The sequence below is a fragment of the Tyto alba genome, unplaced genomic scaffold, assembly GCF_018691265.1.
Source record: "Tyto alba isolate M040663 unplaced genomic scaffold, T.alba_DEE_v4.0 Super-Scaffold_20, whole genome shotgun sequence".
In the NCBI taxonomy this organism is placed as follows: Eukaryota; Metazoa; Chordata; class Aves; order Strigiformes; family Tytonidae; genus Tyto; species Tyto alba.
The window spans coordinates 11,600-76,242 of NW_024881283.1; the positions used below are offsets into that span (position 1 = coordinate 11,600).

Consider the following 64,643-nt stretch of genomic DNA (forward strand, 5'->3'; position numbering starts at 1 on the left):
CACCGGCGCCGTGCCCCAACTCCACGAGCTGCACAGGTAGGGAGGTCCCCTCTGTGTCTGGCAGGGCTCTGCCTGCTCTCCCGGTGCCATGGGAGGTCTTACTCTTCTCCAGCCAGGGAGAAGATTCGTGCCGTGGGAGGCAAGGACGGGTGCTCGGGCAGAGTGGAGGTCTGGCACCGTGGCTCCTGGGGGACGGTGTGCGACGACTCGTGGGACATGCAGGATGCCGAGGTGGCGTGCAGGCAGCTGGGCTGTGGCCCCGCATGTCTGCCCTGCATGAGGCTGCGTTTGGAATGGGGACAGGCCCCATCTGGCTGGAGCAGGTGGAGTGCCGGGGACGGAGCCATCCCTGCAGGACTGCTGGGCCTGGCCCGGGGACAGCGGGGCTTGCCGGCACAAGGAAGATGCTGCCGTGAGCTGCTCAGGTTAGTGGCAGGGCTGGGAGCCCTTGCTCGGGTATTGGCAGGGAGCTGGAAGGCCTTTTGTTCACGTGGTCCGGGCATGGCCCCCGACCTTCCGAGAGAAAGAACATTCCTGTGGAGTGCAGGAGCCCGGTGCCAGGCAGGGAGCAGCCTCGGTGTAACTGGCCGTGCTCTGGCCACTGCCCGTGGGGCCCTGCAGCCCCAGGGCTATCCCCTGGGCTGCCTCTGACATCCTGCCTGCCTCCAGAGTAAGGTGCTGGGCTCTGTCCCGGCCTCCCTTTCTGGCACTACAGGAGGGGCAATTTGGGTGGGATGTGTCAGGGACATCTAGAGACACACACACACACACACACACACACACACACACACACCGGTGTGTTGGGAGGAGGTTTCCTGATACCCACACACCCAGTGTCTCAGCCCAGCTCTCCTTTTCCTCCTCTGCAGCTACACCCAGGATGACAACACCCCCACCCCGAGCAGGTAACTTGTCCTCCCGAGGCTGGTACCCCAGGGCCAGGCTGTGACCCACAGCTGGATGGAAGGGGCTCCTTGCTGGGGTGTGAAACTGCCTGGAGGAGATACTGGAGTGGTGGCAGGGGTTGGGGAGAGCTGTAATTTACCCAGGAGGGTGGAAGCTTCCCTGTCACTCACCCCTGGGGCCATCCACCTGCTTCTGCTTTGCGTGATGGGGCCAGCACTGGTGCTGCCCTTCCAAGTTCTCTCCCATGCAGATCCCACCCAAGGCCGTCAGCAGCAGCGGAGAGTCTCAGTGCCCGTCATCATGTGCATCATCCTGGGGACCCTTGTCTGCCTGCTCCTGGCCCTCCTGGCTGGACAAGTGCTGAGCGCCGGGGCTGGGCGCAGAGGTGGGTCCTTGCCCAGAGGTGCCGGGGGGAGATACCTCCTGCCAGGGCTGTGGGGTGGCGGGGGTATCCGAGGGGCACAGGCAGAGCGGAGGGTGAGACTGTGTGCTGCTACCTGTCACATGTGCTGCCCCATTGAGTGACTGGCCGTGGGGCACCAGCAACAAGGGGTAGAGAGAGCCCCAAGGTGGGGGCAGTTAGCCATGGGGTGAGGAGAGAAATGGCAGAGTGGGGATGGCCAAGGCTGGCTGTGCTCTCGGTAGTGCTGGAGGGGGCTCTGGGCAAGAGAGATGCTAGGAGGAGTGTGGGGCAGCAGGGTCCATCACTGTGGTGTTAGGCCCCCAGGCTGTCCCCCTGCCCAGCCCTGCCCACACCCTGGCAGGACAGGGGCCCTACTATAGACCCGTGGGGCAGGTAGGGGCAAGCTCCAGGTGGAGAGGAAGGGTGGTAACAGATCCAGGGTGAGACAATGGGGACATGGCGCACAGGCCAGAGGGGCATGAGCACTGTCTCCAAAGCAATGATGTGAGGGTGACGCTGCCCCAGATGATCTTCACATCGATGTGCCCTCACTGGGGATGTGGTAGACATGCCTGGATAGCACAGTGGGGCTGTGCTGTTCGGCCTGTCCTGAGGTGGCCCAAGGAACCATTTTGGGGAGCACAGTGAGGTCTATTTGCCCCTCTGCCTGTCCCTGTGCCAGCCCTGCCTCTGTCCCCAGGCTCCAGAAGAGCCCAGGAGCCCTTCCCCGAGGCTGTGTACGAGGAGATCGGGTACAGCCCAGCGTGGGAGAAACGAGCCAGGTTTGATCGCTCAGGTGGGTGTGGGTCTTCCCTGGAGGCACATCCGCAGGACCCATTCCTCTGGCCCCAACCCAGAGCTGACCCCTGAAGCCCCCCAGCCTGTGGTCCCTGTGGTGCTGGGCTGTGGGAGCTGTGGGGAAGAGCATCCAGGTCCTGATCCCAGGAGAGAAGCTTTCTCCCAGTCAGCTTTGACTGTCCCAGCTGGACAGCCCCTCTCTTCCTGCCCCTGCACCCCATGAGACACCCGAGGAGCGAGGCAAGGGGCTGTCCTGGGCCAGCTCTGGAAGCTCCTTTGAGACAGGGTTTGTCCCGGGGAAGCAGGGTGAATTCCCAGCCCTCCTCCCCACACAGCCCCAGCTCTGTGGGTCCCACTTCCCCAGCAGCGCTGACCGTGAACCACGTCAGTGGGGCTTGCTCCATAACACCCGCTGTGCATCTCTCCAGGCTCCTATTCAGAGGAGTCCCTGACCCAGCTGCAGCCCCACCCTGGGGTCAGCGAGGAGGAGAATGGTCTGGGATCAGCACCAGGTAACGGAGGCAGGAAGGGGTTGATCTCCCTGCAGACATGGGGTGGACAGAGGTGTCCCTGAGTGTCACCATCGGAGAAGGGGAGGACATGGGCATCTCTTGTGGTTCTGCCAAGCCCAGTGTCTGCGCTCTGTGTCCCTGCACATCCTCCCATCCTCTGCTCTTCAGGACAGATCTTCTCACTGTCACCAGCTCCCCTCTCCTTTCAGATGTCCTTGTCCTGCCTGGAGGTGACACAGCAGATGGCTACGATGATGCCAGGGAGGTTTCTGACCTGGGGGAGGATGCTGTGCCTGGGCAGGGAGAGTGGGAAATTCCCAGGATGCCAGAGGAGGGAGCAGGGCCCAGGGCTGCACCTGGAGGTGAGAGGGAAAGAGAGTACTGCCTGTTCCTAGGGTGCCATCCCTGGTGCCCCTCAAGTCACTACCCTACTGACACCAAAACCTGCTGGGAAGGGGGAACCTGGCATAGGAGTTTTCCTTGAAAGGCCCAGGGGTGGGAGAAGGAGCTGAAGGTGGTGAGGAGCAGGGAGGGTGGTGGTGTACAGACCCCATGGGTGAACTGAAACGTCCGGCCTTGCTGCTTGCAGGGGGCAGCCTGCGCTCCTGGAGAAGTGCTGAGGTCCCTGGAGCTGAAGGAGACACATCATCCCCGTCCCCGGGGAGCATGGGCTATGATGATGCTGAAGAGGTGCCTGTGGCACTTCTCTGTGAGGACGCAAAGGCTGTGACACCGGAGCTTGGTGCACAGCAGTCCCTGAGCCCCAGGCCAGGAGAGCCCATCCCTGCTGCACAGCTGGGTGCAGCCGGGAGGGAGGAGAGGTCTGTGCAGCTGGGAGAGCCACGAGCACCAGGGGACTGTCTCCCTTGAGCCATGGGCAGCAGAAACCGCCTGGAGTTTCCTCCATTTTTATTCCCATTTTTATGCTGTGCATTCTTATATTTGCTTATTAAAAGCCTCTGGGGGCTTTGACTCAGAGCTGATGCTTCCCTGCCAGGTGTCAGGGCATCTCCCTGAGGCTGCTCAGGGGAGCAGAGAACAGAGACACGGTCGTAGGGAAGGGGCACGTCTCAGGGACAGCAGGCTCAGGGTCAGCCTGTGGGGCTGCGTGAGGCCACAGTCCCTGGGGAATAATCTTGGTGAGAGAGACATCCATCCTGCTGCCCACAGGCAGTTTCTAATCAAAGTGACTCTCTGATAGGTCCCATGATGCACCCCAGTGGGAGCACCCATTTCTTCCCCCAAGGGTTCCAGCTGCTCTTTCCCCCAGGCCCTGCCTGGGCCACACCGATCCCACCATGCAGAGGCCACGACAGAGCTGCCATGTCAGGGTGAGCCCTGGGCTTTTGTCTCACAGAAGCAAGCCCTAAGGTGACCGCAGGTCCCTGAAAACCCCAGCCAGCCCCAGGTGGATCATGGCCCACGGATTACCTCCCACAATGCTTGGGAGGCAGCTCTGCTCCCCACTGCCCTGGCACAGGGTGCAGAGCCACCTCCTGGGAAACACGTGGCTGGGATTCTCTCTCCTCATGCTCTGCCAGGACCCCAGTCTCCATGGGCTGTTCCTCCTGCCTTGCAGACCTGGAGCAGCCCTGGGAAACCCTCCTCCTGCTCCCCTCCAGCTCCCACCCCGCCCCCCTGCTGCCTTGCCAGGGATGTCAGTTTGGGCTGTGTGCGGGGCAGTACTTGTGGGCAGGTACGTGAGGGCTTGGAGCACCGAGGATGAGGGCACTGTTCCCTCAGCGCTGTTAGAGGGCCAGGGGGATGGAGAAAGCTTCCCCACAAGACGCCGTGCGGCAGCCAAAACTGTGCTCCAGCCCCTGGCCTGGAGAAGGGCCCATCCGGGAGGATGCTCATGTGGACACTTTTCCATGGCAGTGGAGATTTTGTGTCCCTCCAGTAAAACAGGTGCTGCTGGGAGCTGAGACAGGGTCCCTCTCCCTCAGCTGGGGTTTCACCTGCCCCAGCACCCACGGCACAGAAACTTTGTGCAGAAGCCAGGCTGGGAGAAGAGTTTGGCACCTGGGCAGGACCTGGCGCCCAAACTGCCCAACTGCCCTCCCTGCTCCTGCTGGTGGGTCTGCGCATGCCACCGGCTCTTCCACAATGGGCTTCTTTTCTGCAGGCTGGAAGGTGCGTTGGGTGTCTGTGGCAGGATTGCCTGTGGGGAGTAGCTGCAGCTCCATAGTGCTGCAAACAGCAGGATCTGGCCCTGGAGCAGAAGTGGAGAGGAGGCAGACGTTGCCAACATCCTCTCCTATTGCAGTGTTGTCCCATTCCCTTCTGGGAGCTCCTCCACCCCTGGGCTGACCCTGGGGGCACCTGGGGGAGCCGAGGTTCACACATCCCCCTGCCCCACACCTGAGAGCCTTCCTGCTGGCAGCCCCCATGGGAGAGCAGTGTTCCCAGGGCAAGACCCCCACAATGATGCGTGACATCCATGGGCATTGCAAACACAGCCTGGATAACTCCCACTGGGATAAGCTCCAGCCCTGCATCTCAGAGAAATAAGGTATAAAGGTGAAGTAAAGAAGAGGGGAGTGTTATCTTCTGAACACGGGATGGTGGGGGCCTCTGGACAGTATGGACACTGATCTGCACACTCCAGGTGCCCCAAGTGGGAACTGGGGAGAAGAGCCCAGTGCCTGTCCGGTGTGACTGCCCCACCAGCTCTGCCCTCCCACAGGTGTAATATTTCTCCCATAATCTGGCACCTGGTAGAGGTTTGCCTCTTCCTCCTTGAGGAAATAAGCCTCAGGCGTGGGTGTGCTTGAGAGGGCAGCACCACTGAGCAGAAAGAACCTGTTTCATGCATTTTGGGACCTAACAGGATGCCCCTGCCAGATGGGTCCCTTCTCTGCATCAAAGCAGGATTGCCACTGTGTCCCAGATCTGTGTCTGCTCCTGCAGCTCCTGATGATCTACCTGAGGGGGGTCGCAGTGAGACCCCAGCCCTCAGCACCACTGCCCCACACTGGGCAGAGCTCAGATGTGGAAAGCCCATGGGAGAGCAGTCTTATTTCTCTGAGTTTGGGCTCCCTGTTCCCAAGGAGGAGCAGTGCAACAGGGCGAGGTGCCCCCAGGCTCTGATGACACCCAGGGTGTGTGGTGGGGGCACACAGGGGCAGAAATCCCATAACCCCTCCTCTAGTCCCTGGGCCTTGCCCTGCACCACTCCATCCCAGGAGGTGAGGTGGACAGCAGGCTTCCATCTCCCTGGGGCTGCGGGTGTGGGTTGGGCTCAGGGATCTCCCCACTCCCTCAGCACTGAGGCCGGTCCTGACAGCAAAGCAGTGCCCTGGGACAGCCCTGGCTGGGGTCTCCGTGGCAGGGTGGCTGAGCACGGGCAGCTGTTAACTCCAAGGCTGAGAGCCTGACCACATGCAGGGGTGGTATCTTCGTGGTGGTAAACATGGGACAATTGTGCTTCTCAGCTGCAAGGAGTGCCTCTCCCTGGGAGTGGGGGACAGTGGCCTCCCTGTGGGCAGTGTGCCCTGGTCTGGGAACTGAGGTTGAGGTGAAGGATGTGTGTGAGGAAAGGAGCAGTCTTTGCACCAGTGAGAATGACCATGAGGAGAGAGACAGAGTCTTTGCAGAGACCCCTCAGTGGAGAGATCCCGATCTCTGTGGAGCAGGGAAGGAGACCCAGCTGGAGAACACCCCAAAGACACACTGAGTGGAGAGTCCTGCCCAGGGGAAGCCTGGGGGCTTGTGGTGCAAGAGGAAGGCTCCTTCTAACCTGTAGATGTGCAGCTACAGCACACGGGCAGTGCTCTGGCAAGAGGGGAAGGAGCAAGGAGGGACAGGGCAGGATGGACAAAGGCAGACGGGCTCTGCAAGACCCTAAGGGAGAAAAACATTGCTGAAACCCATGGTTGAACCAGGGACCTTTAGATCTTCAGTCTAACGCTCTCCCAGCTGAGCTACTTCAGCCCTGCCCCAGCAGCCCTTGTCCCTGTGCCACCCGTGCCAGGCCACAAGCCTGACACACGTGAGGAGAGATCCTTGGGGACGTTCCCAGGAAAAAGATGTGCCCAGTGCAAGCAGAGTGGGCCTGGCCTCTCCGTGCCCTGTGGCCAGGTGGGCTGCAGTTGCGGGGTGGGTGCCAGCTTACAGTGGGAGTGACAAGATATGTGTTGGGCCTTAAATACAAAGGTGATGGTTGCAAAGTCAAGTGAGCAGGCCAGGCACATGCAGCTGCAAAGGCTGAGGAAGAAAGAAGTGTGGGATTGGTGGCAGACCCTCTCACAGAGAAGTGAAGGGCCAGGGGAGGAAGAGCTCGTGTTGGTGCCATAGGCTTTTGCTTCATTCTTGCCTGAGCCAGAGCTTTTTGTTCAATATTGGGAGACCATATGTAGGGGGAAAGGAGGCTTGGAAACCTCCAAGGGTCTGGATTGCAGAGCCTCTCAAGATAACCTCTTCCAGTGTGTAAGTGACCTCATGGTTATGACCTCATGGTCCTCATCTCCTGCCTGAACATTCGTTCCACTTTTGTCCCTTACCTCTCCTTTTCCCACCATCCACCACGATGAAGAGCCTGGCTCTATTTTCTTAGCTGCCTGACAGGTACTGAAATGCTCCTACCAGTTTTCCCAAAGCCTTCTCGTCTCCATACTGGAGAGTGTTCCCTCAACCTTTCCTCAGGTGGGAAGCTCTCCAGCCCCCTGCACGTCTACACATACCCGACTGTATTGGTGCCTCTTCACTGAGCTTGCTCCAGTTGATCAATGTCCTTCCTGTACTGGGGGCAGGAGGCCCCAAACTCAACAGTACTGGGCATGTGGTCTAGCAAGCACTGAATGGAAGGGGAGAATCCCTCCCCCTCAACTCCTGGCCATGCTCCTCTTCAGACAGCCAGGATGCTGTTGGCCTTCTGGGTTGCCAGCCGTCACCGCTGACTCATGTGAAGCTTGTTGACCACCATGACCCGCAGGGCCTTTTCTGCTGAGCTGCACCCCACCCAGGGCTGTTGTCCAGGGTTAGGCCAGCCCAGGGAAAGACTTGGTTGAAGATGAGGGGTGTTGAGGGAAAGGATTAGGGAGGTAGGTAGGGCTTAGATTTCAGGTATCTGGTGAGGTTTTCAGCTTCAGTGATCAGGGCAGGGCTAAGGATGAGAGCTCACCTTTCAGGGTTAGGTGTTAGGGTATAGGCAAAGGTTTAGGGGAGCTGGGCAGTGCCAGGCCTGAGGGGCAAGGATGTGGCACTCGGCGTGTATTTGTCCTCAGAGTGACCGGGGGAAAACCTCAACTGCTGATGACTGCCGGGGGCAGCCTGGTCTCTCCTTCTAGCAGCAAGGACCTGCTCAACTTGGCGTCTCGTAATTTGCATAAGCTGTAAGCAAACTGTTACACCCCTGGGGCTAAGGACGATTTCTTCCAGGAGGGCTGGTTTCGTAACTAGAGATAAGCATGTGCTATAGAAACAGGAGTAGAAGTTGTTAAGGAGAAGAATGCTGTGAGCTAGCAGAAAATTAACTGCAGAAAAAGTCAAGCTGACCTTAGACGTTAGCCAATCATGAGCTCAACTTTTGTAATATGTATTAGGTGATTAACCATTGTGCCAATCAGCTTAAAACACATGTCTCTCTTTGTCTGTTTGGAATATAAAATCGGTTGTTGTGTTCAATAAAGTAGATCCTGACTTGCATCGAGCTGGGTCTCCGTCTCTCAATCGCGGCAAATTGGTGACCCCGACGTGATTCGGGATTAAGAACCACCTATCTGCGTGGCATGCTGCGAGTCCCACAGAACTTTGAATGAGCTGCTGAAAGGAAGCAGGAGCCGGCATTAAGAATCCCTCCGGAGTTGTGAGGTGAGCTGTGGGAGACATGGGAAGTCAGGTGTCTTCCCCAGAGAGGGACGTGTACGAACTTATGAAAGCCCTTCTTGAAAAATATGAAAAGAATCTCTCTGGGCAAGATCTTAAGGTTATGCTCAAGTGGGTACAAGTGAAAATCCCCACTGTAACTGCTTCCAGTATATTAACGACTGAGCTTTGGGATGACGTGGGGATTAAGCTGTGGGACGCGGCTACAACAGGGAATGCTGAAGCACAGCGCATGCTCCCGTGGTGGAGGACTATCTTTGAAACTCTGAAGGCTCAGGAGACCGTTAAGAATAAAGATACTAAAGACAGGAAAGGTCTCCCGGTCGATAAGAAGACCTCGGAGCCTCTTGAGGTGGGCGCCGCCAAGTACCCCCCAGAGGATGATCCTTTTGATCCAGGACCAGTGGACCCAGAGGAGGAGCCAGATCTCTACCCTCCCGATCCCCAGGACGTATGGGCAAATATTAAACGACAAGCCTTAGAGCGCCAGATAGATAATGTGGAAGCGCGGGAAATTCTGTTGTTAAAGTTAGCGGTGGAAATGCCAATGCAGATTGTAAGAAGTTATTGAAATCTCTTCCGAACCCTAATCCCTCTCTCGTGGAAATGGTGGAAGCCTGTAATAGAATTGGCACCGTAGATCATAAATTTGAAGCGATGGCCGCTGCTTTTGCTGCCATGCGTGGCACAGCTGGCCCCGGGGTTTGTTATGGCTGTGGCAAACCTGGCCATTTGAAAAAGATTGTATGGCTGCTACATCTGGAGCCAAGCCCCAGGCACCGGGGATTTGCCCTAGGTGCAGGAAGGGGCGCCATTATGCTAACCAATGTCGCTCTAAGTATGACTCCCAGGGGCAACCGATACAGGGAAACCGATCGCGGAGCGCGGGACGGCGGCGCGTGCAGACACAAGTTCCGCAGTTAACCCCTCCGCTGCCGCAGAGGGATACGACAGTGCCTCAAGCCTTCACCCAGCCACAGCCGGAGCGCCGGGCTGGACCTGGCAACCAGCCACACAGTAACGATGGATCTGGGAAGTCCCATAAATCTGTTATCCTCTGGTGGGACGACCAGCGCAAACAATGGGAATCGGATATAAAGACAGTGCCGGGTTCCCCCCAAATCGTGGAACTGACTGCCATCGTCCGAGCCTTTAGAAAATGGTCTACACCGCTTAATATCATCACTGATTCAGCTTATGTTGCAGGGATTGTTGAACGAGCTGAGGCGTCTGTGTTACGAAATGTCTCACATTTTGCATTATTTGCTTTGTTACAGGAGCTTATTTTTCTTTTAGATTCTCGCATTCATTCCTATTTCATTATGCATGTCAGATCTCACACTTCCTTACCTGGCTTTATAGCGGAAGGGAACCGGCAAGTGACCTGCTTACATTACCGGTACAGGTACTGCCAGACCGCATAGCACAAGCAAAACTTAGCCACGCTTTCTTTCACCAAAATGCTGGTGGGCTTAAGCGACAATTTGGCCTTACTACTCAGCAGGCAACCAGTATAGTTGCTGTGTGTCCCGATTGTCAAAGGCACTCATTTCCTACAATAGCAGGAGGAGTTAATCCTAGAGGATTGCAAAGTTTGCAACTTTGGCAAACCGACGTCACTCATTTTTCGGAGTTTGGTCACTTAAAATATATTCACTCCTCTATTGATACCTTTTCTGGGGCATTATTTGCCTCTTGTCATACTGGCGAAAAGGCGCGCGATGTTCAACGACATCTGCTGCGTGCTTTTGCCACTTTAGGCATACCTTCTCAAAAAACTGACAATGGCCCTGCATATATTTCAACTGCAATTAAAAGTTTTTGAGTTCTTGGGGGATCAACCACATTACGGGTATCCCTCATTCCCCCACGGGCCAATCCTTAATTGAACGCTCTCATCAGTCTCTGAAACGCTTATTGCAACAACAAAAAGGGGAATAGGGACCGTTACCCCCGAGGAACGTCTTCAGAAAGCTTTATATGTTTTTAATTTTCTGAATTGTTCTTTGATAGACAGTAATCCTCCCATAGTCCGTCATTTTAATACGAATGCTTCGCTCGAACTGCAAATCAAGCCGCCCGTGCTGATCCGAGATCCAGAAACAGGTACAGTCATGGGACCTTATCCCCTTATTACATGGGGTAGAGTTATGCTTGTGTTTCTACAGAGAAAGGGCCTAGATGGATTCCCGCGAAGAGCGTACGACCTTTTCGTGAACCCCTGCCACAACCAACTGGAGTCGGACCGGAGTGCTCCAATCAGAATTTTGGACAGCAGACAGAAGAACTGCCCGGAAACATCACAACTGAAGAAGGAATTACATGAATAAGTATCGAGAACTGTCCATTGCAGAAATTACCTAAGGTTAATGTGTGGGTAACGCTGGCGAACCTTACCGGACAGGATACTTTGTGTCTGGCCACAGCCTCCCCTAGCAACCCCTTTTCCACATGCCTTGTGGGATTGCCCCTGGAGCATTGGCCAATACCTGAGGGCCTCCAGGCACAGTTTCTACCTGGGAATGCCTCTAAGAATGTAACAGAATGCTGGGGCCTATCAGGATGGTTGAGAAGCCTTGTAAAAATGATTGTGTATGCTTTAGAGTTTTTATTCTTTTGTTACTTTGTTTACCCTGTTTTTTGCAGTGTGTGCAGAACCTGATAGCCAGTTCAGTGAAAAGGGTCCTTATTGTGCAACAAGAAGGGGGAGATGCCGGGGGCAGCCTGGTCTCTCCTTCTAGCAGCAAGGACCTGCTCAACTTGGCGTCTCGTAATTTGCATAAGCTGTAAGCAAACTGTTACACCCCTGGGGCTAAGGACGATTTCTTCCAGGAGGGCTGGTTTCGTAACTAGAGATAAGCATGTGCTATAGAAACAGGAGTAGAAGTTGTTAAGGAGAAGAATGCTGTGAGCTAGCAGAAAATTAACTGCAGAAAAAGTCAAGCTGACCTTAGACGTTAGCCAATCATGAGCTCAACTTTTGTAATATGTATTAGGTGATTAACCATTGTGCCAATCAGCTTAAAACACATGTCTCTCTTTGTCTGTTTGGAATATAAAATCGGTTGTTGTGTTCAATAAAGTAGATCCTGACTTGCATCGAGCTGGGTCTCCGTCTCTCAATCGCGGCAGATGACCAAAGGCATCACCACTCAAATGGGCTGGGAATTAGCACTGAGCCCCTTGGCAGGGCACATCCAAGGGGCTACACGACACAGGATGTCTCTGTCTCCTTTCTTTGTCACCCTGAAGTCACTTGCCTCTGTTCTTCTGCTCTAATCACTCCCCAGAGAGGCTCACGTCAATCTCCTGAGGGAGCTTCCTCACCCAAACCCCTCAGCACGCCCCACTAAACCCCAAAGACTCTTTATTCCTCCCATAGCTCTCCAGACTCAGTAACTTTCTCCTGGGAGCTTGTTAGAGTCCAGCAACTATAATTAGTTTATTCTTGCATCTTAATTTCTGTCCAGTTGTAGGGGGGCTTTTAGAACAGACTGTCTTTGAGGATGGGTTTTGCTAAATATAATGATGTTAACAACTACATGATGTAAAACAAGTGCATTTCTTTCTCAGTTATACCTCAGAAATGCTTTGAACATTGACAAATGATTTTTCTGTTGACTGTAAAATGTTGCCCACAACACCCCAAATTAATTTGCTAGAGGTGGGCATGGAATAAGGAGGCACAGGAAGATAGGCAGGGAGATCACTAGAGGCATGAGGTCGTAACAGGGCTCTGGGCTAGAAATTTGGCCAAGAAGGTGGAAAAGTTGATTTAAAGTGCCAAACTCTCTTTTTAGCCAACTTGCTAATTGTGCGTATAGTTATAATTTCCTATCTATTTGTCTAGCATATTTCTTTTATGGTCATCACTTGAGGAAGGTAGACCTTAGTGGAGGCTTGGATTTGGCATACAGTTGAGGACTTCATTGTTGTTTGTTTGTTTGTTTTTTAATAATTTGTTTCATATTTTACTTCCGTTTCTTCAAAATTAATAAGATTCCTGTGACTATTTACAGTCAAGTCTCAGGGTAAATCAGGTGGGAATTGGTGCAAAGGAGCTGTAACATTCAGCTGTGAACATCAGTGAGGAAGTCTGATGTAGAAGAATGCAAGTCCCAGGCAGCCCCTGAGGGAAATGGTGGGGCTGGGGAGGTGGGGAGGAAAGTTTCCCATACAGTGGGGGACCATGAGGAGACCGCTGTTGCTACATTTCCTGTCCTCCGTAGAAGACCATCAGAATTGGAGAAAGCTTCTCTCACTTCTGTAAAATTAAGAAAGGATTAAAAACCCCTTCAAAATGAACAAAGAAAAAAAAATATTTACGAAGTTGTCATTAAAATCTTCCACTTTAAGTAGACTCCTGAAGCCTCTCCAATTAGCTGTACAAGCCTGGAAGTCCTGAAATAATTGATGGAAGAGATGTGGCTCCTTTGGGTTTTCTGCACTTTAATGAGACCCGGGGTGTATTTGGTGCTTGAACCTCAGATACTGAGAGGACCTGAACCAACCTCTGAAGGGGTTACAGTCAGAAGCAAAAGCCAAAGTGTCTTGGAGTGTTAATTGGCCCCTCTGAGGCCCATTACAGACCAGGTGTCCCCATGGATTAGTTAGAGAAGAAAATTGGAGGCTGTGAGTACAGGTAGGCAAAGGCACTGTGCAAGGGGAGTTGATGCTGAGTAAAACTTGATATATTTTATCATGCCAAGTGGTCAGCCCCAAGAAGGGGGATCCCATCCCTCACACTGGCTCAGGGCTCTTCCTGGGGCACTGTGGGGTGGGGTGGGCAATGCTGAGTGCAGGACAGTGGTACCACAGCTCCCAGCCTCCCTGGGGGGCTGCAAGGAAGCCACGACGCCCCAGTTCCATGCAATTATCATGTCTCTTTCCAGGCCTTGGTAGCAGAGACAACTGCCATAGCCAAGGGGACAGAGACCCCCAGGCTGTGGACACCCAACCTATAGCATCTCCCTGACTTTCCTGAGATCTCTCCTTGCTCCCTGCCTGTTCCTTGGAACACAAAGCATTGCACTGATCCAGGCTCTGGGTGACATCTGGCACCACAGCACTACCCTTCAGGGGACATTTCTTTCTCCTCCTGTCCAGTCTCAACTTCCTAAGCTGCACTTTGTGATGCTTTTCCTTTCTCAGGTGGTTTCCCACTACAAAGAAAAGGTCCAAAATCTCTGAAAACACCCCAAACTCCTAATTTCAAGCTACTTTTTTACTCCCGCACGACCTTCCACACCATCAGGACAAGGAAGCCCAGGTCCCTCAGCCACTCCACATACTTCATGTGCTTCATGCTCCCTAAACCCACCTTTGCAGACATCCTCTGGGCACTCTCCCATTCCTTCTTGCTCCTCAGAATGGGAAGCCCCAGAGAATGTTATCGGTGTGACCACACCAGTGCTGAGTCGAGGGGGATGATAACTCCCCGTGTCTCGATGGTCATGGTACAATGCAGCTCCGTATGCAGGAGCTGGCTCTATTCATGGTGAGCCTTTACCAGCGGCACATATGGCATCACTCACAGTGCCCAGGGCCTTCTCCTCAGACTCACTCCTCTGCTGGTCCGGTCCCACTTTGCCCCTTCTCCTTGTACAACTTGAGGTTCCTGCTGGCCAAAGCCCCAAGTATCTCAAGGTCCCTGTGCACTGAAGCTCCAGCACATCAGCATTTAAGGCACGTGTGCAGATGGTTCGTCTGAGAAGACAATAACTTGAGTGGATGTATGGCAGTATGGGTAAGAAAAAGAAATGCTCATTTAATGGAAGTGATGACGAAGGTGGAAAGCACCACTGTAATGATGAGATAGCTCATCCCCAGTCACACTGAACTTCACAGGAAGACAATGAGCAGTGAGGTTGACCTACATCTATGTGCCTCAGAAGGTCAGTACCGCACCTTATTGGGCAACGACAATGTCAAGTTTGGGGATAAAAGTGACAAAAATCAGCATTTGCTGCTTTCCAAAACTTGCAGCAAACTCCTGCCAGCAGGCAGCGGAGGAACGGATGCAGAAGCCACCCCGACAAGAATGTTGTGCATGCTGAAAAGTCTTTTTGGTAGAAGGCAGATCATGACGAGGGCTGAGCAGTTTGTCACAACAGGCAGAGCACAGACTGACATTTCCGATCCTAGTTCACGTGACTGCAAAGAACAACAGGAAGGAAACTGGTGCTTGCAAAAGGCCTGGGTCTTGAGCATGAGCCATGGCCTTTGGTCACAGAGGCCAAATGATCCAACCAGCTGGTGTGCATGTCAGATGCAGAGGGCAGTGGGGCCCATAAGAACTTCCCTATTTGACAAAAAGGGTTGCAAGGAGCCAGGCTTACCAAGAAAGGCAATCTGCAAAGTCCTGATTTCAGCTGGGACAGAGTTAATTTTCTTCCTAGCAGCTGGTGCAGTGCTGTGCTTTGGGTTTAGGGTGAGAACAATGTTGAGAACACAGGGATGTTTTAGTTGTTGTTGAGCAGGGCTTATCCTAAGTCGAGGATTGTTCAGTTTCCCATGCTGCCAGTGAGGGGGGGCACAAGGATCTGAGAGGGAGCATGGCCAGGACAGCTGACCTGAAGTAGCCAAAGTGCTATTTGATACCACAGGACATCAGGCCCTGTATATAAACATGAGGGAGGAAGGCGGTGGGTTGGCCGGAGATGTGGATCACTGCTTGGGGGGACCAGCTGGGCATGGATCAGTGGGTACGGACCAATTGCACTGGGCACCACTTGTCTTCTTCTTTGGTTTTACTCCTCTCTTTTTTTAATCTTCTTTTTCATTACAATTATTGCAATTATTTCTATTATTATCATTAATATTATTATTATTACTACATCTTCTTTCAATTATTAAATTCTTCTTATCTCAACCCATGAGGATTTTTTGTTGTTTTCATTTTTTTTTTCTGATTCTCCTCCACACCCCACCAGGGGAGATGTGGGGATAAGTGAGTGAGTGGCTGCATGGTGCTTACTGTCAGCTGGGGGGTAAACCACAATATTCCTTTTTGGTGCCCCAAATGTCATCTGATGGTGTGACCACAGCCCTGAGCAGTACAGCTGGGAGTAGCAGTTGGTCCTGACACCATCATCACTGTGCAGTACAGGACCTGCAGCAGGTGAGTTTGGGGTCTGGATGGTGCCATTTGTTGTCCTGAGACAAATGTGAAGACTCTGGTTACGTCCTATTAAAGAGGAGCCCAAACACCCCTCAGGTCATTCTGGATATCCAGAGAAGTGGGGGGTGGGAGCAATGGGCAGGCCTGAAGCGTGTCTTCAAATCTTAGACGTGTTTCCTTCCCAAGGTGGAGATGGTGTGGGTACAAGGAGAGTGACCTGATCCTCCCGTGCCAGGAAGAGCATCCAGCCCAGGGGTGCGGACGTCTGGAGGAGGCTCAGACCAGAGCTGTCTATAGGAGATCCTCCTGCCAGCACTGCATTTGGGAGATGCTTTGGCAGGGCTTCCTAAGGGCTGATACAAAGGAGACAATTCCTGATGGCGAAAGGCCAGTGCAACCCTTCATGCCCACCTTCCCTCTCCCCTACAGCCACTCTTCTTATAGAGGCTGTTGGTCACCTGTGAGTGGCTCTCAGCTAGACAAGAAGAGCTGCCCAGAGGGGCACGAAGCCACGTGGAGCAGAAGTTGCCAAAGGCCAGAAGGGCGATGAAGCTGCCCTTGGGTTGGCAGCAGGTGGAGCAGGACCCAGCAACAGCTGGTGGCTAAAAGAAGCATGTCCCCAGAGAAGACTGGTGGCATCCAGAACCTGGGCTGGTTGCCCAGCAGATGTTGTAGCCCCACCTCTCAGTGAGATGAAGGAGCTGATGCAGGGGGAAGCACCGCGCTTCCACAAATCCTGCCTCAGCACTGAAAAGAGGACAGTCAAACCCTGTCACTTCTCTGTTCCTCCAGGAATGGGTGCAGCAAGATGAGAGGCTTGATGTGTCCTGTCATGTCATTCTGGAACAAATACTTGAGACAGAGCGCCAGGAACTTGTAACCATGGGCACATGAGCTTTTCCTCTGAGGGTCGGTGTCACATGGCTGCAGTGAAGGGGAGATGGTGGGGTTTAAACACCCAAGAGAGGTGTGCAGGACAAACCCCAGAATCAGAGCCTTGGAGTACAAGGGAGAAAATTTTTGGCTTGTTCAGGAAGTTCCTGGGCTGAATTTCTTGGGAAACTGCCCTGTAGAAAAAAGGAGCCTTGGACAACTGTTTCATCTTCGAGGCCAAACCTGTTGAAATGCAAAAACTATGTGGGCTTTTTATGGATGAAGTTGAGCAACCATGGCAGGAGGCCAGCACACTTTCTTAAACAACCTTGCCACTGCAGTTGCCTGTGCCTGAGCCTGCCTGCTTGCTTTTGCTGCAGCCACATTTTCACTGGAATTCCATGGAAATCCCAGCGCTCCTACCCTCAAGCTGGCATCCACCACAAGCCCATACAGCCTGGCCAACCACCGAGGCACCAGCCACCCCATGCCCCTGTGTGCAGCCCAGGCCATGGCTCGCACCCCCCCTTTCCTTGTTGGTGCCCCTGTTCCCAGCACTGCTGTGCTGTCCCCAGATGCCACCCTCTTGCCACCAGCCTGCCTGTGGGATGGGGTGGAGATGCACAGAGGGCTGAAGGGGCTCAGGCTGCCCTGGGGGAGCACAGAGACCTTGTCTGTAGATGCAGGAATGGAGCTAGGAAAGGCAGAGCTCATCTGGATCTCAAACCGGCAAGGGATGCAGAAGGTAGAAAAAGGGGCTTCAGTAAGGGTGTTGGCAGACAGAGCAAGGCTAAAAAAAAAAAAAAAAAAAAGTGGGCCCAAAACTCAAAACTCAGTGAGGGAGTAGGCCTAGTGACCAAGAACATTTGGAGACACTTTCAGCAAGCTGGTTGGCCATACATGACTCTGTGGGTCCTCTTTGGGGTGAGTTTCAGCCAAGGGTGCTGAGGGTGCTGGCCAAAGTCATTGTGTGGCTGCTCTGTCACCCTGGAAAGGCCATGGCAGTCAGGGAGGTTCCTGACGCCTGGGAAAAGACAAACATGTCACCCATCTTCATGAAGAGCAAAAAGGAAGATGAGGGAGCTACAGGCTGCTCAGCCTCACGTCTCGTCCTGGGAAAGTGATGGAGCAAATCCTCCTGGAAGCCATTTCCAAGCACCTGAAGGACAAGAAGGGGATTTGGATCTGCCAGTAAAAACTGCACAAGGGCAAATTCTCCCTGGACAACCTGAATACCATTTACAATGAGATGATGGGCCCTTTGGATGAGGAAAGAGGTGGATGTAGTAGTCCTCAGTGAAAAGGGCTGCCTGGGACCCACACAATGTTGAAGACAAATGCCAGTGTTCATCCTGCCACTGCGCTGGGACAACTCCAGACAAGAGGCCAGGCTGGGGACAGCAGCTCTGCAGAAAAGGACCGGGGAGTCTTGGTGCACAAGTGGGACAGGAGGGAGCAGTGTGCCCTTGGGAAGAGGCAGGCCAACCACATCCCGGGCAGGATTAACAAAATCACAGCCAGCAGCTTAAGAGAATTGACTCTTCTCCTCTATTCATGGGCCCCAGTAAGGATTGCTGTGTCCAGTGTGGATCTCCCCAGCACAAGGAAGACCTTGACAGGCTGTGAATAGTCCTGCAGAGGCTGGAAAGATGGTTGGGGCCTGGAGCACATTGTGTACTAGGAGAGGCTAAGTGGGCTGTTTGGTTTTGAGGGTTGGGGTTTTTGGAGAGATCCCTCAGAGACAAGCAGCTGAGCAAGGGCTCAGGGGAGATGGTGGAATCTTGGTCAATAGAGATGTTCCAAACTCATGGAGACGAGGCCCGGTGCACTTGATCTAGCACAAGTTGTCTGAGTATGGGCTTGGAGACCAACTTAGGCAGGAGCTATGGAACATCAGGTCTGAGGGTCAGTATGAAGCTTTTTTCTTCTCTGGTCATAATGGTGGTGGAATTGGGTATCAGAGTTGTGCCTGTATGCACCCCCACTGCACTGACATCATTAGAGCCCAATAAATTTTTCCTTTTAAAAAATTTTCCTTCTACCTGTGAGTGCTTGTACAACCCTCACAGCTTCCATACAGCAGAAATCACTTCAGGCTGCCATGGTTCCCCTTTGTACCAAGAAGAATCCTGGTGTGAGGACATCTTGAAGGGCTCACCCATGCCCCCAGCACAGTGTGAGCTCTTCTGCAGGAGTCATTCCTAGGCTGGCACTCATGCCATGGGCTGAGGACTATCACAGCCCATCTCCAAGGCCAAGCCTTGCCAGGACCGTGCAGGCAGGCCAAGGCGACCAGCTCCAAGCAGAGACATACCCTGTGGGTACCCACGCGGCTCACAGAAGGGCACCCACAGAAACCTCATTGCCCAGCACAGAGGGGCTGTGGCAGTGCCGATGGGTGGCAGTGGGCAGAGCAGGGAGGACCTCCTCAGCTGGGCTGGCCAAGTCCTGCTGCCCCACATGGCCCCACAGCCCCATGGTGCAGGCACTGCGTGGACCAGGGTGGTTGTTCAGGGTGGGGAAATGTCTGCCCAGCACAGACCCCGTGGCAGCCGTCCATGGTTCTTCCTCCAGCAGTGGCAGCCTCTCACCACCACTCGACCCTTGGTGAGCCCCACGTAGGGTTTTACAGGCAGAGATGTGTAAGGAACTGAAGGAGTAAATGCCTCAAGCATTCATCAACACAGAAAAATTTGACAATCTGTGGCCTTTGTGATCAGTCTAAGGAACAAACTATCTGCCCAAGGAAGCACAGAGTATATCGAAGTACTCACGGCTCCACTCTTTCGCAGTTGTATTGCCAAACTCTTTAGATAAACCTCAAAGGAGGGAATCGTGGACTCAGTGAAAGAATATGTTTGGGTTAAAGGACTAATAAGAGAGGTAAGTAACCAGCACCAGATGGACCTAAGCAAAAACTGAGGAAAAAAATAAGGGATTGGGAGGTGAGCATGTCCACTGACTCAATTGACAAGGCTGTTGATGCACCCCGTCCCCCCACAATGCACGCACGGAACCTGTGCTCCACCTCTCCTTTTCTCTCATGGAAATGTGTTCTTGGAATACCTGCCTCTCTTGGTCTAGTATGCAAAACATCTGATAAAGATGAATTTAAAAGGCAAGAGAAAACTTTGCTGGGGGTGCACCCACCACCAAGATAACCAGACCTGAGACAATGCTGGAACGTGGGTGATGGACCAGATTCCTTTACTCTCTCTCTTCTTCTCCTTTACTTTTATTCCTTTTTTTTGTTTGTTTGTTTCTTATAAATTTATCAATAAGAGCTATCCTTTTCCAAGTTTAAGTTGTTTCTATCACAAGTAAAACATTTTAAGTGGTCATTTGGTGTCATTTCATCTGAATTTAACCTGAGGGGATCACAGAAACTTTACAACTCCCTGAGCTTCCAGTCTGGGTTGTAACACTGTGCTGCAGGGTCTGGTAGTGTCTGGGTCAGGAGAGACGGCCCAGGGCTGGCCATCACTCCTGTGGGCACTGAGCCCAGCAGGAAGGTAGAGGTCACCAAGCAGCAGAGGCCCCTGCCCATGGCTGCTTGTATCTCCAGAGATGGAAATAGCCAGGGCTGGTGGGGCAGCTTCCTCAGGGTGTCTGGGGACCACGGCACAGACCAGCTCCTCTCTTTTTTGCCTCTGATGGTTTGCATCCTTCTCCAAAAGGCCTGGCTGTGCACCGTGACCACACTGCTCTGTGATCCCACTTTGTTTGTTTACACAGCCCAGCTAACACTGGGGTTTTCCTCTCCCAAGAAACCTGCCAGCCCAGGCTAAGCCCTCCCTGGCTCTCTCCACGTCCCCTGCCCTCTCCCCAGCGCAGCTCAGCAGAGCAGCCCAGTCTGGACCAGCCCCATGGCAGTGCCTGCTGCGGGGTGCTGCCGAACTCTGGGCACTCACTCCACAGCTCCAACCCTTCTGAAGGGCACACCAGCCCCAGGGAGCATCCCAGAGAGGGATGGCAGCCTCCTCAGTGTCCCCACTACTTGAGCTGGTCCAAAGGGCAAGAGGAAACAGAGGCCAGGCACTCTCTGTCTGTCCTGCATTCATGCTGCAAGTGGCCCTCAGCCCTGGCTGCTTTTGTTCCCCTTCTGCCTCCCCACCAGCCCTGCTGCCCAGGACAGCAGGAGACCCCCTGCCCTGGGGCTTCTCGGGCAGCTTCCACATTTCTCTAGTCTCCTTTCCCTGTGCCTGTTGCATTTTCGCTGGCTCACACTGAACTGCAGGGTCATAGCTTGTGGGTATCTGGATTAATGCTTTACTCTGGATGAGTTTCAGCTTTGAGGTGTGTCTCATCTTCTGTGTGTCCATTCACTGCCCACCCCAGGGCACACAGAGAGTGTCCTTTCTTTCCTGACCCCTCCAGAATCATTTCCACAAGGAACACTATATGCCGTCAACGCTTCTATACATGTGGCTGCCTAAAGAGGTAATAGAGAGATCCTGCAGCACCTACACAGCCCCTGGACACCAGGAATAGTCTTTGAAAGCACCACTTGGTGTCCAATAGATCACACAGTTGCCACAAGTTTATTGCCCCAAAGCAGGAAGTAAAGAATGAGAAAAGACATTTTTAAAAGTCCAATTCCTTGGGCTTATTCGTGGCAGCAGCTTTGTTAGGACAGCCCAGCCTTCAGGCACTGCACTCAGGAGACCCTTTTTATTGCTGAGATGCTCTCAGGGAGGCCGGATATGGTAGATGGTTCAAGGCATTTGTGAAAGGGTCAGACACAACAGATGAAGCCTCTAGAGAAGTGGAATGAAGCCAAGCAGTTACCTCTTATGAAAATTATCAGAAGGGAAAAATAAATCAGAGGCTTGGCCTAATCCAAGCTCTGGGTACTCTGCAGAGAAGGTGAGGCAGGTTACTGCTGGTGGAACAAGGTGCGTTGGATCAATTCCTTCACCGCATCCTTGAGCTCCCTGTTCCTCATGCTGTAGATGAAGGGGTTCAAAGCTGGAGGTACCACTGAGTACAGAACAGCCACCATCAGATCCAGGGATGGAGAAGAGATGGAGGGGGGCTTCAGATAGGCAAAAAATGCAGTGCTGATGAACAGAGAGAACACGGCCAGGTGAGGGAGGCACGTGGAAAAGGCCTTGTGCTGTCCCTGCTCAGAGGGGATCCTCAGCACGACCCTGAATATCTGCACATAGGACAGCACGATGAAAATAAAACAAGCAAAGACTACAAATACAATAGCCACGAGAAACCCAACTTCCCTGAGATATCCTGAGTCTGAGCAGGAGAGCTTGAGGATCTGGGGAACTTCACAGAAGAACTGGTCCAACACGTTGCCATTGCAGAGTGGTACAGAAAAAGTATTTGCAGTGTGCAGCAGAGAATTGAGGAACCCACTGGACCAGGCAGCTGCTGCCATGTGGACACAAGCTCTGCTGCCCAGGAGGGTCTCGTAGTGCAGGGGTTTACAGATGGCAACGTAGCGGTCGTAGGCCATGACGGTCAGAAGAGCACACTCTCCTCCAAGGAAAAATGCAAAGAAAAAGACCTGGACAGCACAGCCTTGGTAGGAGATAGCCCTGGTAACCTGGAAGGAATTGGCCATGGAATTGGGGAAGAGTGGTGGAGATGGAGCCCAGGTCGAGGAGGGAGAGGTTGAGGAGGAAGAAGTACATGGGGGTGTGGAGGTGGTGGTCGCAGGCGATGGCGGTGATGATGAGGCCGTTGCCCAGGAGGGCAGCCAGGTAGATGCCCAGGAAGAGCCAGAAGTGCAGGAGCTGCAGCTCCCGTCTGTCTGCAAATGCCAGGAGGAGGAACTGGGTGATGGAGCTGCTGTTGGACATGGTCTCCATATGAACCCGGGGGCCTGTACCAGAGGGAAAAGACAGTGACAAGTGAGGAAAGACTTCTCTGGGTAAAACCAAAGACATCTCTCACACATTCGTGACCCCACCTCAGACCCCCTCCCTTTCTCCTGCTTGGCAGGACCTTTGTGCAGCTCCCTGGCTGTTGCTCTGGTTTGTGCTGTCTGGGGGTGCTGTGAAGAGCAGGGCCCGTGGGCTCCCAGATGTGTTGGACATGCTCTAGGCCAGGGTCTGCCTGGGAGCAGGGGACACCTAGGGACCAGGTCTGATAGATTTTCTCAGGTGAATTCTCTCTCATCATCAAAGGGATTGACAGCATCTCCACCCCCAATCCCAAGCAAACTTGACTGCATCAGGCTTTTTTTTTTTGTGTTGTTCCTTTCATAAAGTTATTCCTTTCCACCACACCAACCCACTCCAGCCCCATCTCCTCTGGGGACTCTTCTGTGAAATCAGAAATGCTGAGCATCTCTGCTGCACTCAGGCTGAGCATCCACAAGTCCTGGGAGGCAAAAGGATTTGCTGTCGCTTAGCACAGGGGCAGGCAAGCTGGTCTGTCTGTTTGTCTTATTCCCGGCTGCCCTGTGTCTGCCCCTTGAAATGGAGGGGGATTGCACTCCTGGGGTACCCAGAGAAGCAATCAGACCCCACTGAGAGCAGAGGGATCCACTGCAGATCACTAAGTATTTCACCCTGCCACCAGGCACCTTCACAAAGTCTCAGCACCCCACTCCTTGCCAAGGACACAGAGTTCATTTTCCCAACCAGTCACCCTTTCCCTGCTTGTAGCATCTCGGGGTTTCGCTATTGGGTTTTACACACAAATGATGCAGGAGAGATTTGCAGTCTGCAGGGCGGCTCCCAGCTTGGGAGGACACCCCAAGGAGTCACCAAGTGTTCTCATGGTGGCATCTCCTGAAGTCAGCTCAGTCCCCACCCACACGGGCTGCACGGCCCAGAGCCCCACAGCTTCGAGGAGAGCTAGGACACCGGGTTCCCAAGGACACGTCTGCGTGGGAGGACCCACGAGATGCACTGTAATGGCCCAGCTGGGAGAGGCCAGCAGAGAGACAGCCAGGCACTCGGGACAGCCTTCCCCTGTCCCAGCTCTGCCCGCCACCTCCCAGCCGGTGACACCGCAGGGCAGTCACCCTCAGCCCCTGTGCTGCAGGGGCACGGGGCAGGAGAGATGCCCTTCACCTCTTCTTGGCGCTCAGGGGGGCGAGGAGGCTGCTGGTGGCCTGGACTCCATGGCTGTGAGGGCAGAGGCTCTGCTGGGTGGGAGAGAGAAGGTGAGAGATGTCAGTGTCACAGAAATCGGGAATGAAAACTCCTTAATGCTGGGTTTAGCATTAATGAGCAGGCATTACTTTATGTGGTTGGGGACATGAGGGAATCATTCCACCTGACATGTAAACCATACATTACAGTAGCCAAAGCTTATATCCCTCTGTTACATACCTATTCATCACATTTCCTAAAACTCATTATCATATATACATAGTAGCTATTAGGCATGCAGTTTAGGTCTCTAAGGGGCTTCCATGGGGGTCACTGGAGGTCTCTAGCAGTCTGTGGTGGTGTTTGGAGAGGAGCCCTTCTTGAACATTTCCTATATATGGGAATTGGACTTCATTGGTTTATGTATGCACTTCTTATCTCCAAACTAGCTTCAGCTAGTTCATTCTTTTTCAGAGCACCTTAATCTCCAAGGACAAGGGCTTCTCATTAGGAGTTTCCCAATTTACACACAGAGCCTCTCCTTTTAGGCATTCCCCACGAGGTGTTTATCATGCTTGCCTAGCTGAAGGACCTCTGTGCAACAGAGAACGTGTTGCAGGTGTTCAACTGATTGCTTAAGTTCTTATGCTACCCTAAAAAAGTGTTTTTTCTTCACCCATTTTCCAACATCAGGGGAAGGGACCTGCGCTGCAGGGCATGGCCGGAGGTGCCAGTAGATCCCCTGAAACAGGATTTCTGATAAAAATGTCACTCCCTGCCCACGTCTCTGCTGCCTGGAGCTGTGCCTGATGGCAGCCTGGTTTCTCAGTTCCCATCTCCTGCACTCACAGACCCCATCCCAGATGCTGCGTGCTCAGCTCTGCCCTGAAGACACCTCCTGGGGCAGGGCACTGCCCAGGACCTTCTCTGTGCTTCAAAATTCATGTAGGAATAGCAGAGAAAACCTGCCAAGCCTGCTGCTAATGATGCTGGTGATCTGTAAACTGTGGGGGATTGCTCTGATGCTGCCAGACTCATTCACCTCTCAGTGAAACAGATCTGCATTGTCAGTACCTTCTCCAAACCAGTGAGAGTCATTCCCATCTCTCACTGCTCACCCAGGCAACCCAGAGTAGCAAACTGAAAGCACAGGCTCCTTCCCTTGCAGCTGAAGCCTCCCTTTTTTTCTGTCTTGCAGGATTCCCCTCCAGAGCTGTCCAGGCTGTCAGCAGGAGCTGTGGGCAGCCCTGACCCACGCCTCACCCCCTCAACAGCACAATGACCCTGTCTTACCAGGGGTGATTGTGATGAAGGACAGCCTGGGGTGCTCCTGGCTGCACACCCAGCTTCACGTTCCTGCAGCCGTCCCCAGGTAAAGGGAGATGACATGCCCTGTCTCCCCAGCCGTTCGGCAGATAAGCACTGCTCCAGAGAGCATCAGCCCTGGGATGTGCCAGCTCTAGAAGGACCCTCCCAGAGACTCTACCAGTACCCACCTGCAGCCAGAGACTTACTGTGTTAGGAGCTGTGATGATTTGTCCCCCAGTGAACTCAGCATCCTCCCACTGCACACTGTCTTACATCCCTCTCACTTCTCTCCTTTCCCCTTGTCACCCGTGGGCAGTGCCCTCAGCCCTGCCGTGCTCCGCAGAGATGCTGCTCCCAGGCAGAGCTGTCTCTCTCCAGTGCTTCCCGCTTGCCATCAGCTCCTCCTGCCCCCGGAGCCCGGCCCAGCCCAAGGCACCACTTTCTCTACCCCGCTGCTGTCCCTCGAGAGATCCCTGGTGCTCAAGGGCTGACAGCTCCCGAAAGGCAGCGGGGCCACCCCTGGGGAATGTTCTCTGAAGTCAACTGAAGTCATCACCAATGTACCTGTCCCGACAGTGGAGGGAGACTGGTTCCAGCACAGTTTGTCCTAGCAGAGCATGGTCTGGCCTGTAAAAGCTGTCAATGTCCCCATCTGAAAAATGTAATTTCCCTGTCCCAAAACAAAAAAAGGACACACAAAGCAGGACAAGGAAAGGGTTTGTTTCCCCTATGCAGGGCAGGAATACAGCTGAGGCAATGTGGGCATCTCATCCAGAGATGGAAGCCCTTGGGCTCAAACAGGATCCATTTCACCTCATGCACCCCACATCTGACATGATGCAGCAGCTTTTGGCATCGTCTCACAGAAGTCACCCCTCTATGTCTCCCTCCCCGCTGCTACCTAAAAACCTTGCCACATACACCCAATACAGGTACCTAGGCACCTGTAAGTTTGTGGAGGACTCTCTCCTCTGAGAGGGGGACCACACTGGAGCAGGGGGAACAAGTTCCAGAAACTCTCCCCACCGAAGATGGCAGAAGCAGCAGCACTGACTGCACCCCCCTATTCCTGCCCCTGCGCCACTGGGGGAGGAGGTAGAGATATCGGGAGCAGAGCTGAGCCCGGGAAGAAGGGAGGGGTGGGGGGAAGGTGTTCTCAAGATGTGGCAATGCTGCTCACTCTCCTACTCTGTTACAAGTTTTTAGTGTCTGTAATAAATGTATGTTATTTTTTTTTCTTCCCCTAACGAGTCTGTCTTTCACTCGTGACCATAAAGGGTGATGATTTTTCCCATCCCGGTCCTATCTTTATCCCCAAGCCTGGCTCATCTATCCCTTCTCATTGTGGGAAGAGAAGGGGGAGCGAGTGGCTGCGTTGTGTTTGGCTGCTGACCAGGCTCAAACTACAACACATGGTCAGACAAACTGTGCTCAGTTTCACACATATCCCACATGGACATTTGTATCTGACTAATCCCCAACACTTCCACAAGCATAAATAATTGCCATTTCTTAGGACAGGAATCACCCTGTTTTCAGAGAAACAATTTAAAACCCAAAGTGAAACACACTCATTCACAGACAGGTCCAAAATATCTGTGTGTGACATTTAACAAGTGGGTCAATCGGAGGAGCCTCCCAGGGTGACCTTGCCGATTTAGGGTGGGGGTTTCTGCCTCTGGGGGTCTGACAGTCTTTATGGGATGCCGGAGACAGCACTGAGGATTGTGCCAGGCTTGCTATGGCATGCCTAGGAAAGAAGCAAAGGCAGGGAAAGGGAAGGACCAAGGTGGTTTGGGGAGAAAGAAGCATCGGAAAATAGGGGGAAAAGGGGATGAAAGGAGCTGGTCACATGTGGCTGGTCAGCATAATTGTTTATGCACACCATGTAACTGAAAGTCTGTCCTGTCTTCTTATGAAATTCCATCCTCCACAACATTCTGGAGTGAGGAGATGTCTGCTTTTGGTACGGATAGAGGTCCGAGGGCCCATCCCTGGAGTGGGAAGCACGAGTCAAAGGGGCTTGTGCACCTTCAGGGCCAGCAACTGGAGAGATCAAGCTGTGTGCATGTGTCATGTTGGTGCATTAACCGGCAAGGAGGAGAGTCCTGGGAGCCAGGTATTTAGAGACCCTATGTAGAAGCATTTCTGATGGAGAATGGCCATGATATTTTGTTGCAAGGTTTGGACAATCCAGGCCTGAGATCAGACTGCTAACAACAGCTGTGTTATGAGAATGACCTTGAAGGGCTGTGTTGTGAGGAACTGTATCTGTTGAGTAAAGATAACTGAGGAATTTTCCCAGCTATGTATCTGGCTAAGCTAAGCACAAGTATGTAGCAAACTGCAAGATGCTTGCCTATCACAGTTTCCCTTTGGGCATGTGAGAAGTTGCTTATGACCACTAATCAAGGGGTATGGGGCACGTGAACAGCGGGTGCTTGCTGTGCAAAGGATATAACCAAGCGATTCAGGCAATAAAGGGGGACGACATGTAGCCGCATCGGTGAGATTGTTGTTACTCGGCCAACTATCGGAGAGGACTCAGCTTCGACAACCTACACACCAGCCATGTCCCCTTTGCCTTCCTCTTCCTCTTGGCTGCCCCCAACCTCTCATCTCCCTGACCTTTCCCTCCGGAACCTCACAATCCGTGCTCTCCTTCTATCTGGCAGAAAACATGAGCTAGGCTTAGGAGAGAGGTTGAAGATGAGGGGTGTTGAGGGAAAGGGTTAGGGAGGTAGGTAGGGCTTAGATTTCAGGTATCTGGTGAGGGTTTCAGCTTCAGTGATCAGGGCAGGGCTAAGGATGAGAGCTCACCTTTCAGGGTTAAGTGTTAAGGTATAGGCAAAGGTTTAGGGTGAGCAGGGCAGAGCCTAGGCCTGAGGGGCAAGGATGTGGCACTCGGCGTGTATTTGTCCTCAGAGTGACTGGGGGGAAAACCTCAGCTGCTGATGACCAAAGGCATCACCATTCAAATGAGCTGGGAATTAGCACTGAGCCCCTTGGCAGGGCACATCCAAGGAGCTACACGACACAGGATGTCTCTGTCTCCTTTCTTTGTCACCCTGAAGTCACTTGCCTCTGTTCTTCTGCTCTAATCAGCCCCCAGAGAGGCTCACGTCAATCTCCTGAGGGAGCTTCCTCACCCAAACCCCTCAGCACGCCCCACTAAACCCCAAAGACTCTTTATTCCTCCCATAGCTCTCCAGACTCAGTAACATTCCCCTGGGAGCTTGTTAGACTCCAGCAACTATAATTAGTTTATTCTTGCATCTTAATTTCTGTCCAGTTGCAGGGGGGCTTTTACAACAGCCTGTCTTAGAGGATGGGTTTTGTTAAATATAATGATGTTAACAACCACATGGTGTAACACAAGTGCATTTCTTTCTCAGTTATACCTCAGAAATGCTTTGAACATTGACAAATGATTTTTCAGTTGACTGTAAAATGTTGCCCACAACACCCCAACTTCATTTGCTAGAGGTGGGCATGGGCTAAGGAGGCACAGGAAGATGGGCAGGGAGATCACTAGAGGCACGAGTTGGTGACAAGGCTCTGGGCTAGAAATTTGGCCAAGAAGGTGGAAAAGTTGATTTAAACTGCCAAACTCTCTCTTTAGCCAACTTGCTAATTGTGCGTATATTTATAATTTCCTATCTATTTGTCTAGCTTATTTCTTTTATGGTCATCGCTTGAGGAAGGTAGACCTTAGTGGAGGCTTGGACTTGGCATACAGTTGAGGAGTTTATTGTTGATTTTTTTAAATAATTTGTATCATGTTTTACTTCTCTTTCTTCAAGTAAATAAGATTCCTGTGACTATTCACAGTCAAGTCTCAGGGTAAATCAGGTGGGAATTGGTGCAAAGGAGCTGTAACATTCAGCTGTGAACATCAGTGAGGAAGTCTGATGTAGAAGAATGCAAGTCCCAGGCAGCCCCTGAGGGAAATGGTGGGGCTGGGGAGGTGGGGAGGAAAGTTGCCCATACAGTGGGGGACCATGAGGAGACCGCTGTTGCTACATTTCCTGTCCTCCGTAGAAGACCATCAGAATTGGAGAAAGCTTCTCTCACTTCTGTAAAATTAAGAAAGGATTAAAAACCCCTTCAAAATGAACAAAGAAAAAAAAAATATTTACGAAGTTGTCATTAAAATCTTCCACTTTAAGTAGACTCCTGAAGCCTCTCCAATTAGCTGTACAAGCCTGGAAGTCCTGAAATAATTGATGGAAGAGATGTGGCTCCTTTGGGTTTTCTGCACTTTACTGAGACCCGGGGTGTATTTGGTGCTTGAACCTCAGATACTGAGAGGACCTGAACCAACCTCTGAAGGGGTTACAGTCAGAAGCAAAAGCCAAAGTGTCTTGGAGTGTTAATTGGCCCCTCTGAGGCCCATTACAGATCAGGTGTCTCCATGGATTAGTTAGAGAAGAAAATTGGAGGCTGTGAATACAGGTAGGCAAAGGCACTGTGCAAGGGGAGCTGATGCTGAATAAAACTTCATATATTTTATCATAGCAAGAGGTCAGCCCCAAGAAGGGGGATCCTGTCCCTCACACTGGCTCAGGGCTCTTCCTGGGGCACTGTGGGGTGGGGTGGGCAATGCTGAGTGGAGGACAGTGGTACCACAGCTCCCAGCCTCCCTGGGGGGCTGCAAGGAAACCACGAGGCCCCTGTTCCATGCAATTATCATGTCTCCTTTCAGGCCTTGGTAGCAGAGACAACTGCCATAGCCAAGGGGACGGAGACCCCCAGGCTGTGGACACCCAACCTATGGCATCTCCCTGCCTTTCCTGAGATCCCTCCTTCCTCCCTGCCTGTTCCTTGGAACACAAAGCATTGCACTGATCCAGACTCTGGCTGACCTCTGGCACCACAGCACTACACTTCAAGGGACTATTTCTTTCTCCTCCTGTCCAGTCTCAACCTCCCAAGCTGCACTTTGTGATGCTTTTCCTTTCTCAGGTGGTTTCCCACTACAAAGAAAAGGTCCAAAATCTCTGAAAACACCCAAAACTCCTAATTTCAAGCTACTCTTTTACTCCCGCACGACCTTCCACACCACCAGGACAAGGAAGCCCAGGTCCCTCAGCCACTCCACACCCTTCATGTGCTTCATGCCCTCTAAACCCACCTTTGCAGACATCCTCTGGGCACTCTCCCTTTCCTTCCTGCTCCTCAGAATGGAAAGCCCCAGAGAATGTTACAGGTGTGGCCACACAAGTGCTGAGTCGAGGGGGATGATAACTCCCCGTGTCTCGATGGTCATGCTGCAATGCAGCTCCGTATGCAGGAGCTGGCTCTATTCATGGTGAGCCTTTACCAGCGGCACATATGGCATCACTCACAGTGCCCAGGGCCTTCTCCTCAGACTCACTCCTCTGCTGGTCCAGTCCCACTTTGCCCCTTCTCCTTGTACAAATTGAGGTTCCTGCTGGCCAAAGCCACAAGTATCTCAAGGTCGCTGTGCACTGAAGCTCCAGCACATCAGCATTTAAGGCATGTGTGCAGATGGTTCGTCTGAGAAGACAATAACTTGAGTGGATGCATGGCAGTGTGGGTAAGAAAAAGAAATGCTCATTTAATGGAAGTGATGATGAAGATGGAAAGCACCACTGTAACGATGAGCTAGCTCATCCTCAGTCACAATGAACTTCACAGGAAGACAATGAGCAGTGAGGTTGACCTAAATCTATGTGCCTCAGAAGGTCAGTACCACATCCTTATTGGGCAACAATAAGGTCAAGTTTGGGGATAGGAGCGACAAAAAGTAGCATTTGCTGCTTTCCAAAACTTGCAGCAAACTCCTGCCAGCAGGCAGTGGAGGCACGGATGCAGAAGCCACCCCAACAAGAATGTTGTGCATGCTGAAAAGTCTTTTTGGTTGAAGGCAGACCATGACGAGGGCTGAGCAGTTTGTCACAACAGGCAGAGCACAGCCTGACATTTCTGATCCTAGTTCACGTGACTGCAAAGAACAAGAGGAAGGAACTTGGTGCTTGCAAAAGGCCTGGATCATGAGCATGACCCATGGCCTTTGGTCACAGAGGCCGAATGATCCAACCAGCTGGTGTGCATGTCAGATGCAGAGGGCAGTGGGGCCCATAAGAACTTGCCTATTTGACAAAAAGGGTTGCAAGGAGCCAGGCTTACCAAGAAAGGCAATCTGCAAAGTCCTGATTTCAGCTGGGACAGAGTTAATTTTCTTCCTAGCAGCTGGTGCAGTGCTGTGCTTTGGGTTTAGGGTGAGAACAATGTTGAGAACACACAGATGTTTTAGTTGTTGTTGAGCAGGGCTTATCCTAAGTCGAGGATTGTTCAGATTCCCATGCTACCAGTGAGGGAGGGCAGAAGAATCTGAGAGGGAGCATGGCCAGGACAGCTGACCCGAACTAGCCAGAGTGCTATTTGATACCACAGGACATCAGGCCCTGTATATAAACAGGATGGAGGAAGGCTGGTGGGTTGGCCGGGAGATGTGGATCACTGCTTGAGGGGACCAGCTGGGCATGGATCAGTGGGTACGGAGCAATTGCACTGAGCACCCCTTGTCTTTTTCTTTGGTTTTATTCCTCTCTCTTTTTGTTATCTTCCTTTTCATTACAATTATTGCAATTATTTCTATTAGTTATCATTAATATTATTATTATTACTACATCTTGTTTCAATTATTAAATTCCTCTTATCTCAATCCATGAGGATTTTTTGTTGTTTTCATATTTTTTTTTTTTTCTGATTCTCCTCCACATCCCACCAGGGGACATATGGGGATAGTGAGTGAGTGGCTGCATGGTGCTTAACTGTCAGCTGGGGGTATACCACAATATTCCTTTTTGGTGCCCAAAATCTCATCTGATGGTGTGACCACAGCCCTGAGTACAGCTGGGAGTAGCAGTTGGTCCTGACACCAATCACCACCATGCAGTACAGGACCTGCAGCAGGTGAGTTTGGGGTCTGGATGGTGCCATTTGTTGTCCTGAGACAAATGTGAAGACTCTGGTTATGTCCTATTAAAGAGGAGCCCAAGCACCCCCCAGGTCATTCTGGATATCCAGAGAAGTGGGGGGTGGGAGCAATGGGCAGGCCTGAAGTGTGTCTTCAAATCTTAGAGGTGTTTCTTTCCCAAGGTGGAGATGGTGTGGGTACGAGGAGAGTGGCCTGATCCTCCCGTGCCAGGAAGAGCATCCAGCCCAGGGGTGCAGACGTCTGGAGGAGGCTCAGACCAGAGGGGTCTATAGGAGATCCTCCTGCCAGCACTGAATTTGGGAGATGCTTTGGCAGGGCTTCCTAAGGGCTGATACAAAGGAGACAATTCCTGGTGGTGAAAGGCCAGTGCAACCCTTCAAGCCCATCTTCCCTCTCCCCTACAGCCACTCTTCTGGAGGCTGTTGGTCACCTGTGAGTGGCTCTCACCCAGGCAAGAAGAGCTGCCCGGAGGGGCAGGAAGCCACGTGGAGCAGAAGTTGCCAAAGGCCAGAAGGGCGATGAAGCTGCCCTTGGGTTGGCAGCAGGTGGAGCAGGACCCAGCAACGGCTGGTGGCTAAAAGAAGCATGTCCCCAGAGAAGACTGGTGGCATCCAGAACCTGGGCTGGTTGCCCAGCAGATGTTGTAGCCCCACCTCTCAGTGAGATGAAGGAGCTGATGCAGGGGGAAGCACCGCACTTCCCCAAATCCTCCCTCAGCACTGAAAAGAGGACAGTCAAACCCTGTCACTTCTCTGTTCCTCCAGGAATGGGTGCAGCAAGATGAGAGGCTTGATGTGTCCTGTCATGTCATTCTGGAGCAAATACTTGAGACAGAGCACCAGGAACTTGTAACCATGGGCACATGAGCTTTTCCTCTGAGGGTCGGTGTCACATGGCTGCAGTGACCAGGAGATGGTGGGGTTTAAACTCCCAAGAGAGGTGTGCAGGACAAACCCCAGAATCAGAGCCTTGGAGTACAAGGGAGAAATTTTTGGCTTGTTCAGGAAGTTCCTGGGCTGGATTTCTTGGGAAACTGCCCTGTAGAACAAAGGGGCCTTGGACAACTGTTTCATCTTCAAGGCCAACCCTGTTGAAATGCAAAAACTATGTGGGCTTTTATGGATGAAGTTGAGCAACCATGGCAGGAGGCCAGCACACTTTCTTAAACAACCTTGCCACTGCAGTTGCCTGCGCCTGAGCCTGCCCACTTACTTTCGCTGCAGCCACATTTTCACTGGAAGTCCAAGGAAATCCCAGCACTCCTACTATCAAGTTGGCATCCAGCGCAAGCCCATACAGCCTGGCCAACCACCGAGGCACCAGCCACCCCGTGCCCCTGTGTGCAGCCCAGGCCATGGCTCACACCCCCCCTTTCCTTGTTGGTGCCCCTGTTCCCAGCACTGCTGTGCTGTCCCCAGATGCCACCCTCTTGCCACCAGCCTGCCTGTGGGACGGGGTGGAGATGCACAGAGGGATGAAGGGGCTCAGGCTGCCCTGGGGGAGCACAGATACCTTGTCTGTAAATGCAGGGATGGAGCTAGGAAAGGCAGAGCTCAACTGGTGCTCAAACTGGCAAGGCATTCAGAAGGTAGCAAAAGGGGCTTCGTTAAGGTTGTTGGCAGCCACAGCAAGGCTGAAAAAAAAAAAAAAAAAAAAAAAAAAAGTGGGCCCAAAACTCAAAACTCAGTGAAGGTGTGGGCCTACTGACCAAGAACATGTGGAGAGACTTTCAGCAAGCTGGTTGGCCATACATGACTCTGTGGGTCCTCTATGGGGTGAGTTTCAGCCAAGGGTGCTGAGGGTGCTGGCCAAAGTCATTGTGTGGCTTCTTTTGTTACCCTGGAAAGGCCATGGCAGTCAGGGAGGTTCCTGATGTCTGGGAAAAGGCAAACATGCCACCCATCTTCAGGAAGAGAAAAAAGGAAGATGAGGGAGCTACAGGCTGCTCAGCCTCACGTCTGTCCCTGGGAAAGTGATGGAGCAAATCCTCCTGGAAGCTATTTCCAAGCACCTGAAGGACAAAAAGGGGATTTGGAACTTCCAGGAAAAACTGAACAAGGGCAAATTGTGCCTGACCAACCTGAATACCATTTACAATGAGATGATGGGCCCTTTGGATGAGGAGAGAGGTGGATGCAGTAGCCCTCAGTAAAAAAAGGGCTGCCTGGGACCCACACAAAGTTGAAGACAAATGCCAGTGTTCATCCTGCCACTGTGCTGGGACAACTCCAGACAAGAGGCCAGGCTGGGGACAGCAGCTCTGCAGAAAAGGACCTGGGAGTCTGGGTGCACAAGTGGGACAGGAGGGAGCAGTGTGCCCTTGGGAAGAGGCAGGCCAACCTCACCCCAGGCAGGATTAACAAAATCACAGCCAGCAGCTTAAGAGAATTGACTCTTCTCCTCTATTCATGGGCCCCAGTAAGGTTGCTGTGTCCAGTGTGGATCTCCCCAGCACAAGGAAGACCTTGACAGGCTGTGAATAGTCCTGCAGAGGATGGAAAGATGGTTGAGGCCTGGAGCACATTGTGTACTAGGAGAAGCTAAGTGGGCTGTTTGGTTTTGAGGGTTGGGTTTTTTGAGAAATCCCTCAGAGCCAAGCAGCCGAGCAAGGGTTCAGGGGAGATGGTGGGATCTCGGTCAATAAAGATGTTCCAAACTCATGGAGACAAGGCACGGTGCACTTGATCTAGCACAAGTTGTCTGAATATGGGCTTGGAGACCAACTTAGGCAGGAGCTATGGCACATCAGGTCTGAGGGTCAGTATGAAGCTGTTTTCTTCTCTGGTCATAACAGTGGTGGAGCTGGGTATCAGAGTTGTGCCTGTATGCACCCCCACTGCACTGACATCATTAGAGCCCAATAAATTTTTCTTTTAAAAGATTTTCCTTCTATCTGTGAGTGCTTGTGCAACCCTCACAGCTTCCATCCAGCAGAAATCACTTCAGGCTGCCATGATTCCCCTTTGTACCAAGAAGAATCCTGGTGTGAGGACATCTTGAAGGGCTCACCCATGCCCCCAGCACATTGTGAGCTCTTATACAAGAGTCATTCCTAGGGTGGCGCTCATGCCATGTGCTGAGGACTATGACAGCCCATCTCAAACGCCAAGCCTTGCCAGGACTGTGCAGGCAGGCCAAGGCGACCAGCTCCAAGCAGAGACACACCCTGTGGGTGCCCACGCGGCCCACAGAAGGGCACCCACAGAAACCTCATCGCCCAGCATAGAGGGGCTGTGGCAGTGCCGATGGGTGGCAGTGGGCAGAGCAGGGAGGACCTCCTCAGCTGGGCTGGCCAAGTCCTGCTGCCCACATGGCCCCACAGCCCCATGGTGCAGGCACTGTGTGGACCAGGGTGGTTGTTCAGGGTGGGGAAATATCTGCCCAGCACAGACCCGGTGGCAGCCGTCCATGGTTCTTCCTCCAGCAGTGGCAGCGTCTCACCACCACCCGACCCTAGGTGAGCCCCACGTAGGGTTTTACAGGCAGTTATGTGTAAGGAACTGAAGGAGTAAATGCCTCAAGCATTCATCAACACAGAAAAATTTGACAAGCTTTGGTCATTGTGATCAGTCTAAGGAACGCCGCCCAAGGAAGCATGGAGTGTATCGAAGGGTGCACAGCTCCACTCCCTCATGGTTGTATTGCCAAATTCCTTAGATAAGCCTCAATGAAGGGAAACAAACTGAGTGAAACCATATGTTCAGGTTAAAGGAGTGATAAGAGAGAGAAAGAACCAGCACCAGAAGGACCTAAGCAAAAACTGAGGAAAAAATCAATGGTGTTGGGGCGAGCAGAACCACTGACTCAATTGACAAGGGGGCAGGGGCACCTGATCCCCCTTCCACGCACACACAGAACCCACATTCCACCTTTTCCTCATCTCTCATGGAAATGAGTTGGAGGAGAACCTGCCTCTCCTTGTCTAGTATGAACACCAGCAGAGAAAATGAACTTAAAAAGGCAACAGAAAACTTTGCTGGGGGTGCACCTACCGCTCAAGATTACCGGACCTGAGACAATGCTGGAACTTGGGGTGGTGATCCACATACTTCGACTCTCTTTCTCTCTCTCCCTTTTCCTTTACTTCCTTTCTTTTCTTCCTTACAGGTTTATTAATAAGAGGCCACATTGCTTGCTATCCTTTTCCAAGTTTAAGTTGTTTCTACTGCAAGTATAACATTTTAACCAGTCATTTGGTGTCATTTCACTTTAATTTAACCCAAGGGGACCACAGAACCTTTATGCTTCCCTGCATTCCCAGTCTGGCTCATAACAACCTTGGAAAGGCTCATTGCCAGTACGATATTCATTTTTGTCTACCTGGCCTCTGCCTTCAAATGCACGCTATGAGAGAAGCACACCTGTGGAGCACCTCATCTGCACAGTCAGAAGGGGTTCTGTAAGCATCAGCAATATTGTCCTTGAGAATAAGGCATTTCTCAACTGCCAGAAGGCACAGAGCACATTTAGGGAATATTAATACACTCAGAAACACACACCTCCGCGGTTCACCTCGCTGAACTTCCTTCACCATTCTTTTAAGCAATGAACACAGAGAAATGTTCTTCCTTCTAGGGGTCCTACTAGGAGAGAGTGGAAAAGAAGGACCTTGGCCTTCCATGGTGTTAAAGAGCAGAATGCACCTCATTCAAAAGAGGGAAGCAGCAATATGTTTTATTGAGGTAAGGTAATAAATTGATAGAGTTCCATAAGTGCGATGGAACTGAACAAAGTTTTGATAGGGGCTTGATAAGGTTCAGTAAGATTGATGGTGAGGTTCACCTTAATAATTACTGCATGGAGGAAACCCACAAAGGAAAATAGAGTTAGAATTGAGTTAGAATGTTTCACATAGAGACCAGAGATGCAAGGAGAGAGGAGGACACTGCCACTGTGTCACACTCCAAGGGGCCCCCATAACAAATCCTGTCACGTGTAAAGAGGGGTCCAGCCCAGTGAGCCAGACTGGGAGGCCCCCACATCCCAGACCGGCCATGCAGGGTTACTGGGGCCAAGTCTGGGCTTTGAACTGTGCAGGAAGACACAGTCCATGTGGGCTACGAAAATGGAAAACCAGGGCAAAATGCCAACTTGGGAAGGCCATGTGTGTTGGAACAAAGAGGAAAAGACCCAAAGGGGATCCCCAGGAAGAACCACATGAAGGAGAAGAAACAGACAATGGGCCTGTGAAATGCAAACTGCTTTTTGAGGTGTGACACCAAAAATTCAGGTGGTGGGGGGACATCCAATTCCCCATGCTTGTGAGGGATCTCACAGCTACCTGTAAGACCATTGTGGCGGGCAGGTCAGTGCTACATGTTTTGCCTTGTTCTTCGGCTGACGACCTGATCAAAAAGCTCTGTCTGACTGAGCCAGGGGAGAGGTCAGGAGTGGGCTGGGACTTGGGCACTCACCCTACAGCTCCAACCCTTCTGAAGGGCACAGCAGCCCCAGGGAGCATCCGAGCGAGGGGTGGCAGCCTCCTCAGTGTTCCCACTACTTGAGCTGGTCCAAAGAGCACGAGGAAACAGAGGCCAGGCACTCTCTGTCTGTCCTGCATTCATGCTGCAAGTGACCCTCAGCCCTAGCTGCCCTTGTCCTGCCTCTGCCTCCCCACCAGCCCTGCTGCCCAGGACAGCAGGAGACCCCCTGCCCTGGGGCTCCTCTGTCAGCTTCCACATTTCTCCAGTCTCCTTTCCCCGTGCCTGCTGCATTTTCGCTGGCTCACACCAAACTGCAAGGTCATGGCTTGTGGGTGTCTGGATTAGTGCTTTACTCCGGATGAGTTTCACCTTTGAGGGGTGTCTCATCTTCTGAGTGTCCATTCACTGCCCACCCCAGGGCACACAGAGAGTGTCCTTTCTTTCCTGACCCCTCCAGAATCCTTTCCACAGGGAACACTATATGCCATCAGCCCTGCTATATATGTGGCTACCTAAGAGGTAATGGAGAGCTCCTCCAGCATCTACACAGCCCCTGGAAACCAGGAATAGTCTTTAAAAGCACCACTTGGTGTCCAATAGATCACACAGTTGCCACAAGTTTATCGCTCCAAAGCAGGAAGTAAAGAATGAGAAAAGACATTTTTAAAAGTCCAATTCTTTGTGCTTATTTTTGGCAGCATCTTTCTTAGGACAGCCCAGCCTTCAGGCACTGCACGCAGGTGACCCCTTTTATTGCTGAGATGCTATCATGTCGGCTGGATTAGGTAGAGTGTTCAAGGCATTTGTGAAAGGGTCAGACACAACAGATGAAGCCTCTAGAGAAGTGGAATGAAGCCAAGCAGTTACCTCTTACGACAGTTATTACAAGGGAAAAATAAATCAGAAGTCTGACCTAATCCAAGTTGCAAGTAATCTGCAGAGAAGGTGAGGCAGGTTACTGCTGGTGGAACAAGGTGCGTTGGATCAATTCCTTCACCGCATCCTTGAGCTCCCTTGTTCCTCATGCTGTAGATGAAGGGGTTCAAAGTTGGAGGTACCACTGAGTACAGAACAGCCACCACCAGATCCAGGGCTGGAGAAGAGATAACGGGGGGCTTCAGGTGGGCAAAAAATGCAGTGCTGATGAACAGGGAGACCACGGCCAGGTGAGGGAGACATGTGAAAAAGGCTTTGTGCTGTCCCTGCTCAGAGGGGATCCTCAGCACGACCCTGAAGATCTGCACATAAGACAGCACAATGAAAATAAAAGAAGCAAAGACTATAGATACACTAGCCACAAGAAACCCAACTTCCCTGAGATAGCCTGAGTCTGAGCAGGAGAGCCTGAGAATCTGGGGAATTTCACAGAAGAACTGGTCCACCACATTGCCATGGCAGAGTGGTACAGAAAAAGTATTTACAGTGTGCAGCAGAGAATTGAGAAACCCACCGCCCCAGGCAGCTGCTGCCATGTGGACACAAGCTCTGCTGCCCAGGAGGGTCCCGTAGTGCAGGGGTTGGCAGATGGCAACGTAGCGGTCATAGGCCATGATGGTGAGAAGACCACACTCTCCTCCAATGAAAAATGCAAAGAAAAAGACCTGGACAGCACAGCTTCGGTAGGAGATAGCCTTGGTATCCTGGAAGGAATTGGCCATGGAATTGGGAAGAGTGGTGGAGATGGAGCCCAAGTCCAGCAGGGAGAGGTTGAGGAGGAAGAAGTACATGGGGGTGTGGAGGTGGTGGTCGCAGGCTATGGCTGTGATGATGAGGCCTGTTTCCCAGGAGGGCAGCCAGGTAGATGCCCAGGAAGAGCCAGAAATGCAGGAGCTGCAGCTCCCGTGTGTCTGCGAACGGCAGGAGGAGGAACTGGGTGATGGAGCTGCTGTTGGACATGGTCTCCATATGAACCCAGGGGTCTGTACCAGAAGGAAAAGACAGTGACAAGTGAGGACAGACTTCTCTGTGCAAAACCAAAGACATCCCTCAAATATTCATGCTCCATCAGCCAAACCCCCCTCCCTTTCTCCTGCTTGGCAAGATCCTTTGTGCAGCTTCCTGGCTGTTGCTCTGGTTTGTGCTGGCTGGGGGTGCTGTGAAGAGCAGGGCCCGTGGGCTCCAAGACGTGTTGGACATGCTCTAGGCCAGGGTCTGCCTGGGAGCAAGGGGCACGTAGGGACCAGGTCTGATAGATCTTCTCAGGTGAATTCCCTCTCATCATCAAAGGGCTTGACAGCATCTCCACCCCAAATCCCAAGCAAACTTGACTGAATCAGGATTTTTTTGTGTGTTTTTTCTTTCATAAAGTTATTCCTTCTCACTACACCAACCCACCCCAGCCCCACCTCCTTTAAGGAGTCTTCTCTGAAGGCAGAAATTCTGAGCATCTCTGTTGTGCTCAGGCTGAGCAGCTACAAATCCTGGGAGGCAAAAGGATTTGCTGTGGCTTAGCACAGGGACAGGCGAGCTGGTCTGTCCCTTTGTCTTGTTCCCAGCTGCCCTGTGTCTGCCCCTTGAAATGGAGGGGGATTGCACTCCTGAGGTACCCGGAGAAGCAATCAGATACCGCTGAGAGCAGAGGGATCCACGGCAGAATACTAAGTATTTCACCCTGCCACCAGGAACATTCACAAGGTCTCAGCACCCCACTCCTTGCCAAGGACACAGAGTTCATTTTTCCAACAAATTAACATAATCCTGCTTGTAGCATCTCAGGGCTTCTCCAATGGGTTTTACACAGAAATTCTGCGGGAGAGATATGCCATCTTCAGGGCAGCAACCAGCTTGGGAGGACACCGCAAGGAGTCACCAAGTGTCCTCATGGTGGCATCTCCTGAAGTCAGCTCAGTCCCCACCCTCACGGGCTGCATGGCCCAGAGCCCCACAGCTTCGAGGAGAGCTGGGACACTGGGTTCCCATGGACACGTCTGTGTGGGAAGCCCCACGAGCTCCGCGCTGACCCTTTAGCTGAACCTCCCACCCCCAGAGTGCCTGACAGCTGCAGCAGCAGCGGCACAGGCGCGAGGAGAGACGAGCAGACGCGCCTGAATGGCCCAGCTGGGAGAGGCCAGCAGAGAGACAGCCAGGCACTCGGGACAGCCTTCCCCTGTCCCAGCTCTGCCCACCACCTCCCAGCCGGTGACACCACAGGGCAGTCACCCTCAGCCCCTGTGCTGCACGGGCACGGGGCAGGAGAGATGCCCTTCACCTCTTCTTGGCACTCAGGGGGGTGAGGAGGCTGCTGGTGGGCTGGACTCCATGGCTGTGAGGGCAGAGGCTCTGCTGGGTGGGAGAGAGAAGGGGAGAGATGTCAGTGTCACAGAAATCAGGAATGAAAACTCCTTCATGGTGGGTTTAGCATTAATGAACAAGCATTACTTTATGTGGCTGGGGACATGAGGGAATCATATCACCTGACATGTCCAACGTACATTACAGTAGCCAAAACTTATATCACTGTTCATCTAAATTCCTAAAACTCATTATCATATATACATAGTTATTAGGCATGCAGTTTAGGTCCCCGAGGGGCTTCCATGGGGGTCATTGGTGGTCTCTAGCAGTCTGTGGTGGTGTTTGGAAAGGAACCCTTATAGAACATTTCCTATATATTGGAATTGGACTTCATTGGTTTATGTATGCACTTCTTATCTCCAAACTAGATTCAGCTAGTTCATTCTTTTTCAGAGCACTTTAATCTCCAAGGACAAGGGCTTCTCATTAGGAGTCTCCCAATTTACACACAAAGCCTCTCCATTTAGGCATTCCCCATGAGTTGTTTATCACAGTTGCCTAGCTGAAGGACCTCTGTGCGACAGACAACGTGTTACAGGTGTTTGGCTGATTGCTTAAGTTCTTACGCTACCCTAAACAACTGTTTTTTCTTCACCCATTTTCCAAAAACAGGGGAAGGGATCTGCACTGCAGGGCATGGCTAGAGGTGCCAGTAGATCCCATGAAACAGGATTTCTGTTAAAAATCTCACTCCCTACCCACATCTCTGCTGCCTGGAGCTGTGCCTGCTGGCTTCCTGGTTTTTTGGTTCCCATTTCCTGCTCTCACAGACCCCATCCCAGCTGCTGCATGCTCAGCTCTGCCCTGCAGACACCTCCTGGGGCAGGGCACTGCCCAGGACCTTCTCTGTCCTTCAAAACTCAGGTAGGAATGGCAGAGAAAACCTGCCTAGCATGCTACTGGTGATGCTGGTGATCTCTAAACCGTGGGGAATTGCTCTGATGCTCCCAGATTCATTCACCTCTCAGTGAAACAGATCTGCATTGTCAGTACCTTCTCCAAACCAGTGAGAGTCACTCCAGCTTCTTGCTGCTCTACCCAGCCAACCCAGAGTAGCAAACTGAAAGCACAGGCTCCTTCCCTTGCAGCTGAAGCCTCCCTTTTTTCCCATCTTGCTGGATTCCCCCCCAGAGCAGTCCAGGCTGTCAGCAGGAGCTGTGGGCAGCCCTGACCCACGCTTCACCCCCTCAACAGCACAATGACCCTGCCCTACCAGGGGTGCTTGTGATGAAGGACAGCCCGGGGTGCCCCTGGCTGCACACCCAGCTTCACGCTCCTGCAGCCGTGCCCAGGAAAAGGGAGATGACATGCCCCGTCCCCCCCGACTGTTCGGCAGATAATCACTGCTCCAGAGAGCATCAGCCCTGGGATGTGCCAGCTCTAGAAGGACCCTCCCAGAGACTCTACCAGTACCCACCTGCAGCCAGAGACTTACCGTGTTAGGAGCTGTGATGATTTGTCCCCCAGTGAACTCTCAGCATCCTCCCACTGCACACTGTCTTACATCCCTCTCACTTCTCTCCTCTCCCCTTGTCACCCGTGGGCAGTGCCCTCAGCCCTGCCGTGCTCCGCAGAGATGCTGCTCCCGGGCAGAGCTGTCTCTCTCCAGTGCTTCCCACTTGCCATCAGCTCCTCCTGCCCCCGGAGCCCGGCCCATCCCAAGGCACAACTTTCTCTACCCCGCTGCTGTCCCTCGAGAGATCCCTGGTGCTCGAGGACTGAAAGCTCCCGAAAGGCAGCGGGGCCACCCCTGGGGACTGTTGTCCTGAAGTCATCTGAAGTCATCACCAATGTACCTCTCCCAATAGTGGAGAGAAACTGATTAAAATATGGTCTGGCCTGATAAAGCTGTCAATGCATCTGTCTGGAAAATCTAATTTTCCTGTCCAAAACCAAAAAAAGGATGCATAGGGAGGGATAAAGAAGGAATTTGTTTCCCCTGTGCAGGGCAGGAATTCAGCTGAGGCAATGTGGGCATCTCATTCCAGAGCTGGAAGCCCTTGGGCTCAAACAGGGTTCAGCTAACCCTATGCACCCCACATCTGACATGATGGGGCAGCTTCTGGCATCTTCTCACAGAAGTCACCCCTGCATGCCCCTCTCCCCGCTGCTAAAAAAAAACCTTGCCACTTAAGCCCAATACAGGTGCCTGGTCATCCTTCCTATGATGTGCCCTCAAATACTCCAGGGTGTCTTTAATCTCAGGGTATGACTGCTGCTTGACATATTCAGTGTGTTTTAACCACTGGAAAATGGTTATTGTCGGCCTGGCTTGCACTTCCGACTCTTTAAAATCTTTTTCACTGGGTCTTGTGTACATGACAAAGACTTTGAGGGAGGGAACACAGAAACAGAGGTGGACGGGACTGAAGAGGACTTACCAGGTGATCAGGGTAGATGTATGTTATGCTCCTTCTCATGTGTGATCAGTGCTAGTAAATGCCTTGTGGAGTCGATGTCATCAGGACCTGGTCATAGTCAGACAAACTGTGCTCCTTTTCACATATAACATCCATGGATATTTTTATCTGCCCTAATCTGTAGAACTTCCACAAACAAAAATAATTTCCATTTCTTAGGACAGGAATCACCCTGTTTTCAGAGAAACAATTTAAAACCCAAAGTGAAAAATACTCGTTCACAGAGAGGTCCAAAAGATCTGGGTGTGACATTTAACAAGTGGGTCAATCGGAGGAGCCTCCCAGGGTGACCTTGCCGACTGAGGGTGGGGGTTTCTGCTTCTGGGGGTCTGAGAGTCCTTATGGGATGCCAGAGAGAGCACTGGGGATTGTGCCAGGCTTGCTGTGGCATGCCTAGGAAAGAACCAAAGGTAGGGAAAGGGAAGGACCAAGGTGGTTTGGGGAGAAAGAAGCATCAGAAAACAGGGGGAAAAGGGGATGAAAGGAGCTGGTCATGTGTGGCTGGTCAGTATATTGGTTTATGCACACCATGCAACTGAAAGTCTGTCCTGTCTTCTTATGAAATTCCATCCTTCACAACTTTCTGGGGTGAGGAGATGTCTGCTCTTGGTACAGATAGAGGTCCAAGGGCCCATCCCTGGAGTGGGAAGCACGAGTCAAAGGGGCTCATGCACCTTCAGGGCCAGCAACTGGAGAGATCAAGCTGTGTGCATGTGTCATGTTGGTGGGTAAGTCAGTGGGTGGAACCAGTAGTGTACATCAAACCAGATTAACCAGTAAGTAAGAGAGTCTTGGGAGCCAGGTATTTAGAGAAACTATGTCTGCACTAGAGCCTGGTGAGCCCAGAGGATCTGTGAGTTGGTTGCTTGAGGGAGAAAGTGGCTCAAAGCAGCACCTGGAGAAAATGTGGGGTCTTGCAGTCAGGTACTGATAAGGCCACAGGTCTGGACCTGGAGGGGAGGTTGTCCTTGGTGTGAGAGAGCAGCAGGAATGCATGGAGCTCTGCCTGGGGACTAACAGTGAGTTAGCTGAGAGCTGATAGGCCAGGATCAGAGGGCAGAACAACATGGGCAGCACTGTGGGAGGATGGGTGGATTTCTGCTCCAGACCTCTTGATCAGGTAGATGAGGCCTTCTTCAGACAATTGGAAGGAGCTTCATGCCTGCAGGCCCTGGACCTCATGGCAGACTGAAACTGTCCCAGCTGCCTCTGCTGAAGAGGTGCAAGCCACCCAGGAGGATTTGGGAGCTCACTGGTGACATCTTCCTGACAAGGGTGACTGAGGAGCCAGTGAGGTGAGGGGCCCTGCAGCAGGACTTGATACTTGCAAACTAGGAAGAGCAGCTCAGGGCTGTAACAATCAAGGGTGAGAAAGTAGAGTGTAGGATGCTGAGAGAAAGGAAGAAAGCAAGGGGCAGGACATCAGGAGAGCAGGCTTTGACCTGCTGAAGGACCTGCTTGGAAGAATCTCATGGGATACAGCCCTGAATAGGAAAGGGGTGCAGAGAGCTGTTTGATGGTTAATGATCTCCTCTTTGCACTCCAGAACAGTCCACACAGACATGCTGGAAGTCAAGAAAAGGTGGCAGGAGGATGGCATGGATGAAAAAGGAGCTCCTGACAGAAACCAAGCATGAAGAGGAAGGACAGAGGAGGTGGAAGCTGACTGCATTCCAGGCTCAGCGGTTCTGTGATGCTGTGCTGGAGAGAGTCATTTGAGTGTGCGTGTGCTTGTCTGTGCGTGGAGGAACTGGGGGGATGAGGGAATCCTGGATCCAGGTCCCAGACAGCTGGAGGACCTCAAACCAGCTTCTGGAGAGATCCTTATTGTTTCAGTCTCTATACAGGTATATATTTTCCACTAACACGGTCTAACATACAAACAGCCCAACTGTCATTTACCCTTTCTCCACTGACCCTGACTTTGCTTGTTTTGTGATCTCATTTGGTGTTTTGAAGCTTGTGTTGATGGTAATTCCTACCTGGGGCTGTAGAGCCCTGCAGCTCCTCAGGCTGTTATTACAGTGAGAGACACCATCACCATCAAGGTGAGCTATCTGCACAGAGGCACTAACAGCTGACCAAATGGAGCTTCAGCCCAGGGAAACCTGAGAAACTCTGGGATTCTGGCCAACAGAAACCTCTTGAGGTTTACAAGGAGAAGTGTCCAGTCCTGCATTAGGAGAAAGAATAATCTCCTCATTTATCAGGGCAGGCTTGGACCTGACTAGCTGAGCAGGGACCCTGAGGAGAAGGGCCTGGGCACTACGAGGGACACCATACAAGACAGTGGTGCATGCTGACCACAAACAAGGCTACCTGCATACAGGTCTGCACTAGGATGAGCATGGCCACCCAGACTATCCTGAGACATGGGTTGAAGTGTCGTTTCAGAGATGGTGGAGGTTTTTCTCTAAATCGGGAAACAACATGAGAAAGAATGGTACATAGTGAAGCTTTTGAAGTTGAGACTGGACATGAGGATTTTGTGTCACACTGAGTTACATGAAGCGTCCCTCCAAGTGAAGTACAGTAGGCCACCCAGAAAGAGTCTGGATTAGCCAAAGCTTTGCATTCCAACCAACAGCCCATGAGGATGGAGAGATATCAGTAAGGGTAGGAAGACTGTCAAGTGAGAGCAAGGCTGGTAAGCACGGTGGATGTCCCCAGCCTTCAAGAAATCAACTGCAGGCCTACCAGGAGACACCTAATCCTTACAGCACTGGAGCCTCATGGCTGTAAGGCTGGGGGAGATGAGGACAGGGGATTTCTCCCCTGAGATTCTCCAGGGGAGAAAGCTGGGGGGATGAGGACAGCCTGCAGGGGAAAAGGCGCAGGGCATGCAACCACATAGGACAGCCTGTGGTGGAGATGACAGAGGGCTGTGGGAAAGCTGAAAGCCCCCAGTAAAGTCAACCCCATCATCATTTTAGCTTTGGCTGTTGTCCCTGCCACTGATGACTGTGAGGAGGCACAGTCCCTTGCAGCACGGGGGCCTCATGGCCTCCTTGTGCATCCTCAGGAGCCTGGGAGGTGCACATCTCCATACCCCCTACCCCAGGAAGAGCCCTGAGGAATGTGGGAGGGACAGGATCTCCCTTCCCAGGGGCTGGGGGTCGTGGCTTGGCCATTTGGTTAATGGGCACAAGGCCTGGCACTTTGCCTTAATGCAACACATTCAGGTTTACTTGAACATCAGAGACACCTTTCCCTTGCTTTTCTGAAACTGTTGTCACTGCCTCCAAATTTCTTCTCTAACCGGAGCCTGGGGAGGCTTTGTCAGCAGTGGCCCTCAGTGGGAGCCATTAAAACCACAAGAAACTTTGGAGTTTCAATTTAACTCTGATTTCTTCAGAGGTTTTTCCAGGTTCTTCTCAGTGTCTGAGGTTTATGGAGTTGGCACCAAACCCTCCTGAGGGGTCATTAAAGTGCCTTGGGCTGTTGCTGTGGTGCTGAGCTGGGCCGGGCTCCTGGGCCGGAGGGAGCTCCTGGCAAGTGGGCAGCGCTGCAGAGAGACAGCTCTGCCCAGGAGCAGCTCCTCTGCAAAGCGCAGCAGGGCTGGGGGCACTGCCTGCAGGCACCCAGGGCAGAGCAGCGAGGCACACACAGCTTCAAGGCAGCCTGGGCTGGGAGGCTGCTGAGAGCTCCGAGGAGGAGAAAGTGTCAGGGCCCTGGCCACAGTAAGTCTGGGGGTGCAGGGCAATGCAGCTGCAGCTCGGGGAGGGATCTGGGGAAGGCGGCAGAGCCGCCAGGAATCTGCCTCCTGCCTAGAGGAGGAGGAGGAGGATCTGCTCCCGAGCTAGGGCTTCCCTGGTGCCCCCTGCGAGGGCCAGGGCATGAGGGCTGCCTTCTGGCGGGGCCGGCTGCAGGGGTGTGCAGCCGGGTGTGCAGGCAGGGGTGCCCAGGGCTGTCCTTCCCAGCATGGTCCCTGCACCCCAGGGGGCTGTGTGCTGGGGCAGGGACTCTGCCACCTGCCAGGGTCAGCACTCAGCCTGCCCGGGGAGCTCCCCACGGTGCTGTGGGGAGAAGCTGTGGGGGGAAGGAGAGACCCCCATCACAGAAATGACAGTGCTGCTCACAGCTCCAAATCATTCTGAGGATTTTGCAGAGGGTCCTTCTGAAGAAGTATGTCAAGACTGCACTTGAAATGCAGCGACTCTTTCAGATTTCTTTTCTTGTTTGACTGGGTGGAATGGTTAGATTATTTTTTTATTGTGGAGAAGGCACTCAGATCCCTTTTCTCATTAGCACTTTTCTGAGCTGCTCCTGAGACCCTGAACACACAGAGCTGCCCCTGGGCAGTGTCCTGCTGCCAGGAGGGGTCTGCAGGGCAGAGCTGAGCACACAGCGGGTGGGATGGGGGCTGGCAGCACTGACAGGGAGGAGATAAGGGGACACAAAAGCAGGTCCCAGCAGGGAAAACCCCAGGTATCAGAGACATGGACAGGGAGGGAAAAGGATTTGCTCCCAGAACACCATGGGAGGGGGGATTTGAGTTCCTCCCTGCCAAGTCCTTCAGTTCAGATGCCTTCCATGGAGCAACCCCCTGCTCTCCTCTCTCACTCAACACAGCCTCTGCCCTGAAGGCCATGGGGCACCTTTGCAGCAGCCTCAGCCTTGAAGAGGAAAATTTACTCAATACCTAACTGCCTGTCCCTTTCTCACTCCAGCAGTTCCAGCATTCAGGAATTTCTCCATTTTTGCTTTCCTGTATCTACTCCTCTTACTGTCATCCCTGGACTTACTGGGATGGGGGTACAGGGTTAAGCTGCATTTCTGAGCCCAACCCTGCGGGTCCTGCTGTGCAGATGTGTCCATGGGAGTAAAGTTTGCTTATAATCTGTGGGCTCAGGGGAAAATATAGGACCTAATTCTCTCTTCAGGACACCTTAATTTTAAGACACTCAACTCTTGCTCTGAGGGGCTCGTGCTGGGCTGCAGGTTTCTCTCCAGGTGGGCAGAGCTTTCCCAGGACATCTCTGTGTTATCCAGCAGCCCCAGGGAGGAAACACCTCAGTGCTAAGGCCATGGAAATGCTGCTGGGCATCTGCACACAGGCAGCTGCAATGAGCCCTCTGTGTCCCTGGCTGGGAGGGGAGAGCTGAGATCCTCCTCAGGTGTGATGAGAGGGGCTGAGGGCTTTGGAGAGCTGTGCTTGGAGACTGGATTCCTCTAGTCCCAGCAGTGTCCAGTTTCTTGTCTGGGGAAAATCTGTCTATCATCATCCAGCTCAAAGTGATGCCAACACAGAGCAGAGGAAACCAGGGTTGATGGACAGAACAACTCTCCTCACTCTGAACTGCAGGACAGACCCTTGGCCTCTCAGGACCCAGAAGTTTTCACTAGGAGTGCAGCAGAAATGCCAAGAATTTCAGCCTTAAAACCACTCCTTGTGTGGTGGTACAACTAGAACAGTCTGAACAAAAATAATCCCCAGAGGTCTGCCCTGCAGTCAGGTGAATTGTTTGCAAACATGCTGAAAACCTCTTTGGAAACATGACTGAATGTAATCTCAGATCACATGTGTTCCGATTTATCTGTGGTTGTCTGGCAGGACAGACTCCTCCAGAGATCACAGCAGAGCCCCTGCTCCATGGGGCACCCTCAGCCAACACCAACCTGAGCTCACCGGACGGACTGGCCGAAGGTCTTGGTTAAAAGGGAGAGGCAGTTGCTGAGAGATACAGAGTAGATTTTATCTCAGAGAAGTCTACCCTAACTTTTCAATGTATTTTCCTCCATGGACAGTGCCCAATGACCAGTGGAAGCAAATTTTCAATGACAGCTCCATCACCAAATTTCTCCTCCTGGCATTTGCAGACAGATGGGAGCTGCAGCTCTGCACTTCTGGCTCTTCCTGGGCATCTACCTGGCTGCCCTCCTGGGCAACGGCCTCATCATCACAGCCATCACCTGTGACCACCACCTCCACACCCCCATGTACTTCTTCCTCCTCAACCTCTCCCTCAATGACCTGGGCTCCATCTCCACCACTCTCCCCAAAGCCATGGCCAATTCCCTCTGGGACACCAGGGACATCTCCTACCTGGGATGCGCTGCACAGCTCTTTTTCTTTCTCTTCTTGATAACAGCAGAGTTTTCTCTTCTCACCATCATGGCCTATGACCGCTACGTTGCCATCTGCCAACCCCTGCACTACGGGACCCTCCTGGACAGCAGAGCTTGTGTCCACATGGCAGCAGCTGCCTGGGGCACTGGATTTCTCTATTCTCTCCTGCACACTCCCAACACATTTTCCCTACCACTCTGCCAAGGCAATTCCATAAACCAGTTCTTCTGTGAAATCCCCCAGATTCTTAAGCTTTCTTGCTCAGATTCCTACCTCAGGGAAGCTGGGCCCCTTGTGGTTAGTGCCTGTTTAGCATTTGGGTGTTTTGTTTTCATTCTTTTTTCCTATGTGCAGATTTTCAGGGCCGTGCTGAGGATCCCCTCTGAGCAGGGACGGCACAAAGCCTTTTCCACGTGCCTCCCTCACCTGGCCGTGGTCTCCCTGTTTGTCAGCACTAGCATCTTTGCCTACCTGAAACCCCCCTCCATCTCCTCCCCATCCCTGGACCTGGTGGTGTCATTTCTGTACTCGGTGGTGCCTCCAGCAGTGAACCCCCTCATCTACAGCATGAGGAACCAGGAGATCAAGGATGCCCTGAGGAAATGATAACAGAATGATTTTGTGAAAAAATAAAGTACCTGTCTTCTGTAAACCACTCATATTTTAAATCATTACATCCCAGTGCATAATCTGTAGCTTTTGTTGTTTTTTTGTTGGGGTTGGGTGGGCTTTTTGCTTTCTTTAATTTACATGGTGTTCTCTACAAAGAATTGTCATTATTTGACCTTTTTCTAATAATGCAACTATCAAGATTTTGTGTGACCTAGAGACTGTGTAAATTAGGACCTGTGCTTCCTTTCTGTTTAACAAGATAAAGGATGCTGCAGCAACATGTTTCTCTGAGATCATTCCTCCAAGGCCATCTCCCGACCTGCTGGGTTAGTGCGTGTGTGCAGAGGTGGATGGGAAAAGCACTACGGCACAGTAGTGCTTCCAAAAAACACAACCACTTGGTCTTTCCAGTGCTGCTCATTTTCCACTTCCACTTTCTGCTCCTGAGCCCTTGTATTGGTCTAAGATATGAGTGGTTTTGTGCCTTGGTCACTGTCCCATGGTGTGGCAGTCCTTTGACCGCAGGTAGGGACAGGCAGTGGTTACATCCGTGACAGAGCTGGCCTTCATGACAGCGTTTCCATCAGACAAGGGGATCTCCTCAGGGCAGTGCAGGAAGGCTCAGGTCTTCTTCCAGAGTTGCTCTCAAGACCATGCCCAGGAAATTGTCTGGGAGAGAAACCACCAGTGAAGTGTGGAAGTGTGTGCATGTGTAGGGTGGGGGCTCACAGCAGTGTTTCTTGTACAGCCAGGCTCCTGTGAGAGACCTGAAGGACCAGGAAAGCATGGGCTGGGCTGTGTCTGTGTGTGCTGGACACCCCGGGGAAGCAGCCCCAGGGCAATTGCCACAGACCAGACAATAACAACCACCATTTCCAGCATGGACCTCTTACCTCAGATCAGATAGGTTTTTCATACTTCCACAGAAGGACAACAAAGGACTAGGTCAGAAGTCCGTGTTTGTATTGTACAGACAAAGCATAAACCTGCACATCATGTGTGAGCGGTGAGATGAACCAGAGTGAGCACAAAATCCACCAGCTATTCCTGGGGTTGCCACGAAGGTCTGTGGCACAGACCATCTCTTGGGGTCACTTCACATAGAGACTGACATCCCCTGGGAAACCCCCTGAATGCAGCACTGGGAGGTGCTTCCCTGAACCATGGTCCCTGAGTCCATTCCTCATGTCTCGGGGCATCTCCCACGGGTGCAGAGAAGGGCGAGCACCGCAGGGCTGAGGTGCCTCCCAGCCTCTGGGGGTGGCAGCAGGAGTTCAGAGAGACACTATGGCTCCTGCAGTGCACTGCCTCTGCGTGTGCAAGGGAAGGACTCGTGTCTCTGAACAGCCCTGTGTGTAAGAGGAGTGCCCGAGGCCAGCTCAGCTGTGGGCACCTGACAGAGCCCTGACACTTCTGTGTGTGACTGCAGGAACAACCCCACCTTCCCAGTAGACTCATCTCAGCCTCCTTGGACATTTCATTGCAAAAGCCTCTGCTGCTCATCACCCTTCCTTGGCTGTCTGGCCCCTGCCTTCAAATGCACAGAATGAAAGAGCTGCCCTGGGGAGCATCCACCTGCGCACTCAGAAGGGGTTCTGCAATCATGAGCGACGCCCTTCAGAAGAAGGCATTTCTCACCTTTCAGAAGGCACAGAGCACATCTAGGGAGTGTGAATGCACTCAGAACACATGCCTTCATCTTTCACCTCTCTCAACTTCTTTTACAATTCTTTGAATCAACTAACAAAGAAACAAAAGTTCTTCCTTGTAGGTACCACCTCTGCTCACAGCAGTGTCAGTGCTGGTTTTGGCACTTTTTGCAGGTGCTGAGTGTTTCCCTCTGGTGGCTACATCCTAAGGACAGTACCAGGCTGTGTGCCACCCACTTCTCTCTGCAAGATTCCCAAACTGGCAGGTCTGTGCTGAGAAGGCAGCTGTATCTTGGCTAGGGGTATTGATGTCATCTGCAGTCATCATGTCATTCTTGTCCCAGATACAGTCCTGTGGCCTCCTTAGATAGTTTGACAAAATTTTTTCTACACTATCCTCATGCCCCTGATCAATACCCTCATTTACAGACTGTGAACCAGAGATATTCTGGGGGATACAAACAACACTGAGAAAAATTCTCAGGCAAGCTGTGAGCTGTAGAGACACCCCCTCAGAGTTGTGGGCCTGCAGGCAGAAATCCTTTCTGGTTGTCTGATGAACAGGACCAGAGGAGAAGGACAAGCATGTGCTCTGTCCTGGGCATTTCTGTGGAAATGTGTGATATTTAGAAGGTTTTTGGTGTGGGAAGGGACAAAGAGGTGTTGGTGGAGCTGGACAGTGTTATCATGGACTTTCTCAAACATCTCTAAAAACCCAGAGCAATCAGGGAAGTTCCTGGTCCTCAGAAATTACAAACATCGCACTTCTCTTTGAGAAGTATAAGAAAGAAGTTTGTGAGAATTACAATGGTCACCTTCACCTCAGCCCCTGGGAAGGGGGAAGGTGGTGGGACAAGTCCTCCTACAGGCCATTGAAAGAAAATAAAAAGATTATTGAAGGTGTATAGGAGGGGAATGTAGGCAGTGTTGTGTGCCTGGAATTTAACAGGGCCTTAGACATGGTCTCCTTGCAGCCAGATTGGTGCTATCTGGGCTGAAGAAGTTGATGATGGGTGGGAGTTTAGCTGGACGATCAGCCCAGATGTCATCAGTGGTACAGAGTCTTCCTGAGAACCAGTCACTAGCGGCTCCCTCAGTGACCAGCACTTGGGCCAACACTGTTGAACGTCTTTATATCTCCTTGTATGACAGGATGGAGCTCACCTTCATGTCCTTTGTGGATGATGACAATCTGGGGGAGCCTTTCAGCTACCTCATCTAGTTCACCCTGCCTTGAGAGGGAGAATCAGACAAGATAGTGCTCAGGTCTCTTCCAGCAGGACTTCTATGACACATGGGATCTTTCCATTGAAAAGCTCATTGAAGTTTAAATAGGCGGAGGAAGGAGAAAAGACAGAGAGGCACAAGTAGAATAAATAATGTGCCTGTATAAACACGGTAGCTCTTCTGAGCAATGTTTCTCCATTTCAATTATTGGTAAGAAAATTTATTGTGATAAGTGGCTGCATAAAACTATTTCTACAGAGCAAGAGAGCATATCAGTTTGATAGGACATACCCCTGGTGCTGTTAATAAAAGACTAAGTAAACTGGAAAGAATCTTCCTTAAAAACCTCACAGTGCTGGAAATGAAGACTTTCTCATCTATTATATCGAGTCTTTTATGCTGAATTAGAAGTTTTTCCAAAATATACATTCAGGACATGATTCTGCCATCCACACAGAGGTGGCCACTGCCCTGGGTAGCTGGAGCACCCGTGTGTCCCAGGACATATGGGGTCCCTTCTGGAGCAGGAGCTGGCAGGCAGGCAGAGTACCTGCGGGGTGGTGGAGGGCATCGCCTGCCTCCAGCACTGCTGGGGTGACTGAGCAGGGGCCTCTGCAGCACAGCAGCACGTGGTGTCCCCTCGGGTGCTGGCTGCCAGGTCCCTTCTGCCTGGCATTAAAATCTGCCCAATGATTCACTTGTGGGGACCTTGAGAAACTCTGGATTTGGCAATAGAAACTCATGAAGTTTACAAGTCGAAGCAGCCAGTCACTTACTGGGGAGAGAATAACCCAACAGGAGGGCAGGCTGGGACCGACCAGCCCAGGACTGACCGTCTGAGAAGAGCCTGGGTTACAAGGGATGCCATGTGAGCCAGCGGGGCATGATCAGCATAATAAGGCCAAGTGCAAACAGGGCAGAGTTAGGAGGAGCGTGGCCACCCAGAGAAGGGGATTATCATCCCCTTCAACAGTACTGGTGTGGCCACATCTGGACTAGTGTGTCTGGGGTGGGGCTCTCTGTTCTGGAGGAATGGAGGGAAATGGAAGCTTCAAACGAGATCTCTGAGGAAGGAGTTTGGGGTCTGTGGGGTGCTGAGGGACCTGGGCTTCCTCAGTCTGGTGAAGTGGAGGCTCAGGGCACTGTAGCAGTAGCCTGTGAAAGTGCTTGAAGGGCACTTTCAGTGATGATGGAGCTTTTCTTGATAGGGAAGAGAAGAAAACAAAACGCATCTTGGAAATTCAGACTGGATGTGAGAAAAGGAAATCTCACTGAAAGGGTGGCATTATTGTGTAAGATCAATCAGTGAAGTTGTGATCAGTCCGTGGCATTATTTGTCGGGAACAGCCAGCGATGGTGGAGATATCAATGAAAGTACAGAAATGCTGGGTGACATCTAGGTGGGAAAGCAAGATGGGTGCCAAGAGCCTGAAGGGAAAAACATACATGAAGGGGACAGCAGAAGAAAACCTGCAGTAGAAGTGGCCAAGGGCTCATAAAGGCTGAAAGGCCACAAAAAAACCAAGCTCTTTGTCCCTTTGGCTATGGCAGTGCCTCTGTCACTGAAGCCTGCCAGGATAAACTTATTTTCTAACTCTGAACATTGTTTCCTCCTTGTCCCTTCTTGGGGAAGCTGGGAGGTGTTGTGCAGTTTCCCTAAATGTGGCATTGCTCACCCTCACACCCCACTGCCCCCAGGAAGAGCCCTGACCCACATGTGAGGGTCATGACCTGCCTTCGCAGGGCCTGGGGGGTCAGGGCTTGGCCTTTCTGCTTCATAAAACAAACCAGGGTTTTGAGCCTTACAGCCACCTGCACAGTGCCTTTGCCTACCTGCAACCACAGCCTCCAATTATCTGCTCTAACGAGTCCATGGGGAGGCTTTGTCAGTAATGGCCCTCAGTGGGGCCAATCAATGCTTCAAGATACTTTGGGTTTTCTTCTGACTTTGATTCTTGAGTATTTTGCTCAGTCTCCACTCAGTATCTGAGGCTCATGGACTCAGGGCCAAACACACCATGGGGCTCATTAAAATACAGAATGTACTAACAAGCCATGCATTTTCCTGTTATTTTCTTGAAGTCTTCATGATTGTACAGCTAGTTGAATTAATTTTGGAATGTAGAGGAACATTTCCAAATATATCTAATAAAAATGATTCTTCATTATAAAGAGCATTTATATTAATTTCAGTTTAGAGAAGAGTGATAACAATTCTGTGTCTGATATTGATGCAGAGTGTCTCCTTGGGAGGTCTGGACAGTCCCTTGGGGTCCAACAGAATGGACAACCTTCCTCCTCATTTCCCAGTCTCAACATTTTTCACATTGGTTCTGGGACTTGCATCACTTCTCCTTACATCAGCCTTCTCCACTGATCTCTGCAGCTGGATCTTACAGGTCCTTTGCACCAGCTCCCACTGCTGTCCTTAGAGAACTGGTGCCCACAGGCACAGAAGGGTTTCTGTTCCTTGGAAACAAAGAATCTAAAGTATGATAAACTTTCATCAGCAATAAAGACTGATCCAGATGCATATGTTAAATACAAGATATCATAATGAGGTTGCCTTATGCAGGGCTACTGTCAGGAGAAATACCTTAGGTAGGTAAATACACAAAGATAGGTATAAACACAATTAAATGTTGACTAAGGAGAAATGAGGCTGTTGACAGTTTTTACTCCCTAAGTTCAAAAGAGCAACATAGGTGAGAGTTATCTGAAGGACAAAGAATAAAGAAGAAATCTGGAGATAATGGAAAGTCCTTTCCTCAGTCTGCATCTGAAAAGGTGACGTGAGAAAATGTTCATTGTATCCTGGCCAGGTGCAAATTCATGAAATATTAGAGAAATTAGTATGTGGTAAACCAGGCAGGATAGTGGCAATGAAGTTAGACTGAATATGGATATTTCTTTGGCATATGCTTTTAAGAGGCCATGGGATTGGTAGAGGCTTCTTGTGGGAGAGGACAAGCCAATGTTGCAGCCATCTTGAAAGAGCCCACAAGGGCCACCCAGGGAACCACAGGCTGTACAAGCTCTCTTTGGTGAGGAGTGTGCCGTCAGTTAGAGTCCTCTTGGGTGACGTTCCTGGGCACCTAAAAGAGAAGAAAATGTCCAAATTCAGTCGGCAGGGACTTTCCAAGGGTAAATCATGCCCTGCCAACCTGATTGCCTGCAGGATGAAGTAACTGTTTTTGTGCGTGACATAAGAACAGTGGATGTCAGGTACTCCATCAGCAAGACATGGCCATGATCTCCCTCAATATTCTCGTACCCACATTAGGCCATTACAGTCTGGGTGGGTCAACAGACAGAGAGGTGAAACACCAGTTGGAGGTCAGGCTCAGAGAGCTGTGGTGAAGGGGTCATACCCTACCTGGAGGCAGGGGAGATACTGGGGCATTGTGGGGCAGCACAGAGCTCTCCTGGGATCTGGACAATTTAACAACTCTATCCTAACCCAGAGGAGTCAATTCTGACAGTGTTTGTCAATGACAGTAAATTGAGAGGACCATTCCTGTGCCCTAGGGATGCCATTCCAATGAAACCTGGCAGATGAGAGGACTGTCCTGTCAGGAACTTCACAGGACAGAAGAAGGAAATGTCCAGGTCTTGCCCCTGGAGAGATGAAACCCTGCAGTGACAGGAGATGACGACTGCCTGGCTGGGAACAGCTCTGTGGCAAGGCTTGGTCGTGCTGGGGGTCAGAAGCAAAACATTATCCAGCAACGATCAGCACAATCCAGCATGACCTGATAGCAGCAGCAGAGTGTTTAAAGAGGAGCCCTGCCAGAAGAGTGAGGGGAGTGATTTACACTCCACTCATCACTCGTTTGACACCTATACACTGTCGTATCAATTTTGGGGCCCCCAGTGCAAGTGTGTTTGTCTGGCTGGGATGGGGTTAACTTTCATTTTGCAGCCTTATGGTGGCTTGTTTTGCATTTGAGATTAAACCAGTGTTGAGAACAGAGCAGTGTTTTGTTATTGTGGAACAATGCTTGTGCAGCATCAGGGTCTTCTTTATTTCTTACTCTTCTTCCTCCCAACAAGTAGCTGGGGATGGGCAAGAATTTGGGGGTTAGATGGGACACAGCCAGGACAGCTGACCCCAACTGACCAAAGAGATATTCATCGAATCACAGTATAATAGACCAGACCAGGTTGGAAGTGACCTCAAAAGATCTTCTGGTCCAAAGTTTTGTGGGAAAGGGAGCCTACATGATACCAGCACCCTGTCCAATTGTTTCTTGAAAACCTGCAGTGGTGGGGACTCCACCACATCCTTGGGGAGTTCCTTCCAGTGAATGACTGTCCTTAGCCCTTTGGACTGTCTCCAGTCTGCCTGTGGATTTCTTCATTGTGGGACCAGAACTGGACACAGCACTCCAGCTGTAGCCTGACAAAGCCTGAGCAGAGTGGGATGATCATGTCCCTGTGTCTGCTCGTAACGCCCCTGTGGATGCAGCCCAGGAGCCTATTTGCTGTTGTTGCTGCAGCGGGGCACTGCCGGAGCCTCTTCAGCTTGCTGTCCACCAGGAACCCCCAGGTTCCTCTCAGCAGGGCTGCTCCCCAACCACACACCTCCTGGCCTCTACTGGGCTCTTGGTTGCTCTGACTCAGGTGCAGGACTTTTGACTTGTCTTTGTCTTGTGGTTCATATTGTTCTTGCTGGCCCATTCGTCCAGCCTGTGCAGGTCTCTCTGTAAGATGACTCTCCCTTCTGGCATGTCCACCTCACCACCCAGCTTAACGTCATTAGCAAACTTGCTGAGGGTGTTTTCAATCCAACATCCAGATCATTTATGAAGATGTTGAACAGCATGGGACCCGGTACCAATCCTGGGGGGATCCAATGTGCTACAGGCTTCCAGCCTAAGTAAAAGCATTGATCACCACCCTCTGAGTGCAGCCTCTGAGCCAATTTCCTACCCATCTCTCACACCAACGCTTCAATCTCTGTCTTGCACTTTGTCCAGGAGAAGGATGTAGGAAACAGTGTTGAATGTTTGCTGAAGTCCAGGACAACAACATCCACTGATCTCCCCATGTCACAGAAGATGTTATTTTGTTGAAGAAGATGATGATGTTATATTGGCATGATTTGCCCTTGAGCAATATCTGCTGGATTTTCCCAATCACCTCCTTCATTTGGTTTGTGATAGTTGAAAGGTTCTGTGTCTCAAACCCTAAGACAGTTTTCATTGCCCCTTCTCCTAAGTCCATGGTGGTTTGGAGGCTCCCCCAGCATCTGACCCCTGCCCAGACCCAGCTGTGTCCCATGCTGGTCTTTACAGACAGCCCTGCTCCAGGGTCTGTTGGGGTCTGGGCCAGGAGAGAGGCCGGGCAGGGCTGGCCGGTCCCCCCATACAGGCACTGAGACCAGCAGGAGGATGGAGATGGTCTCACAGAAAGACTCACCCATAAGCTTGGGTGAGCAGCCAGTGCTGGAAATGGCCAGTGAGAGAGGCTGGGGGGAGATGAAGGCCCTGGGTCACCTTCCTGGTCTGTTCATTCTAAAAAAGGGCACAGACCAGCCTCTTCTCTCCTGCACCTGCATGCCTTCAACCCTTCCACAAGCCCTGGCTCTGCACCACAAATCCCCTGGTGTGTCCTCACCCTGTGTGGTCATGCAGTACAACTTATACTCTGTTGTTTTTCTCTTCCTGCTACTTTCCACTCAAGCCCAACTTCTCCAAGATTTCCTCCTCCCCTGACCTCCTCCACCTCATTCCCCAGAAAATCCCAGTCTGGGTTAGTCCCAAGGCAGGTTCCTGGTACTCCCACCACAGCCTCAGCCCCTCTGAAAGGCAGAGCAGCTCCTTGGGGGCAGAGAGGGGTTAGCCCCGGAGATGGGAGGCTTCAGTGGCACAAGTAGAAGGATTCCAGTGGCACCTGGCATCCCATGCTCTCCTCTCCAGCAGATGCTGAGGGCTCTGCAGCCCCTCCATGCCATCCCCTCTCCCGTGACCTGCACAAGAGCCCTGGCCCTGGAGGTTCTCAGGCAGCTTCTGCTGCCACGCTGTCAGAGAGGCTTGACCTGAGATGGTGCAGCCAGAAAGGTGTTTTCATTCCCCATTCATTCTGCCCCGATCAGGATGGATCTAAGGCAAAAAGTTGTGAGTTCATGTATTCTGCTTTAATACACATAGAGCTCCTTATTGAGACCAAGTCTCTGGGTTGCACAAGATGGTTGGATACTGAAGTAGGAGGGAAAGAATAATGCTATTTCTTTGAAGAACACATCATCACAACTGGAAAAACGAGGACCAAAATGTATAGAGAAGCAAAGGTATTCTTGGGCTGTCATGACATATAGTAGGGGTCATCTGCAGAGAAAGGCTGAGAGTCTATGGCTGCTGAAAAACCTCCGATCGTTTGTCAGGGCATCCTTGAGTTCCTGGTTCCTAATGCTATAGAAGAGGGGGTTCAATGCTGAAAGCATTCACTAATTACAGAAATGAAACTATCAGATACAGAGATGGGGAAAACATAGAGGAGGCCTTCAGGTAGTCAAACATGGCAGTGTGGATGAACAGGGAGATCACGCCAGGTGAGGGAGGCACATGGAAAGGCTTTGTGCTGTCCCTGCTCAGAGGGGATCCTCAGCACGGCCTGAAGATCTGCAGATAAGGCAGCATGATGAAGAAAACCAACCAAATACTGAACAGTATGCAGCAGGAGAAATCCGTAAACTGTTTTCTATCCAGGGATCCACTTCTCAACCTGTTTCTTAAAATGGTTCAACTTTTGCCAGACATCTTCATTCAAGTATTGATCAGTTGCCCACAAAGTGGTGACCACTGCCTGCAAGATACACAAGGGTAGATGAGGCCATGGCATGGACTGGGAAATGTGTCCCCAGGCTGATGGGAGACTTTCTGGAGCAGGAGCTGGTGGACAGGCAGGGTGAGCCAAAGCATCTCAGTCGAGACAGCTCATTTCTGTCCCTTGAGTAGATGAGGAAGCCTGGACAATTGCACCCAAGCTGCCCGTGTGGAGGCGAATAAGAAATGAGTGGGTCCGGATGCTGTAGAGCCTACTGGAAGATGTACTTGTAGCCCACATACAGTGGGATTAGTGCAGATATGACTATTCAAAAGAGGAAATTTCCTTTGTTTAGACTCTTTACATCCCTCTGTGAATTTAGGGAGCTTATAACTTCAGGGTGTGAGAAACCGTGAGTAATTATGGACAGAGTCTGGGTCAGGGCATTCTCTGCTTGACAAAAAATATGTTTTCCTTTGGTGTAAGGGCATCTCCACGATAGAAATTGGACTTCAGAGCAGTTTAGGTGGACTTCATATGCAGAAGAGGAGTTCTGTTTTTTTTTTTTTTTTTTGTTTTTTTTTTTTTTTTTGTTGTTTCTGCTTTTTTTTTTTGTTTGTTTTGTTTTTTGTTGTTTGTTTTGTTTTGTTTTTTTTTTAATATTATTGAACTGGACAATCATTTGTTTTTGTTTTTTGGCAAGTAAGAAACATTCTTCTGTGTCTGTGTGCAGCTCATTTCCCATGTACTCAGGTAGGAGCTGGTGTGAATGGGCTGAAATGTGCATCTACAGACCATCCTGGAGAAAGCTCAGATTGGAAAAAAGGTGCTGTAAGTCACAGGGGGCTGGTGAGAGACGTGGGGTTGGAGGTAGGGACAAACACTGCCAGAGAGTGTCTGACATACAGGGTCTTGACTTCCCTCCATATTCAGACTTAATCAGGAGATGCTCTAAATCAGTAACAATTGCAGTTGGGTGATGTCCTTAGTGTGTAAGCAGGAAAATAAGAGCTAGTGGAAAAAGAAGAGATTGTTTCTTATTAACATTTAATACTGAAAGCTTTTCACTTTGACTACACTTCTGAAACCACTCAAATTCACCACAGGAACTGAGGAATTCAGTGATACCAGAGACTTGGCTATTGAGGACGTTTTAGCTGCTTCTGAGACCTCTGGTGCCAGTTGCTGAACTGCAGATCCTGGAAAGGGATTGATCTGGCCTCTAGAGAAGTCGGAGTCAGCAGGAACCCTCCAAGTTCCTGAGGGTGTCATTGATGGCCACCGAGGGCCATCACTGAAGAGCCCATGGAGGGAATGAGGAGACAAGGTTCCTGTCCCTGGGGGTGATGAAGCAGGAAGGCAGAGGCACTGCTGCCAGCTGAAAATAAATGTTCAGGGAACTGAGAAAGCCCTTGATGTGTTTCCTCATGCAGGCTGTTCAAGCCCTGACCCCATAGCCTGGGAATGGGGATCCTTCCCCTCAGGGATGCTGAGGGTCTCCTGGGGGCAGTGAGATGTAGGGGTGTGATGCCAGTTAAGACATGGGAGGACTCCTCCCAGTGTGAGGGTAGAGGAGGAGGCAGCAGAGCGCTGTGGCTGTAAGGACTGGTGTGCTCTCAGGGACCTCAGTGGAAGAGACAGCAGCCAGTCAGAAGGACAAGGCTTTCAGTTGTGTTGGGGGGTCCCAGCCCCATCGGAGGGGACATTCCACCACAGGCTATCCTACACTTGCCTATGCCTGGGCCTGTTTCTGTGCAGAACCACCACCTCTGCTTCCCCATCTCACTCTGATCCCATGCATCCCAAGATTTACTGGTAACACTCTGTCCTACTCATTATTTGTTCAAACACAAAACTGTCATGTTCTCTTCTTTTTCAAATGGCTGTGAGTTCCCCATAACCTGTGGAACTTCTTCCAAAGGCCTGCTATTGCTCCTCAATGTCAAAGTTATCCCCGAAACCAGCCTTACTTCAGTCATCTATATAGCTCCATGTCTCAGCACGAACTGCACACCTTCTCCTTCAAATCAAAACTCCACCACTTCACTTCACTACGATACACTCCCACACCTCCCCTTGCCGCAGACCTCTCATCTTACTGTTTGTTACACACACACTGCCACACCCCCCCACTCTCTCCCTGCACTCCCATCTGTCTCACACACCCTTCCTCTTCCCCTGCAGCGGTGGAACCTCAGCCCAGGAGGTTTGTGCACCTCCAGGCTCCTGGATGTTTCCTGAGGCCCATCCACGTGTGGGAGTGAAGGAAGGAAAGAGAGGTGTCTCAGGCTCCCCATCAGCCCCAGGGCTGAGGGCCAGCCATGGCATGAGGAGATGGAGGCCAGTGTCTCCCTGTGTCCCTTGCTCCGGTCTCCCAGGCATCTTATTGTCCCTTGCCAGCAAGCCCCTCTGTGCCAGCCCCTCTCCCAGGAAAAGACTCCTGGCCCAGGGGCTCCTTGGGCTTCTCCCATTGCCCAAGCAATAGAGAATCTTGATCAATCTGGTGCATTCAGAAAGGTTTCTTCTGAGAAGAATAGTGAAAAGGTAAAGAACGCAAAAACCATCCAGAAATTGAAGGACAGGAATTTCCCAATTTAAGAAAATTGTCTTAATCAAAAACACATAAGATCTTAGGGTCCACAGACACAGACTCTGGTTACAAATTAAATAACTGCAGCTAGATATTGGCCAACCACAAGATTTAAAAAGAACAAAAGTTTTTGAAAATGAGCTAGAGAAAGATGGAACAGCATCTCGGTTTCTAGCAGAGGAACACATTTTCACTCACATAAGTGGCAATAAATGCAATGCCTTCACTGGAGTCTGGGATTCAAGCGTCAGTCTTCTTCAAGTTCCACAGGTTCTTCCGGGAAGGCCCAGGTTCCTGTGGGCTGCCACCATGGATCCTGGTACCCTTGCCAGCACATTCTTGGGATGACCCATAGTTAAAGTAACTAAGAATGTTCAGGTAGAATCTAATTAAGCTCATCCATGAGCTAAGGCAAACCCTCTGAGCAGAGGAAGGACAGTGAGTGCTGGCCTAACAGGAAGAAGGATGTAGATCTCTGGTGTAGGAGCCGTCTTTCTCCTGCCATGACCAGTGCAGATTACACTGCAGTTAAAGCCCCAGTCCAGCACCAACAGAGTGAAGACTCACGGGCACAACTACAGACTGATTTCGTGGGACCTCTGCCAGTGACAGCTTGAAACACCAAATGCATCTTGGTAGTAGCACATCCTATTAGTAATTGGACAGAAGCCCCCCTTGCAAAACCGGCATGGTTGCCACCACTGCAAATCTACTGTTTAACAGCATCATTTCTTGATGGGGTGTGTTGCACAGCACAGACTCTGATCTCAGCACAGGCTTTGTCACAGTCATTATGCATCAGCTGACTCCTCATCCATCCCCAGACAGAGCTCCATGCATTCCTGATGCCCTCTTCCAAAAAGGACAAGTTCCCCTTCAGGTAAAGACCTATGGCATAATCAGTACCAGATGCCCAAGCACCCACAGTATCTCCAGGAGGTGGTTTGAGCCACCTTACTCCTCCAGGAGCTACTTACATAAATTCTGGTCTCTCTGTTGTCCAGTCCAGATTTAAGCTGTCAAAAATTCCAGACTCCCAGTCCTCTTCTACTCACTGTTGCTCTGGTTTGGTGTTTGCTAGTGGTTACACCCACTGACATACATACACACCAACGTGATATACACACACCTGTCTCACCAGTTGCTGGCCCTATCAAAGAACATTTGGAAGAGCAAATGACATCACTACCCAGACTTGTGCAAGCCATTTGGCACTGTCCCACATGACATCCTTCTCTCTGAATTGGAGAGACATGGATTTGACTGATGAACCAATTGGTGGATAAGGAATTGTCTGGATAGTCGCACTCAAAGATTTGCGGTCAACACCTTGATGTCCAATTGGAGAAGTGTGATTAGTGGTGTTCCCCAGGAGTTAGTGTTAGGCCCGTTGCCGTTTAACATCGTTGGTGCCAACAGGAGTGGGATCAAGTGCACCCTCAGCAAGTTTGCCGATGATACCAAGATCTGTGGTGAAGTCAACACGCTCGAAGGAAGGGATGTCATCCAGAGGGACCTGGACAGACTGGAGAGGTGGGCCCATGTAAACCTCCTGAAGTACAGAAAGACCAAGTGCAAGGTCTCGCACATGGGCTGGGACAACCTCATGCACAGATACAGGCTGGGTGATGAGTTGGTTGAGAGCAGCCCTGCAGAGAAGGCAGCCAACCACAATGGGGGAGTGTCCAGAACTTGTTTCCTCCTGCTCCATCGTGGTCCTCTCTCACAGGAGACAGTCCTCCACAAACTTTCTCCAACTGAATTCCTCCCACGGGCCACAGCGTTCCCCACACTGCTCCGTCATGGGTCACTAACTTCCTCTGACTGGATTCCCTCCCACGGCTGCAGCCCTTCCCGAGCTGCTCTGGCGTGGGACTCCAACGCATACTGCAATCCTCCCAGCGCTGAATACAGCAGCAGGGCTGCCTTTTTCCCATGAGACCCCGGCCTTCTTCAGGCACAGAACCTTGATCATTTGAGCAGGAACAACAGGCCACAAATCAATGTCTGCTCCACTGTGTATCTTCATGGGTGGCAGGGGGGGCCGCCCTGTCGTCTCACCACAGGATACAGGGGTCCCTGCTCCGGCACACCTCCCCCCTCCTTTCTTCCTCCATTCCTCCACTGACCTTGGTGTTCACGCAGCTGCAGCAACTCCTCCTCACCAGTCCGACTGCCATCACCACGTCCCTTCTTAAATACATTATCGCAGAGGCGCAGCTGATTGGCTCAGTTTTTCAAACAGAAGTGCAGCTGACTTGGAGCTGGGGGAGCTTCGAGAAACTTCTCACAGGGCGCCACCCCGATAGCCCCCTCCCCTGCCACCAAAAATCTCCACCACTCACTCAACCCAGGACATTCCACCCCTCGCCTCTGCAAATCATGTGTTTAAGAATTAAGAGATCCAACATTCAGTACAGAAAATAGCAAACACATCAACATCAGAACAAAGAGTAGGCAAAACCAGAATGAAAAGACTTCCCCACACCCAAATAAAACATAACTGACAAAATACTGAGACACAATACAGAACATCCACCCATAGTCCCTTCACCACACCTGAAAAAAACTTCCCCACAATTACAACTACAGACATTACAAAGATCATTCCACTAACGGAGTTCAGTTTTTTTGCTCGCTACCTCTCCCAATTAATATCCTTATCACATCGCAACCCTCTGCCCCACGTTGGGCCAAAAACTGTCGTGGTTTGAGCTACTCAGCAGCTAAATGCCACACAGCCACTCACCCACCCTCCCCCCACTTGGGAATGGGGAGGGAATCGGAGGGCAAAGGGAGACTCGCAGGTTGAGATAAAA

At 51.6% G+C, this 64,643-nt stretch overlaps 2 protein-coding genes across 2 annotated transcripts in view; both read left to right on the forward strand.

Annotated features, from left to right (window-relative positions):
* The window catches only part of LOC122153499 (scavenger receptor cysteine-rich type 1 protein M130-like), a 9,167-nt gene extending 2,872 nt beyond the window's left edge, over window positions 1-6,295 (forward strand). Inside the window, 5 exon segments of the mRNA XM_042793528.1 lie at window positions 1,157-1,291; window positions 2,010-2,105; window positions 2,536-2,619; window positions 3,209-3,328; window positions 6,054-6,295. Coding sequence (XP_042649462.1) covers window positions 1,157-1,291; window positions 2,010-2,105; window positions 2,536-2,619; window positions 3,209-3,328; window positions 6,054-6,295 — 677 coding nt within the window.
* Window positions 6,296-8,506: 2,211 nt separating this feature from the next.
* Window positions 8,507-52,461, forward strand: LOC122153500. Its single transcript, XM_042793529.1, has 5 exons — window positions 8,507-8,986; window positions 9,052-9,189; window positions 9,297-9,462; window positions 10,459-10,551; window positions 52,214-52,461. The coding sequence occupies exons 1-5, from the start codon at window positions 8,549-8,551 to the stop codon at window positions 52,459-52,461; spliced, it is 1,083 nt and encodes a 360-aa protein (XP_042649463.1). The 5' UTR covers window positions 8,507-8,548.
* Window positions 52,462-64,643: the final 12,182 nt, after the last annotated feature.

Excerpts from the sequence above, each read along its gene's own strand:
- LOC122153500 (XM_042793529.1), top strand. The coding sequence starts at position 8,549 with ATGCTCAAGTGGGTACAAGTGAAAATCCCCACTGTAACTGCTTCCAGT. Across the intron at positions 9,190-9,296 it reads CTGGCCATTTGAAAAAGATT|GGGCAACCGATACAGGGAAA; the intron begins GTATGGCTGCTA and ends TATGACTCCCAG. Across the intron at positions 10,552-52,213 it reads GATCCGAGATCCAGAAACAG|CCAGATTGGTGCTATCTGGG; the intron begins GTACAGTCATGG and ends GTCTCCTTGCAG.